This window comes from Myodes glareolus, chromosome 25 (genome assembly GCF_982192425.1).
Source record: "Myodes glareolus chromosome 25, mMyoGla1.1, whole genome shotgun sequence".
Classification (NCBI taxonomy): Eukaryota; Metazoa; Chordata; class Mammalia; order Rodentia; family Cricetidae; genus Myodes; species Myodes glareolus.
In genome coordinates this window covers 41,003,399-41,054,276 of record NC_142050.1, presented here as the reverse complement: position 1 = coordinate 41,054,276, position 50,878 = coordinate 41,003,399, and the positions used below count along the sequence as shown (strand labels likewise).

At 38.8% G+C, this 50,878-nt stretch overlaps 2 protein-coding genes and 3 pseudogenes across 2 annotated transcripts; all 5 read right to left on the bottom strand.

The window, feature by feature from the left end:
* Positions 1-5,079: 5,079 nt before the first annotated feature.
* Positions 5,080-5,290, bottom strand: LOC148117904 (Nuclear RNase P; annotated as a pseudogene).
* A 6,191-nt stretch (positions 5,291-11,481) lies between these two features.
* Positions 11,482-12,534, bottom strand: LOC146889674 (large ribosomal subunit protein uL30 pseudogene; annotated as a pseudogene).
* A 352-nt stretch (positions 12,535-12,886) lies between these two features.
* On the bottom strand, positions 12,887-13,822 carry LOC146889673 (olfactory receptor 2A1/2A42-like). Its single transcript, XM_085683555.2, has one exon. It carries the CDS (start codon positions 13,820-13,822, stop codon positions 12,887-12,889), a length of 936 nt encoding a protein of 311 aa, XP_085539681.2.
* Positions 13,823-25,731: 11,909 nt separating this feature from the next.
* Positions 25,732-26,673, bottom strand: LOC146889672 (olfactory receptor 2A1/2A42-like; annotated as a pseudogene).
* Positions 26,674-41,974: 15,301 nt separating this feature from the next.
* LOC146889671 (olfactory receptor 2A1/2A42-like) lies at positions 41,975-42,916 on the bottom strand. Its single transcript, XM_085683578.2, has one exon. The coding sequence runs from the start codon at positions 42,914-42,916 to the stop codon at positions 41,975-41,977; it is 942 nt and encodes a 313-aa protein (XP_085539704.2).
* Between the last annotated feature and the right edge of the window lie 7,962 nt (positions 42,917-50,878).

Below are 50,878 nucleotides of genomic sequence, written 5' to 3'. Positions count from 1 at the left end.
TATATTACAGGATATTAATGACCAGTGATTGCTATCTCCTGTTACTCTAGTTTTCATTGTTGATGATGTTATTGTGTGAGTTTTTCCCTTCTTTGGGATTTGTTGCTGTGAGGTCATATATTGTCTTTGTCTTTGTTTTTGTGGATGTTGCTAACTTCCTTGGTTGGAGCTTTCTTTCTAGTACTTTGTGTAGGTTTGTGGCTAGGTATTGATTAAATTTGGTTCTGTCATGGAATATCTTGTTTTATCTGTCTATCGTGATTGAAAGTTTTGCTGGGTATAGTAATCTGGACTGACATCTGTGGTCTCTTAATGTCTGCATAACGCTTAACCAGGACCTTCTGGTTTTCATTGTTTCCATTGAAAAGGCAGGTGTAATTTTGATAGGTCTGCTTGTATATGTTACTTGGCCTTTTTTCCTTTGCTGTTGTTAATAATTTTTTCTTTATTCTCTATGCTTCATGTTCTGATTATTATGTGGTGAGGGGACTCTTTTTTTTTTGATCCAGTCTATTTGGTGTTCTGTAAGCATCTTGTATCTTAATATGTTTTCCTTTCTTTAAGCTGGGAAAGTTTTCTTCTATGATTTTGTTGAATATATTTTCTGTGCTTTTGAGTAGGACTTCTCTTTTATCTATCCCTGTTATTCTTTAGTTTGGTCTTTTCATGGTGTCCCATATTTCTTGGATATTTTGTGTGAAGGTTTTGTTAGATTTAATGTTTTCTTTAACCAATGAGACTATTTCCTCTATTGTTTCTTTAGCACTTGAGATTCTCTCTTCCATCTCTTGTATTCTGTTGTTTATGCTTGCATTTGCAGTTCCAGATCATTTTATCAATATTTCTGTTTCTATAATTCCCTTGGTTTGTGTTTTCTTTATTGTCTCTATTTAGGTTTTCAAGTCTTGAATTATTTCTTTCATCTGGTTAATTGCTTTGTATTGGTTTTCTTTAAGAGATTTGTTCATGTCTTCCAATTTTTGTTTGTCTTTTCCTCCATTTCTTTGAGGGAATTTTTCATTTCCTCTTTTAGGGCCTCAAGCATTCTCCTAAAATTATCTTTTAGGTAATTTTCTTCTGCTTCATCTATATTTTATTGTAGGAATTCCTACTGCCAGTAGCCTTTAAGTTCAGGCCCACTTGGGCATGACCTCTTATACTATTTATGCCAATGTAAAGTGTGAGTCTGACCTCTTTTCCAGCTGTGTGATTTGATTGCTGTTCCCTATTCCAGCAGAAGATTGTGATCTGTGAGTCTACTCCAAAATAAATAACCCTCTATTATATTCAATTCTGAGCTAGTGTTGGATTTCTTTTAGGCATCTTTCTTTAGTATTTGGGCTTTCGAGACTTGCTGTTGTGGGGCCACTAGTTATTGTTGGTGTCTTGCTGCTCTTTGCAATATTGCGTGTGTTCTTACCTTGTCTACTCATCTTTTCCTCTGATCGGTGTAGGTGGGGCTGTGTCTCTGGTGATTAATCTTCCAGGAGCAAAGGCTTAAATGGTTGTCCTCTTGGTGCAGTCAGGGCCGCCGTTCCAGTCACCCTGGAGGTCACTCAGTATTCCCCGAGGTGGCTCAGTACTCCAGGGATTCACTTTGTAATCCCAAGAGTCATTCAGCCCTGCTTTCACAGAGGTTGACTGCTTGAGGCTCTTCCTACTGAGGTCATTGCCTTGGGTCTGCTCTGGCAGAAGTCTGACTCAAGCCTGCTTTAGTAGAGGTTGCCTGCTCAGGCCTGTTCTCTTGGAGGTCACCGATTTGTGCCCAGTCCCTCAGAGGTCTTTGATTCAGGCCTGGTCCCTCAGGGGTGGCTGTGTTGTACCTGCTCCAGTGCAGGTCATTGCTTTGGGCCTGCTTCGACTGAGGTTGCTGGCTCAGGCCTGTTCCCACAGATGTCCTGGCTTGGGCCTGCCCCCACAGAGGTCCCTGATTTGGGCCCAATCCCACAGAGGTCTCTAGCTTGGGTCTTCTCCTTCGGAGGTCTCTGACTTGTGCCTGGTTCCACAAAGGTTTCTGGCTTAGACCTGCTCCCTCTGCAGTTGCTCCCTTGTACCTGTTCCTGTGAAGGTTGCTGCTTCAGGCTACGATTGCTGGCTCAGGTCTGTGCCAGCAGAGGTCACTGGTTCAGGCCTGTTCTCACAGATGTCCCTGGCTTGGTCTTGATCCTGCAGAAGTCTCTAGGCTGCTTCCTCAGAGGTCCCTGACTTGCACCAGGTCCTGCAGAGGTCTCTATCTTGGACCTGTTCCCTTGTTGGTTGTTCCCTTGTACCTGCACCTGTAGAGAGGTTGCTGCCTTGGGCCTGTTCCAGTTGAGGTCCCTGGTTCAGGCCTGTTCCTGTGGAGGTCACTGCCTTGTGCCTGCTCTGGAAGAATTTGCTGGCGCAAGCCTGCTCCTGTGGAAGTCACTGCCTTGGGCCTACTCTAAAGTTCTAAAGGAAATTATCAGAAGTAAGGCATTTTTTAAAATATATAAACAATATAACAAAAGTTGGCATATATCATATTTCAAAAAGTAAATCTTGAATTTGATAAGCTATCTATTTCTTTTCAATATTAGTGGGCATGGGGAAAGAGATATTCATAAAACCATCCTGTTTTGATTCAGTTACTCATCTCCAGGGAAAGATGCCTACTTGTAGCTACCAAGGAAAAAGTAATGACTTTTCTCTCTTTGATGAGACAGATACTTTGGCAAGTTATCCCGATAAGGATTGATAAGGCAAATTATATATATAGACACAGAGACTATTATGGATCTGGAAGAACTAAAGGCCAGTCTTGAAGGGACATCAGTTCACTAATCTTTGAATCCTAGTTAATCCGCTGGTTCATCACTCGTATGTACCCAGCACTGCAGGAATGCAAAGTGTGACAGACAGAGAATTCTGGTGTTATAAAAATGTAAAAATCTTGTGCTTCAGGGCCAAGAGAAGAGGCTAATAGAAATTTAAATATTCAATATAAAAATTTACTAAGCAGAATATTAAATAGTTATTGGGTATATCATTCTTCTCTTAGTTTGTTAAATCACTGACACCTTGCTCCCTTCCCATACGCTTCCTATCCATACCTCACAATTTATCCTCTAGACTCCAGAATATATACAATGCATGTTTCTTTACTCAGTGCATGCTAGGTATCTGGGTATGTTCTTACAGTTAAATGAGAGATAAATAATGACATAAGCTTCACGTACATTTGCCTTTATCATTCAGTACAAGAAACAAATCTTCATAATCGTAGCATGTATTTTGACAGTACAGACAGGAATCAAATGGAGTCTTCATACTACAACCAGGATGTGCTAATTTCAGTGAAATGGAACATGACTCTGTAACATATACTACTATTATTTCTGTGAAGTAGGAAAATTATTTCACATATTTCATCCAAACTCGTGATATGGGAATTAGTAACTGCGGCGCGCATCCTGTCCAGCAGGAATGAACGCCACCAAAAACGAGAATTCCTTCTCTGGTCACATCTTTATTTGGAGCCCTTTGATTGAGGAAAATTGGGGGAAGGGAAGATAGAGCAGGGACGAGAGAAAGCTTAGAGAGAGCAGGTTGGGCCCCGAGGCAGCTGCTTTTAAACGGTGAAGAGGCTTGAACGCTGTCCTGATTGGTTAATGCCATTCTGCTGGTCTGAGCATGTGCAAGCAAGGGTGCAGGCAAGGGTGCTCAGCCCCACGTGGCTGAGCCAGGTATACCTCCAAACTGCAGGACCAACCTGTGCCTCCAGGTGGCTCCCAACAGCTCCCCCTATTAATGTCTTTAAGAGCAATAAGGCAAAACTATTTTCCAATCTGGTCCCCACCTCATGATGTGTGGACTGATTAAAGAAAAGAAAAGCAAGACATACCCTCTGCCAATGCATACCTTCCTCCGTGCTTGTGGGACTATCTGGTCCCTAGAGGGTGCTAAGGCTATGCATGGCTAATTGCCTATGAGCTCTTTTGAGGCTGAGAGCCAAACTTGGGGTGAGGATACACATTTCAAGGCTGCCAAGGCCTGTGTCACAAAGACCTTGTCCCACCTCACTTGGGCTAGCAGGTAGCACACCAATCAAAGACACACAGCACTTCCACCTAGACACAGCATGCCAAGAATATCTCTGCTCCCACCCATTCCTAAGGAAGGAAAAGGCAAAATAGAGTCAGTCAGAAAATTGTTAAGAGATAAGAGGTTGCACAGGGTGCTGTTCAAGTCGATGGTGTGAAACAGCTGCTCTTGACACTGCCCAGAGGGTCATCTCTGCTGTCTTCGCATGAATCTTCCACAGCAGGACACTCAGCATCCACTGGGTCATCTTCTTTATCTCTCTGGTCGGTCTCGCTGGCATCCAGATGTATGTCAGCATTCCTAGAAAAACATAAACAAAACTCTCCTCCCAAATAAACATTTAAGAGTATTAAAAACTCTCAGTGTAAAAATTCAGCACAATCAGTACTGGAAGTAGGCTGGTTTTGAACTTAGAGACCTGTAGGTCTCTGCTTCAAAAAGCAAATCTTGTTTGCCTGTACCAGCAAAATTTTGAATTAAAAATTAAGTGTAAAGAATGCAAGAGAAATCCTTTCTCTGGGGGAAGCTGTCACTGGTAGTCCCCCTCTTTGTCTAATAACCAAAACAGTTGTCACTGGGAATTGAACTCATGACCTTTGGAAGAGCAGTCAGTGCTCTTAACCTCTGAGCCATCTCTCCAGCTCCCCTATTCAGATGAAAAACCTCTAGGTAGCATTGTTTTATTCCACCCGTTGCCAGAGGCAATAGGTAATGGTAACCAGGTTGACGCGCCTTTATTATGATAATTAGGACCAGTTCTTTGAGGGAGAGTGGGCGTAGACCATCAATCTGACTACTTCCTGCTGACAAAGGGACGTTGTTTGGGGGATAAATGTCTTTATCTGACTGAATTTTTGGCGACAAATGTTTTTATCTGACTGAATTTTTGGCGACAGCGGCTGTGAGCGGCGGCGGCAGCAGCAGACAGCGGCGGTTGCCCCGCCTCTGAGGCCCATTGTGGCGCGCTCCGCATGGCCCGAAGGCATGGCTCCGCCCCGGGCCGTGCGCGGCTCGCCAGTTATCCTGTATCTGCAACCTGTGCACCCTGCCTCGCCTCAGGCAATGAACTCGCACCGCCGGCCGTGAGTCTTTTTCAAGTACCGGCGAGGAGGGGCATCCGCCCACCCGTGGAGGGCCCGGTTAGGGCCGCGGGGGGCCCCAGTCTCAGACCTTCCCAGGGGCCGGGGAGTGACGAGCACTTAGTACGTGGCCCCGCCGATGAGCCACCTCCGCCCGCCCATGTTGCTATGGAAACGCAGTTTTTCCGCAGAGCCGATTCAGCTCCTCTCTGCCTTCTATGGCGCCGCTGCTCACCACGCAGCTTCCGCCTCGGTCAGGCGAGTCCGCTCAGGTGCTGAAAAAGTCCTCCAAAAACCATAGCCCCGCCAGAAGGCCGGGACACATAGCCTCTGATGTCACACTGACTTTAGCCCGCCCGTCGCCACAGCGACCTGGCTTTTCGTAGACCTCCAGCAAACTCCCCGCCAGCAACTGGTTAGCATGGCCACGCCTCCCGAACGAGCTAGCACTCTCCAGTGCAATTTTGCGTCTCCCTCCTGAGTAGCTGGGATTAAAGGTGTGCACCACCGTGCCAGCCCATTTCCTCAATCAAAATTTCTGTACGTGAGAGCCAGAGACTGAGCTCTCTTAACAAAATTAGGCGAAAATCACCTCCAAAAGCTCTGTGGCTCTTTAAGAACAGGAAAGGAAGTCTTAGAACACGATCAAGCCAGCCTCCCTACGAGACTCTTGCCTCTGAGTCTCTAACAGCGAGTACGGACGGAGGAAGCCGTGGATCTCCCAACCGTAAACCTCGCTTTTTCTCAGCTCCACCTGCACTGAACTTAAGGGATTTTTCTTCCCCGTTGCTTTCTGTACCTTCTTTCAGATACCTTAACTTTGATTTTTTTGTATTTTCTTTTCTTTTTAGGCCTATACTTTGAAATTCTTTTTCCTCCCCTTTCTGGAGGATTCAACTGACGTCACTCACCGCTCCACGTGTTCAGAGTTCTGAAATTCACGGCTCTCTGTGTCCTGGTGTCTGATTTCAGCTTTTTTTCCCGGGCTTTCAGCACGTTGCTAGGCGCTTCCTTCTCAGGGTCCCCCGGCATAGTTGTCAGGGTCCCTCGGCGTCCCGGGTTTCGGCACTAGTTGCGGCGCGCATCCTGTCCAGCAGGAATGAATGCCACCAAAAACGAGAATTCCTTCTCTGGTCACATCTTTATTTGGAGCCCTTTGATTGAGGAAAATTGGGGGAAGGGAAGATAGAGCAGGGACGAGAGAAAGCTTAGAGAGAGCAGGTTGGGCCCCGAGGCAGCTGCTTTTAAACGGTGAAGAGGCTTGAACGCTGTCCTGATTGGTTAATGCCATTCTGCTGGTCTGAGCATGTGCAAGCAAGGGCGCAGGCAAGGGTGCTCAGCCCCACGTGGCTGAGCCAGGTATACCTCCAAACTGCAGGACCAACCTGTGCCTCCAGGTGGCTCCCAACAAGTAACTCTTTGCATAGAATGTGAATGAGCACATATATTTAGCATTCATAGAGACCATCTCATTATGATGCAGAAATAAAGAATGGCAAAAGCAAGGAGAGCTAAACAAAGAAAAGATGCTTCAAGTTGTCTGGGAGGAATTTGTGGTGTACTAAGTTTATACAACCTTACTGACTCACACATTAATGCACAAGGATATGAGAAGGGGAAGTAGCTAGAGGCTGGCACAGGGTCCTGTTTCTGCAGAATTTCTTTGTAACTATAGATCACCCATGTCTGAGGTTGCTAGAAATGCAGCATAATGTTTAGGAAAAAATTTATTCTCTGAGGGTTCAGCCTAGTTGACAGAGACAAAGAAATGATCTCTTTATATTTTTCTCATCCTCAACAGGACATATAATTAAGAATCACAAACAGTAAAAGAGTACATTTCTGAAACAACTACCATCAGAGTCTCTGAATATTAGCATTGATTTATCTAGTAATTCCCATTGCATTGTCTTCGCTTCTAGATGGTTCTTATGAACTTATCAAAAAGTAGAGCTAGGAGTGAACTCTTAGAACCCACTCTGAAGTTCAGCCTCTCATAGATGTTACCTGGATTCCTGGTCTGTAGCAGAAGTGAGAAGTAAGGACCCTGAAGTCTCCTGTGATTGAAAGTCACACTCCAAGTTGAAGACGCAATTTGGGAACTACATAGAAAGGTAGAGAGTGGACTAGGGAGTTGAAAGAGAGGCTAAGGTATCCCAGAATGGACTTTTGGAAATTGTCTTAAGGCAGCGCCTTGTAGAGTACAAACAAGCAATGTAGGTGATCTATTAAAATACTCTGTTGGATTAATGTTGAGGTCTTTAATCCATTTGAACTTGAGTTTTGTGCATGATGATAGATATGGATCTACTTTCATTCTTCTACAGGTTGACATTCAGTTATGCCAGCACCATTTGTTAAAGATGCTATCCTCCTTCCATTGTATACCTTTAGCTCCCTTGTCGAAAATCAGGTGTTCATAGGTTTGTGGGTTAATATCTGGGTCTTCTATTCGATTCCATAGGTCGACTTCTCTGTTCTTATGCCAATACCAAGCTGTTTTCAATACTGTCGCATTGTAATAGAGTTTGAAGTCAGGGATGGTAATGCCTCCTGAAGTTCCTTTATTGTATAAGATTGTTTTGGCTATCCTGGGTTTTTTGTTTTTCCATATAAACTTGATTATTGTTCTCTCAAGGTCTGTGAAGAAGTTTGATGGGATTTTGATGGGGATTGCATGGAATCTATAGATTGCTTTTGGTAGAATTGCCATTTTTACTATGTTGATTCTCCCAATCCTAGAGCAGGGGAGGTCTTTCCATTTTCTGGTATCCTCCTCAATTTCTTTCTTCAAAGACTTAAAGTTCTTGTGAAATAGGTCTTTCACTTCCTTGGTTAGAGTTATCCCGAGATATTTTATGCTATTTGTGGCTTTCGTGAAAGGTGAAGTTTCTCTGATTTTCCTCCCTGCTTCTTTATCCTTTGTGTATAGGAGGGCAACTGATTTTTTGGAGTTGATCTTGTACCCTGCTACATTACTAAAGGTGTTTATCAGCTGTAGGAGTTCTTTGGTAGAGTTTTTGGGGTCACTTATGTACACTATCATATCATCTGCAAATAACGAGAGTTTAACTTCTTCCTTTCCAATTCGAATCCCCTTGATCCCCTTATGTTATCTTATTGCTATTGCTAGAATTTTAAGCACTATATTGAAGAGGTATGGGGAGAGTGGACAGCCTTGTCGTGTTCCTGATTTTAGTGGAATGGCTTTGTGTTTTTCTCCATTCAATTTGATGTTAGCTGTCTACAAGACATAGGCACAGGAGACCACTTCCTAGGTAGAACCCCAGTAGCACAGACAATAAGAGAATAAATGAATAAATAGGACCTCCTGAAACTGAGAAGCTTCTGTAAAGCAAAGGACACTGTCAGTAAGACAAAAAGGCTACCTTCCGACCGGGAGAAGATCTTCACCAACCCCTCATCAGACAAAGGTCTGATCTCCCAAATATACAAAGAATTCAAGAAACTAGACACTAAAACTCTAATTAACCCAATTAAAAAATGGGGTACTGAACTGAACATGAAAAGAAACAACCACAAAGAACAAAAGAAAATTCTAAATTAAACAGAGCTGTTGTAATGAAAACTCATTGAGAAGCAGGAATACAAGGCTTCCTTGTGGTCTGATGATACGGCACAGCTGTGAGGCCCTGTGAGCATGCATGCATGCACATTCTCATTTTCCTCCTACATTTTCTAATAATAATAATAATAATAATAATAAAAAATCAAGTACAAAGAGTCTACAGTATAAACAATCAAGTTGTGGTCTGTCAGTCAGCTCATTAGCAGGATGAGAGAGATGATTAAAAATTCAAATATCTGCCCATTCTATTCAGATCTACCAAATCTGAATCCATATTTTTATCATTGATCCAGGTAATCTGAAGGCACAAACATTGCATAATAAAAAATATTGGAGTATAGTCCCTGTCAAAGAACAAGTGAAGTTTTAGAGGTCAGCAACAGGGTATCAAGTCCACATGCTAGACACGCCTTGGGGACCAGTGGAACGTGGCTCAGGAATTGACTTCATCTAGAGACCTTATCTTCATTATGGTGTCTACTATTGTGAAGAGACACCACAGCCATGGCAACTCTTATAAAGGGAAATATTTCATTGAGGTGGCTATGCCAAGTACCAGCCTTGACAGGGTTTAAAATTTCAGGGTAGGGGCGCATAGATTAGAAATATTAGGCAGAAAGAACAGAGATACGAAAGAAATGAACAGAGACACAGAACAGAGTCTGGAGGGCAATTCAGTGTATCCTGAATTCTCCCAAATCTATTCTTCCATATGCTTATATACCCCAATCCAGAAAGGAGGGGGAGAAGATCAAAGACTGCTTTAACATGATACAAAGAAGAAACAGAGCAATTACTTCTTCAATACCTGAGGCACCAAGCAACTATATCCCGGGTTAAATAGTCTATTGTTTAGGCAGGACATGCAACAACCACATCTTAGGCCAAGCATCTGGTAGGTAGCCACTCCCTGGGTCAAACCTCCAGTCAGATCCTTGAAGGAACAGGAATATGCCTGAATTTTCTGATCTTTGGTCAAGGTGGAACAGATCCACTTCTGTGGGCCATCTTAATAACCAAACACCAAGTAGCCACACCCTAGGTCAAGATATCTTGTTAATAGCCACACCTTAAGTCAAATCTCTTGTCATTAACCTTAAAGGAGCAAGAATAGACCTGAATTCTCTGACCATCAGTCAAGGTGAATACTTCTGTGGGCTCCCACAGGCTTATAGTTTTAGAGTTTTAATTCATTATCATCATAGAAGGACATAGCAGTGTGTAGGCTCACATGGTGCTGGAAAAGGATCTGTGAGTTCGACATCTTGATCCTCAGGCAACAGGAAGTGAACTGTCTAACACACTGAACATAACTTGAACAAAGGAGGCCTCGAAGCCCACTCACAGAGTAACACACTTCCTCCAACAAAGCCATACCTCTTCGGAGTGCCACTCCTTTGGGGGCCATTTTCTTTCAAACCACCACAGACTCCATTCTATCCTTTTGAGGTATGAGAACTAATATCTCAATATTATTCATTGCATTTCATAGTACAGGGTCTTGTAACTGGGGACACGTCATTTGTAAGACTTGTAACTTCCACTTTTCAGCTGACGAAGAGTAACCCACATCATAATTGATTTTAATAACTGATAATTTTAAAATGACCAGTTACTTTCACAATAGTTTTGCAATTCCTTTGCAACCCCTTTGGAAGGTGTGATTAATCAGTAATATTATCTCCATAAGAAAGTTTCCAAAGAATGAACAAATCTAAAACGGGATGTGACTAATTCAGAGGAAGATGTCTAAGTACTGTCATGCTTTGGCTGGATAAATCTCCATGCTCAATGAGAAACATCTATATTTTCAACTTTGTGTTCTGTGTTTCTCTAAAATAATTCTTTGACTACCAATGTTATTATGAAGAACAATTAACCCCTCATGCCTGATCCCTAGCCCATTAGACTTTGGAGTTCAGGCAAGCTCATCATGAAAATTGTTCAGCTGTGAAGAATCCACCCTTACTCATAGTATCCTATCTTTGAATATCTAGCCTTGTATGTCTGACAGTACTGGTACTGATAGATGTGTAGTTAAGTAGAGAGGATCTGGGAGTAAGACTCTCTAAGGCAGAACCCAGTCTGTGCTGCTACATGGAATACACACATCCAAGAAAAAAAATGATGACAGAATCTTCTTTGTGGGATTTTTATGATGCCTAAAAGAAATGATCCATGTGAAGTTCTATCAATGTGTAGTGTTTTATACTTAGTAAGTGACAAACCTTGCATGTCTTCATTTATACACCTTTATTAAGAGCGGGGGAAGTTTTGATTAACCATTGAATAAAGAGCACATAGTTTTTTTTGAACACATCAGACATTTGCCAACATGGTGACTTAGGGAAAGACTCTGGATACAAATGTCTATTCTGTTTCAAGACAGGAGAGAAATGAGTTAGAGGAGACTCATTGAGAATACATTTGAAATTTCTGGGGACAGATCTCTAGTCTCCAGGCATTGGTTAACTAGATCAAATCAGCAAAACTCAACCCATTACCAGGTTGCAGAGCCAGATAGATTCTGGCACCACCCTGTAACGCTTACTACCAGGGCTGAGAAATTCCATAGGAGGGCAGTGATATGCATCTGGACTGTAGAAATGCTGATGGATAGATGCTGGGAAGATACATATGGAGAGAGTCTGTGCACATGTATAAATCATAGGTCATTATTTTATTGAGTCCTCAAACTACTTTTTTTTTTTTTTTTTTTTTTTTTGCCAAGCTGTGACTGTTTATTAACTGACCAGATTACAAAAATACCACGGGCAATACCTTAGTTCATCTGTCTAATAAGCCTGTTTATCTGGTCTTCCCTGTTGCCAGCATCTCCACCTTCCACAAAATGAGTTGTTTTTTTCTTCATTCCACCTCGTGGAGAAGATAATTTGAAGGGCCTCAGGAAGTTATTCGCTTCCTTGAAGCATTTTCCAACTGTATAGATCTCATGAATTAGATCCTCCATGCAGATGATGCCGTATTTACCAAGAGATCGAGCAATCAAGGAATTATCTGTCAAGGCAATTCTCTTCTTATGAATTTTGCCACAGCCGCGTTTGTAGATGAGCTTATTTACTGGCTTCAGATTGGGGTACCCCCACGCAATGTACGGTTCCACAATCCTCAGCATGTTAATTGAAGCCTTGTTGAGCTTAACAAAGGTGCCGTTGAAGATCTGCCGAAGACGAAGAAGCTGCAACACCTTGCGCACCTTTGGGCTTACACCATTGATACCTCGGATTCTGATGACGAACGCCAGCTCTGGTTCTGCGGGCACGTAGAAGTTCCCAGCTTTCCTTGCCATCCTAGCCATGCGAATCTCCGTCCGGTACATCTGCCTGGACTCCTTGTGATAGTACTTGGCCTTTTTATAGATGAGCTTCCTCTGGGCCCTTTGCAGAGACTTCAGGGCAATCTTCTTCCGAAGACGCTTCACCTTCAACTCTGCGAAATTCCTTCGCTTTTTCTTCAGGATTTCTGGCACAGCAGGAACCTTCTTTTTCTTCAGGGTTCCGGGTGCGGCAGGAACCTTTTTCTTCTTCGACACAGCCTCCCTGGTTCCAGGCGGAATAAAAGAGCAAACTACTTGTTTTAAATCTGGTTTCCACTTTCAGCTTATTCAGACAATGCTTCTGCTTGTCCCTTTTTTTAATTTTTGATGAACCAGGATTACCAAATCTATAAACAGTATTAAAGATTTTTCAGTATCTGTGGGTTTTGAAGCAACTTCTAAGTAATTCTTGGACACGGTAAGTATAACTGTGGGAGCTCTACATGGGACTTTAGGATCACTGGCATTGAATGTAGCTTGTTTTGTTTTTATTATGGCATGTATAATTTCTGAGGCTATGTAGTTAGAATTTTGATATAATTTGTTCTATTTTGGGGATCCAGAAAACAAAGTATTGTTTAATTTTATGGTCAATAAATTCAACTAAAAATCAAAATAACTATATCTGATAAAACCTCATTTCATAGAAAGTCAACAAATGCACCCAATCTAGTATTTTTCCTACAAATTAATAGAAAGTATGTGGTCTTATATTACTAGACACAGACAGAAAGGCAGTAGTGAGCCTTTCTGGATTTAGGACATAATTGGGGACCAAGATTAGAGGAAACTACTGAGACTTGTAGTTCAAGTATCACACTAATGGATATGACTTTCTTTGCACAGAGTCCTCCTGAGAGCTCCCTTGACCTCAGCATTCCTCAGGCTGTAGATGAGGGGGTTCAGCATGGGATTGAAAAAACTGTAAAACAGGAAAAGGATCTTCTGTTGCTCCTCGGGGTGCTGAGATTTGGGGGCCATGTACATGATGATGGCACTCCCAAAAAAGAGCCCAACCACACAGAGGTGGGAGGAACAGGTGGAGAAGGCTTTTCTGCGGCCCTCCCCTGACTGGATCCTCAGGATGGCCAACAGGATGCGTGTGTAGGAGACTAGTACAAAACACAGGGGCCCCACCACTATGAACACACAGGCTGCAAAGATGACAACTTTGTTGAGCGTTGTGTCAGCACAGGCCAGCTTGAGGACAGACAGGATTTCACAGAAGAAGTGATTGATTTCATGGGGTCCACAGAAGGGCAGTCTCAGAATGAGGACTAAATGGACCAGAGCCAGGAGGAAGCTCAATATCCAGGAAGCAGCAACCAGGATGGTACACACTCTCCAGTTCATGATGACAGTGTAGTGTAAGGGGTGGCAGATGGCCACAAACCTGTCATAGGACATCACCACAAGGAGGAGACATTCTGTGTGTGCAAAAGCCAAGAAGAGAAAGGTCTGTGTTACGCATCCAACAAAGGAGATGGGCTTCGTCTCATCCAAGAGGTTCACCAGTGTCTGGGGCACTGTGCTGCAGGCATAGGCCATATCGACAACGGCCAGGTGGGAAAGGAAGAAGTACATAGGAGTGTGGAGTCTGGAGTTCAGGCAAATTATTCCAAGGATGGTCCCATTCCCCAACAGGGTGACCATATAGAAGAGAGAGAAAAGTAGAAAAAGGACTAGATGAATTCTTGGACCAAGACAGAATCCGAGCAGGATGAACTCGGTGACCATTGTCTGATTTTCTTCCATGTCTCTATGAAGGAGAGAGAGAGAGTACTAGGAGATGCAAACATATTAAAACATCTGTCTTATTTTTATTTTCATCAGTATTTTTGGTGTGGAATACTTTTAAAATATACTCTTAGAAACTCATTCGTGCAAACTAATTAATAAAATATCACTTAAAAAACAGTTAAATTGTATGTCCATCTGCTCAAGTTTCTCTGTTGTTGTTCAGTTTTTAGAAGGGAAATAAGTCAGAAGTTATTGGCCTAGAACCATTGGCACTAACTATGCAATGGTGGTGCAGGCCTTTAATTCCAGCACTTGGGAGGCAGAGACAGGAGGATCACTGTTAGTTTGAGGGCAGCCTGGTCTACAAAGTGAGTTCCAGGATAGCCAGAGCTGTAATGCAGAGAAACTGTCTTGAAAAACCAAAAACCAAACAAACAAAGAACCCAAAACCAAAACACAACTCAAAACCCAAAACCCTCTATAAAACCTACCAAACTTTTATGTACAAGTGTATCATGAAATAGAGATCTTCAGAGTCTTATGTGTGCCCCCTTGCTATTTAAAAGAGTACTGAAACTTTTAGGATAGCGTCAGGAAAAATAGAAACTCTAGGTTGCATTGGTAGAAATCAGATTGCTGTTACAAATTTTTAAATAGTTATTTACAAAATTTAAATTGTAACTGGAGAATAGAGGCTGTTTTTGATGGGCAAGAATAATTTGATTCCTTAAGGAGTAGAAGCTGAAGCTTAGGACATGCACACCCTTGCAGTGTTAGTGTGGAGGAAGTTGGTAGGAGAAACAAAATCTAACTATAGTCCTATATGAAATTATATATGACCGTTTTTATTTGCCTAAAACATATATTCTATTGTTATATAAATTTATGTAAAAGGTGCATCATTGTTTTGATAAATGAACACAAATCAATGTTTGATAATTTGGTAACTGAGTTATGAATGCACTATACCTATTTTTTTACTTCTCTACACATAGAAAGTAGGGCAGTTAGTATTCAGTTGAATGGAGTTACAGGACTAGACAATGAACTAATTCAGATCTGTGTTCTTATAAACTCCTGGAGATTTGAAGGGTGCTCATGATTTGGGGTTTTCCAAATACACTGTCTGCTTTGATTCCCTTTCTTGGTTTCATCAGAACAAAAATAGTCTAAAATGAAAATAAGGCAGAAGGACATTTAACTTATTCTTTTTTAGACTTACAAAATGGTTGCATTTTATTAATCTATTCTTACCATGTCCGTGTGCAGAGGTCAAAAGACAACCTCCAGAAGCCAACTCTCTCCTTTCATCATGTGAGTTCCAGGGAAATGAACTTGGGTTGATAGACTTAGCCACAGGATCCTTTACCTGCTAAGTCCATTCTGCCTGTCCTACTCATTTTATTTTAACTCAATCCTTTCTATTGATAATGAATACCATATGTAAAACATGAAATTAAGTTTGATAATTGGGTAACTGAGTCACTGAGAAAATTACTAATTCACTTTATGATTTTTTTTCTACACCTAGCAATGATGGCAATCAGTATTCAGTTGAATGGAGTTAAAGGAATAGACACTGAACATTCCAGATCTGTATTCCATAAGCCTCAAATTAAGTAATTTGTTATTTAAATGGACAGGAGAAAAGAACAAGATGACCTCAGAATCAAGGATTATCATTCTCTGTAAGTAGGAAATTCAAAAAGTATTGCCAAATTGATATTGTGGCTAGTCACTTTACAGAAATCTGAATGGACTAATTAGGGATAAATAGTTTACAAAAACCTTTTTGATTTTGATTTTGGACCATGATTTCCTCACTAAGCTTTGTGAAGCACAATGTGGTTCCTGGTGAGAAATTTGTCAATTCCATTGCTCAGACAACACATAGTGAAGCTTAGCGACTTTACCAATGATCAGTGTTAGGGATAACTCAAAGTTTGGTTAATAGGGATGCCATGTAGTTTGGTTAGTCCCCATTTTAACAGTTATATGTAGCAAGGGATATATTAAGAAGTGTTTACTGAGGAATTGGCATGGGAGACAGAATTGGGTTCTTAAAGAAACAATTGTAAAATGTACATGTAACTAATGAGAATAATGACCTAGAAGTAAAAATGTCATTACAATTTTTGGATGTAATCTCCCAGAGGCATGACTGGAAGATTTGAACAACCAGCAAGCTCAAATGCAGTTGCTATCATAAAATACCTATCTGGAAAAAAAGGTAAAAAAGAAGGGAGGATACAGATGTGGAGTGTAGACACCATGTTTATAAGGAAACATTTGGAAGTTGGTACAAAATGACCTTCAGGAGACAGGAACAAGGGAAACCAGGAAAAAAGGAAACTAGATTTCGAGATGTCTGCACACCATGTGGATGTGTGCGTGACTGGCCATCTATCACCTCACCTGTAAGGATTTCTGAGGAGCTCTTCTGGCTGTCATTTCATGTTGTTTACAGTCCTTGGGTACAAATCCCTTTTCTTGAGCAGGTGACTATACAAAAAGGAACATCAGATTAGCAAAATTTTCTGCTTGTATTACAGTTATATCTTCAATTTGAAATAAAGAATATTTAGATATAATGGCTCATGCTTTATGTACTTGCACATTGATGGAGCATGGAAACAGTTTTTCTGAAGAAAATTTCCAAAACTAGATTCTAGAAAGCAGGGAAAATACTCTAGACCAATCCAACCTCTTTAATACCACACTTTGCGAAGAAATAGTTCCCTTACAAATGAAAGCAGACGCTGTCCCTCCCGTCGTAGAAGCATTACTGATACAAAGTGAACTTATGTCGACTGAAAATAATTAAAATGATACATGTTTTTAAAATTCCATATTTTAAAGTTTAATGTTAAATCAACCTGATTAATAAAGAGCGGTAATAACAAAGAGAGAGCAAACCAAATCCTAGTAGCTTTAACCAGTCTGGGAGGATTAAGGGAGTGAACCCAGGCAACCCTTTTATCTGAACATTAAACCCAAAAATTTCAACAGGAAGCAGCTAGAAGTTAGCACAAATCCTGTCTCCTCAGATCTTCTGTGGAGCTGCAGAAACCTCTCTGACTGAAATGCTGTCATATCCTCAGGAAAGGAGATGGTATTCCCTCAGGGTCCAACCTAGTTAGCAGCCCTTGATGGGGCACAGGAAGAGCTATGCCATGAAATATCCTGCGTGCCTTCCTCTGCTGAAAGCAGCAACAATGGAAATTGTGTTTTCTATTTTTGTTCTTTACCTCAGCATACAATTAGGAAACAAAACGACCGGGCATACCTCTGAGACTACAATTCTCTTTAGAGTCCCTAAGTGTTTCTCATTATTTGATCTCATAATTTCCAGAATAGCATTGTCCCCAGTTTCCATGGAATCTGGTAAACCTGCCAGGAAACTGGACCCCTGGAGGAGCTGCTGGCTTCCAGTCTTCAAGTCAACTGGCTTTGGCTGGCATTTGGGTGCCCTGGGCTGAAGCACACATGGAAATAATCGTAGTTGATACAATAGCAGACTTTCTAACACAATAGGTTTATTACGTTGTGATACTGATCTTCTGGGGTTAAAACATAAACCCATTGGGAGATCCTCACATATTTTCCACCTTTGTGTAAAAGAAGGCAGTTGTTAGTTTCCCGCTGCAAAACCTGAATAATCACACAGAAACTGTATTAATTACAGTACTGTTGGGTTATAGTTTACATGTATTCCTAGATAGGCCTTACATCTTAAATTAACCTATTTCTATTAATCTGTGTACTGCCATGAGATAGTGGCCTCCCAGTAAGATTCTGGTATCCTTTTCCCTCAGCAGCTACATGGCATCTCTTTGACTCTGCTTACTCTTTCTATATACCTCTTCCACTCTGGTGATATTCTGTCTTTCCATAGGTCAAATCAGCTTCATTGTTAACCAATGGTAATAGAACATATTCATACCATATGGAGGAGAATCCCATATCATCTCCCCTTTTATGTCTAAATAAAAAGGAAGGTTTTAGCTTTAACATAGTAAAATTATATATAACAAAGCAAATATCAAGCAAGAATTGCAGTTAGAATATATATTTACTTTATCTTTTGTCATAATTAAGGAACTATAACTATCTATTCTTATACCCTATCAAAGATTGAAGAGGGATATAATATTACCTAAGTAAACAGGAAATGCATTGTAAGCAACTTTCAAAACTCTAGAATTGAATGATAGATGCCCCAATGTTACAGAAGTACTTTGGGTGACTGTCCAGGCATCTATCTTCAGCCTATAGGTTCATAATATCTGACAGACTTTTTTCTGAAGTAGGAAATTTGAATATCTATTCTGCCTTGTAATGGCAAATTTCATCAGTTGCTTTCTTCTGTGTCCTGCAGAATGTCTGACAGTTTCTTCTGTGAAGAAGGAATCTAGAAAGACCATCTTGTCTTTTGTAAAGTTCAGCAGTCACTTTTCTGTGGGTCCTACATGTACAGTCCATACAACATAGCTTTAAGCAGTCCAGGCAAGAGCAGTTTTTTTTTGCCCAAATGACTATCCTTGTCACACTGAAGGCAAATTTCATAATGGGTTTCTTCAATATCCATCAACATCTTTAATGTAATTGGTGCTGTTAGAAGCAGACATGTCTCACTGTTAGAAAAATCTAAGTTCTTAAAACATATTCTGTAGGTCTTTGAAGTGTTGAAATCTAACTGAAATATATCTTTGTGTATCTAGAAAATTTAACATGTTTACAAGTTTGACTATAAGTGACTATTAATCTGTAATTTTAAATTATATATTATATTTTAAATGAGCTGTATAAACATAATGCCTTAAACAAGAGCAAAATACATATACACAAAATTGACCTTAAATTTGTATCAATAGACTAAAGTCCATACCAATGCAAAGTATTCATCTCTATATCATATCTCCCCAATTTTTTTTAGAAAGTCATTGACTGTGACCATTTATAATCAACCATCTTTCAATGGAAAGAAACATTTATAAACAATCACTTTGGGAATTTGAGCTTAGTTTTCTTCAAACTGCTTCCTGTTGTTTGTTGGATGAAGTACTTTTGGGGTTCCTGGAGGCCTTTCAGGGGGTATTGTTCCATCAAACCACATTAGTCTAAAAGGAATCCACAGGTTCCCATCCTCTGTGGAAACAAATGTAGAACCTCTTTTCCAAAGTAACTTAATCTTAGATTCAAATTGTGAAGTCAAGATACATTTGAAATCAAATATACATGTTCATTTAGCTTTGCAACCCCCAGAAAGCCATGGCTTTAATCCTCTCCTTAAAGACTCATGCAGTCAGAAAAAGATAGATATACAGTAAAGAGAGATTCAAAGAAAAAAAAACTCTAAATGGTTTACAGTGTGTTTAAATATATGCATGCTAAAAGTTAAGTTCTTAAAGAAAAAAAAAGAAAGACAGTAATTGGATGTGGTGGCATACACCTTTAATCCCAACACTTGGGAAGCAGAGGTACATTGACCTCTGTGACTTCAAGGTGTGGTAGTACACACCTTTAATCCCAATGCCTGGGAGGCAGAGACAGACAGATCTCTGAGTTCAAGGTGTTGTAGCATACAACTTTAATCCCAGCACTGGGGAGGCAGAGACAGGTGGAGCACTATGAGTTCAAGGACAGCCTAGTCTACAGAGTTATTCTAAGACAAAGATATACCTAGAACCTGTTTCAAAAAGTAAAAATAAGCAAAATAGGGGTTAAAATAAAGCCATATAAAGATGGAAAATACACAGAGAATCTTGGTAGTGTATGCTATTATGCTCTCTTTGAATTGTTTGAATGCTGAGGAAGGAGCAACAGCTGCTAAAAGACTTTTGTTTATAAATGCTACTGAACTAATCCAAGATAGGTATTTTGAAAATACCTTGGCTTCAAAACTGAAGTCAAAAGGTATGTTACTTTGGAGAAGAGATTTTGCTTTTGTTTCCACAGAAAATGAGAAGCTGTGGATTCATTCTAGGTTAAGAAAAATCAGGTTTGATAAAGGAAGACCACCTGAGAAATCTCTGGTAGGAACAAATGGTCCAGATTACAGAGTTCTGCATCCAGAATAGATTCAAGACTGCTGCCTGAGATGATCAAGACTCCCAGGATACTCCAGTCAGGACTTGATTATAACTCTAAATTTTCTTTAGGTCCCCATAAGATTATCAGTGCCCCCAATCAGCAGGAAGTAGCCTGGAAAACTACGCCCACATTCCCCAAAAAAATGGACTATGGATATTTTCCTTTGTTAAAAAAAAAGAGGGGTAAATGGTGTGAGAGAATTGTCTGTAATCTGTCAATCATATTTTAAATTAATGCTGATTGGCCAGGCAGGAAGTATAGGTGGGAAAACCAGACAGAAAGTAGAGGTGATGCAATAAGAACAGGAGAATTCTGGGAAGAAGGAAGGTCCCTCGCCACTCCTGCCCAGATCACCAAAGAAGCAACATTTGAGCTGACAACTGAAAAAGGTACCAAGCCACATGGCTAACATAGACAAGAATTATGGGTTACCGTAAGATGTAAGAATTAGTTAATAAGAAGCCTGAGCTAAAGGGCCAATCAGCTTTATAACTTACGGAGTTCTTTGTGTGATTTTACTTTGGGACTAAACAGCTGGGGGAACTGGGCAGGACAGAAACCCCAACAAGTCGGCCCTTCATGTTACACAAGTGTCTCTCTTCAGTCAAAAAAATTTAAAGAAAACACAATAATACTCATAATCCAGTCTCCCTGTGTATTTTCTGTCATTACAAGGGTTTCTACTTTATTGCTTTTTAATATTTATTTCATTATCTTTACTCCTTTAATCTGTGATGGTCTATACTCTTATATTCTTTTTTTCCTCTCTTCTCAATCCTTTGAACATTTTTTAAACACTGTGTGACCCATTCAGGTGTTTATTTATTTATTGTCTGAATCTGTTTTTATTGTGTATCTGTAATCAAATTTTGGCCAGAAACACATTTTTTAAAAGAAATAAGTGGGCATGGGTAGCACCAACTCCAGAGCCCTGCCTGTTGGCTCTGCCCTGTGAAACATGGCAGAGGTATATTCAATGCTTCAGTAAGCCATACTCACCACCCCAGCTCCAGGGATTCAACGGGTCTATGACATCATTAAGCAACTAGTAGCACTCTGCTCACAATCCCTGTTTAAGTGCAGGACCTCCCCAAAGAGCCAGAGTTAGTGTTGCCAGCACGAACCAGGACACCTTCATTAAAGAAGCTGAACAGCTTTTCCTGCTAATGTTGAATCAAGAAGCCTTCTCTCAAAGAAGCCACGCCTCTGCTCACCTCCAGAAACAGAATCTAACTGAAAAAATGTGACTACCAACCAGTTTCAATTGTCTCCTTTTTTTTGGGGGGGGGGTCTAGAAGCCCTTTTATTTTTAAACATTTTTAGGTCTTATGTGCATCCTTACCCCAGAGGGTGTGCCCCATTTTGTAAACAGAGTAAGATTATTTGTTTCCCAGTCACCCAGACCTGAATAATCACAGAGAAACTATTAATTACAACACTGGCTAATAGCTTACATGTATTCCTAGTTAACGCTTGCATCTTAAATTAACCTGTTTCTATTAATCTGTGTATTGCCACGAGGATGTGGCCTATCGGTAAGTGTTTTGGCATCCTTCTTCTTCAGCAATTACATGCTATCTCTTCACTTTGCCTACTCTCTCTCTATATCTCTTCTATCCCGACTATATTATGTCCTTCCACAGGCCAAAATAGCTTCTTTATTAACCAATGGTAATAAAACACATTCATAGCATACAGAGGGGAATCCCACATCACAATTGCAGGTCATGGCCGCGTCTATCATGAGTATATATCCATGATGAGAACAAAACCCACTGCTTTTAGAGAAGTCAGACAATCATTACTTATATGAAAGATCCCTGTGCCTAGAAGATATTCCATAAATGTTTTATCTTCTTTTTGTATCCAGGAGATTGCAACTGTTATTAATAAAACTCCTATGATCACAATAAGGAATACTCACCAATAAACAACCAGTCATAAAGAGTCATTCTAGAGCCCGGCATTGGTGACACACACCATTAATCCAAGCACTTGGAAATCAGAGACAGGTGGATCTCTATGATTTTATGACCATCCTGGTCTACAGATGGAGCTCTAGGATACCGAAGGCTGTTACACAGAGACTTCATGTCTCAAAAAAAAAAAAAAAACCAAAAAAGAAACAAGAAACAAACAAACAACAATCTAGGAAAAGAGACTAAACATTTGAGTTTGGTCAAGGACAACACTCAACTTCATAATGGCAAACAAATACAAGTTTGGGAAATATGCATGAAAATCACAACTTTTTTTTCCTGTATAACAAGTTTAGAAAATCTGTGATTCAACAAGCTGTCACTGTGAAACATAAACACATAAAAACATAAACATATGGAGCTTAGGATAGCAAGGAGACAAAGTTTAATTGAAACCAATCTGTTTATTAATGTTTCTAATATTTTCAAACACACATAAATAAGAAAATTGCCTTTATGGAGAAGTGGGCTGAAAAATATGTGTGAACTGGGTCTTTTAGAAAACATTTTGAGTGGGCTGGAGAGGTGGCTCAGCGGTTAAGAGCATTGCCTACTTTTCTGGAGGTCCTGAGTTCAATTCCCAGCAACCATATGGTGGCTCACAACCATCTGTAATGAGATCTGGTGCCCTCTTCAGGCCTGCACGTAGACAGAATATTGTATACATGATAAATAAATAAATATTTAAAAAAAAGAAAACATTTTGATATGATTAACAGATATTAGAGGATATAAACCTGAAATATTAGAGAATACTAATTAAGTTTCCCATTTGGGAATACAACAAAAACGAAATTTTAAAAAGCATACTGTAGGACACAGCACCAATAGCTATCACTGTCTCTCAGATTGTCTATGTTCCCTTGAAAGTAAACTGAGATAGCATTTATCCTGTGTTGGCTTTCCCTGGGAGATGTAACCAAACATCCATTTTTCCAGACAGGGCACAGATGACAGACCAAGAAAACAGACCCACCCAAGCCTAGCTTAATGGACCAGAGAATTTTGGAGGGTTTCTTAATAGAGTTTAGATGACTAAAGGGCAGCCTCACCTCTGAGGAGCTCACCTCGACAGTGGGTGAGGACACAGTGACAGCTGCCTTTCTGAAATTGCCTACTTGACTTGCAGGCAGTGTGGCCGGACAACAAGTCTCACTCTGTACCAGTAGATGCTACTGTGCAACTCTGGAGAGGGGTGTTATGTATCTTCAAAATTTCAGAACCATCTTGAGACTTGTGAGTCGTTTTCTTCCTGAGTTTAGTCAATAATTTACTTCTTAAGTCAAAAGGGCACCCATTCCAGGAGGAAATAATTCAATTTCAATTTGAGAGAAATAGCTACAAAATTTCTTGATAAGTATTTACTATTTTGAGCAATAAGAACGTTACATAGGTATAGAAATGGATAAAGCCAACAGTGCAGTCAGTATTAATTGAAATAGAAATATTGATGTCCTAACACTATTTGGTTTTAATGGACATTCAAAACTCTTATGTTTAAAGCACTTCTAGAAGTAGCTGAAAGTAATAATTATAGATCCTAACTAAATCAGGAGGGTGTGATCAGTACTCAAAGAAACCATCATCAGAGAAATTTGCAAAGGAGCCTTTCCTAGAGTGGGAGGAACAACTAAGATGTGGGAGGGCGAATCTTCAGGGCAGCTTAACAGAAGTGTCCTGGGTGGGGAGTGTTGGTGCAGTCTGAACTGTGTGTCCTGACCAATTTCACTTTCAAATGTCACTCGTTTATTTGGAATGCATAGATCCTGGGAGTAAAAGAGGCGGCGCTTTTGATAGGGTTTATTTTTCTCAGCTGTTGATGTTAAAGCACTCCTCCCTACAATGTGCCTGGCAATAACTATCAACACAAAGCTCCATCACTCAGCCCTTTTACATTTAATGTGGGTCATGTTTTCCCAAAGGAGATACAATCCAAATAACTTTGAGCAACTCCTGAGGCTGTAGTGGATATGAAAATGGAATCCTAAATTATACCCAATCAATCAGAAACAGATGTCATAACTGGAGCTTGTCACATCCAACTAAAGTGGTGTAGTCTTGTGAGAAGAGCCATTGATTCAAGAGATCTGGTACTATCTAGTGTGAGATAGTTGTTAGAGTTCAGATGGAGGACATACAGCTGGGCTTCCCTGGAGAAGTGGTTGCTTGGTTTGTGGGGAATGTCCTCATATCCAGTACAGTGGTAGAATGTTGAATATGTGAACACAAGAATGGGAAAATAACCATATTCTATTCTTTGATACAGCCTAAATATCCAAATGAAAAACACTTTTATTTTTTAAAAAATACTTCCAATATTTGCCCTCATGGTAGCATTTAGAAAGAATGGAGAAACGAGAGAGAGTACATTATATCTCAAAACAATCTGAAAAAGAATTTCAACAACTAACTAGAGATATGGCTCTGTTTGTTAAGTGCTTGTAACATAAGCATGAACACTTGAGTTCAGATCCTCAGTACCCACAAAAAACCAGTTATGAAAGCACACACAGGTAACCCCAATCCTGAAGAGGTAGAGTGGATTCTTTGGCCTGGCTGGATAGCTAGTCAATACAGCAAGCATCAGGTTTTGACTCTGTATCAAAAACTGAAGAGGAGATCATTAGAGGATGATATGCAGAGTTAATCGCTGGCCTACACACACACACACACACACACACACACACACACACACACACACCCCACACAAATGTACACACACACAAACATGCACACATGTGCATACATGACACATGCATATATATGTGTATTTAGGAGTAAACACAAGTAGACAGGAGAATACATGTTCATATACACTAAAAGATTTCATAGATAACTCATTGAGAAGCTACATTAAATATATGGTGACTGGTGCTAGTCTCTAGTTTTTAACTGAACTGCAGAGTCAGCTAGGTACTAACTCTATTCCACAAAATTCCTCATGGAGGGTGAGATGGTCTTGTAGGACAGTGGCCAGCATCTGGACTAATAGAATTAGGAGAACTTATGGGAAAATGCTGGGAAACCATGCATAGAAAAGTCTGCAACAGATGTAAATCACATCCATCATTGTGCAGCTGTAGAGGAATATTGCATTACCCAAACAGTTTAATCTGATTCCCACTTTCAGCTTATTTAAAAAGACAGTGCTCACATTTACCTTTTCACTAGCTACTGATGATCCAGTCAAATCCCCAATGTATAAATGAAGCTTCAGTGACTTCACTGTCTATGGTTTTTAAAAAAAAACATGTCCCTCCTTTCCTCCTATTGTTCTTTTTTATTTTTAATTCTCCTTCACTCGGCAAACAAGTTAAGATCCTAATATGACTCAATAATTTTGATATGAAATTTTGTGGTCTCACAAAGCACAAATAACTGCATATTATCAAGTGTTTCCCGAACTAAGCAAGTGCAGTTACAGAATGGACCAGTGTGTGATGGATTTTCTTTGGGATTAGCTTGTTTTGCTTCTAAATTTTGTGAAGTTAATGAAGATATTTAATTACCTTCAAGGTTTAATGGCATGTAACTTTTTGGACCTGGAAAATGAATTATAATATAACAACAAAATAATAATACTTATCATTATTCTACTACCACCACCACAATTATTTTTATATAATAACATTATATAATTCCACACGAATTCAATAGGAAATTAGTTATGTCTGATAAAACCTTGTTTCAAGAATGCAACTTTTTATCTTTTTTCCTGCACCTGCAGATCGATGATGTGCTCTTAACACCAGGTACAATGTGGATGAAAAATGACAATTTGGATGTTTCTGTATTTAGTTAACAATTGGAAACTAATATTGGAGCAAACTACTGCAGCTTGTGGTTCAAACATCACACTAACTGGGAATGTGTTTCTTTGCCCAGTGCCCTCCTGAGAGCACCCTTGACATCTGCGTTCCTCAGACTGTAGATCAGGGGGTTCAGCATGGGGTTGAAAAAACTGTAAAACAGGAAAAGAATCTTCTACTGATCTTCGGGGTGCTGGGACTTGGGGGCCACATACATGATGATGGCGCTGCCAAAGTAGAGCCCAAGCACACAGAGGTGGGAAGAGCAGGTGGAGAAAGCCTTTCTTGAACCCCCCTTTGACTGGATCCTCAGAATGGCCATCAGAATTCGCGTGTAGGAAACCAGTACAAAGCATATTGGCCCCACTAAAATAAATACAGAAGCAGTGAAAATAATGATTTTGTTTAGTGTTGTATCAGCACAGGCCAGTTTGAGGACAGACAGAGTTTCACAGAAGAAGTGATTGATCTCATGAGGTCCACAGAAGGGCAGTCTCAGGATGAGGACTAAATGGACAAGAGCCAGGAGGAAGCTAAATATCCAGCAAACAGCAGCCAGGATGGTACACACTCTCCAGTTCATGATGACAGTGTAGTGTAGGGGGTAACAGACGGCCACGTACCGGTCATGGGACATCACCACAAGAAGAAGACATTCTGTGCTACCAAATGCCATGAAGAGACAAGTCTGTGTCATGCACCTTGCAAAGGAGATTGGCTTGTCTGGATCCAATAGGTTGACTAGTGTCTGTGGCACTGTGTTACAGGCATAGGCGATGTCAACCAAGGCCAGATTAGCAAGGAAGAAGTACATAGGAGTGTGCAGCCTGAATTCTAGGTAAATTAATCCAAAGATAACCCCATTCCCCAACAGTGTAAAGGTGTAGCAAAGCGAGAACAATCCAAAAAGTACTAGGTGAATTCTTGAACCAAGACAGAATCCCAACAGGATGAACTCTGTGACCATTGTCTGATTTTCTTCCATTTCTCTATGAAAGAGAGATAGAGAGTACTAGGGGATGCAATCATATTAAAACATCTGTTTTATATTTTAATTTCATTAGTATTTTTGGTGTGGAATACATTTAAATAATACTCTTAGAAACTTATTCAAGTAAATTAATTAATAAAGTATTACTTATCAAATCGTTAAGTTGTCTGTCCATCTTCTTAAGCTTCACTGTTATTCAGTTTACAGAAGGGAAATATTGCAGCAGGTACTGACCTAGAACCTTGGCCCTGCAACGATTAAGATCTACCATGCCTGTATGTACAAATGTATCACGAACAAAAGCTTCTGAGTCTCATGTTTTCCACTTTGCTAGTGAGTTACTGGGTCATAAGAGTATACTGGAACTTTTAGGAGACTAGTGTCAGGAAAAAATAATAGAGAATGTAGATTACATTGGCAGAAATCAGATTGCTGTTGTAAATTTTAAATAGTTATTTATAAGTCTTTAAATTAAAGTGTAACTAGAATATAGAGGCTGTTTTTTATGGGAAAGTATAATTGGATGCCTTAGTGACTAGAAACTGAAGTTTAACTCATGCACACACTTGCAATGTTAGTGAGGACAAAGTTGTTAAAAGAAAATCGAATCATAGTCCTATATGAAATTATATATACCTATATATTTATTTGTCTATAGCAAACACACATACACACATGCACACATACATACATACACATGTATGTATATATGCATCTAAAACGTGTATCACAGTTTTGACAAATGAGCACAATCCGTGTTTGATAATTCTCATATGGGTCACTGAAAGGTTATTACAGTTTTGGATGTAATCTCCCAGAAGCATGGCTGGAGAACTGAATCAATCTGTGATCTCAAATGGAGTTACTTTCATGAAATACCTGTCTGGAAAAAGGATTAAAAAAAAAGGGGAGGATAGGGATGTGGAGTGTAGTTACCATGTCTGTGAGGCAACATTTGGAAGTTCATGCAAAATGACTGTCAGGATTGGGGGATCCGGGAACCAGGAAGAGCTAGGATAAATGTCTGCACTCCACGTGGATGGGTGGGTGACTGTTCATTGATCACCTTACCTGGAAGGATTCCTGATGAGTTCTTCCAGCTGTCATTTCATGTTATTTATAGCCATTGGGCATAAACCTCTTTTCTTGAAAAGGTGAAAATACAAAGATGGAAGATATGATTAACTGTTTGTATTACAGTTACATCTTGAATTTTAAATAAAGAATATTTAGATAATATGACTTTATGCACTTGTACTTTGATGGAGCATGAAACCAGTTTCCTGAAGAAAAATTTCCAAAGTTAGATTCTAGAAAGGAAGGGTCACACTCCAGACCAATATAACCCTTTATGCCATACCTTGCAATGAAATAGTTCCCTTATAAATGAAAACACATGCTGTCCCTACCTTCATAGAAGCATTATTGATACACAGCCAATTTACATTGACTGAAAGTATTCTAAATAATATATAAATTTCAAAGTTCCATGCATGACAGGGTGTTGAAAATTAGGCTAGTATTAAAAATTTTAGGGTGAAAGACTGTCAAAATTTAATTATTAAATGCATAGGGCATAGAAAAATATTGAACTATTTTAAAGTCACAGACATTGAAAGATGGAAAGGTCAGATGTATTATTAGCGTGTTAGCACTATTGCTTCCATCTTAAAATATTTGTTTATTTTGTATCCCAGACATTTGTTGAATTACAAATACATTGAAAAGAACAAGCAACTAACTTTTGTCTTCTTTTTCGATCCACTTTCTTTAAAGATATAGTCTCTAGCAATTATGCTAAATCAGCCTTTTCTTTCTATAGGAAATAAATCCTTCAGCCTTGCTAAATTATTTCTTGTGATCTAAGTTAAAGTAAGATCTCTAAGATTTGGTAAGATCTATGAAAGAGTTTGCAATGTGTCAAACAGTTGAATTTAATATTTATTCCTCTTTTATTTTTATTTGATAGATATTTGACATATCTAATAATAGTAAAAAAACAAGCAATGGAAGCTAATTGTGAAGATGTCTGCAAGGATTTTGCACTGATACATATTTCAGTTGCAAATGTAAGCTTAAGGCATTATGATGTACATAAATCTACAAATGTGTGGTTTCAAAATTTAGAACATTTATCCAGTCAAAATCATCCTATGACTTTACCATTCTAGAGTAAATATCTAAGTCAGAAAGATGAATTTGTTTTCTGTATCAACCGAGATTTAACATTTAAACTCTCCATATTTAGAGAAGCAAAGCTCAAAGTTTGATGAACATCTGTCTCTCCTGTGCAGTAGCACACGGCCCAGACAGTAGGTGTAATATGACTCCCTGTTGTTTGTCAGCTATTTAGCTCCAAAAGAAGCCTTGTAGGCAATGAGAAAGAACTGAAAACGAATTAGTTTTCTTTCTCACACCATTATAGAGACTTTGTCAGGCCATCTTACGATGAGTCTATGGAGTGGTATCTTATGCTCCAAATACTATAGGAACACAAAGTAGAGCAGGTTGACGGAACAGTATTGCAATGATTTCATTGCAAAATTAACTTCAGGATAAAGAGATTCATATGAAGGTTTTAAACATTCAAACCCTCTAAGCAGAAACTTCAAGTTTTTTGACATTTCTTTCTTCTCTCACTTTGCCACATGATCAGAGACACATATGTTCCTTTCTTTCCATACCACCCCGAAAGCATTTGCTGCAGGCTACATAAAATCTAGCATGTATATATTTGTTCAGTGTATTTTAGACATCTAAGTACATTCTTAAACCTATGTACACAGAGAGATATGTGTAAGACATAGACTTGGAATTAGTTTGTACTCATATCCCATTGGAATAAATACATTTTTGTAAGCTTAGCATGTAATTTGGCAGGGGTGACAAGGATTAAATGCAACCTTTATGAAATAACCAGTATATATTAATTTTTCTGAAATGGAGCATCATTTTTTTAACATTCTATTTTTCTATTATAATTTTTGTTAAGTCAGAAAAATCACTTTACATATTTTGTTCAAATTTACAATGTAGTAATTGCTCACATAAAAACTGTGAATATTGAGCATCTAAATTTAGCATCCATAGCGAGATCAAATTCTCTTTCTAATTAATAAAGAGTGGTAAAACAAAGGAAGAGCAAACCAAAGCCTGGAATTTTCCCCCAATTTGGGAGGATTTAGGGAGTGAACACAGGCAACCTTCTTATCTGAACATTAACCACAAGCATTTCAACAGGAAGCAGATAGAAGTTAGTACAAATCCTGTCTTCCCAGATCTCCTATGGAACTGCAGTAACCTCTTTGACTGAAATGCAGTCATATCCTCAGGAAAGGAGATGGTATTCTCTCAGGGTCCAGTCTACTTAACAGCCCTTGAGATGGCACAGGAAGAGCTATGCCATGAAATATCCTGCGTGCCTACCTCTGCTGAAAGAAACAACAAAGCAACTGTGTTTTTCTATTTCTGTTCGTGTCCCAAGAACACAATTAAGAAACAAAACCACCAATTGTACCTCTGAGACTACAATTCTCTTTAGAATCCCTAAGTACTTCTCATTATTTGATCTCATAATTTCCAGAAGAGCATTGTCCCCAGTTTCCATGGAATCTGGTAAGCCTTCCAGGAAACTGGACCACTGGAGGAGCTGCTGGCTTCCAGTCTTCAAGTCAACCTGCTTTGATTGATATTGGGTGCCCTGGGCTGAAGCACAAGAAAAATAATGACCTCTAAAACTCATCTGATTGCAAGTTGCACTCTATGTGGATGGTGTTTAAAAGCTGTTTCAAAAGATATAAGAAGGATTGGAGAGTTCAAGCTGGGGGGAAGTATTCCAAAGAGAATTTGGGGAATCTTATTTAAGGCAGTACCTTCGAAGGCATGAACAACAAATGTAGGTCATTACTGGGACGTTCTTATTGATCTACTTCTGAGACTGTTCTATCTTTGGAAGAAGAACCATTACAAAGTGGTTTCTTTATTAGCTATGTCTCTGCCAGGAAGATGGAGATACACATTGCCAGAAGCATTTTGAGTTTTATTTATGTTTTAGGATATTGGGTATTGGAGAAATATTAACTGTAGTTGACACCATAGTGAACTTTCTAACCTAGTAGGTTTATTACATTGTGATACTGATCTTCTGGGGTTAAAACATAAACCCATAGGGAGATCCTCACATATTTTCCACCTTTGCATAAAAGAAGACAGTGGTTAGTTTTCCAGATGCTCAACCTGAATAATCACACAGGAACTATATTAATTACAGTACTGTTGGGTTATAGTTTACGTGTATTCCTAGATAGGTCTTACATCTTAAATTATCCTATTTCTGTTAATCTGTGTATTGCCATGAGATAGTGGCCTCCCAGTAAGATTCTGGTACCCTTTTCCTTCAGCAGCTACATGGCATCTCTTTGACTCTGCTTACTCTTTCTATAAACCTCTTCCACCCTGGTGATATTCTGTCCTTCTATAGGCCAAATCAGTTTCATTATTAATCAAAGGTAATAAAACATATTCACACCATATGGAGAAGAATCCCACATCATCTCCCCTTTTATGTCTAAATAAAAAGGAAGGTTTTAGCTTTAACATAGTAAAATTACATATATCAAAACAGGTGTCAAGCAAGAATTACAGTTATCATATTTTTTGAGTCTAAAGCTTCATATATAATTTGTGATTTATCATCACTAAAGAAAATTATAACTATAACTATTTGTTTCAACTCCATCAAATACTGAATAAGGATATAATTTTACCCAAGTAAACAGGAAGTGCTTTGCAAGCAACTTTCAAAACTCTAAAATTGACAGACACGTCTTGCTGCCTGGACAGTCACCCAAAGTACTTCTGTAACAATGGGGCATCCATCTTGAGACTATAGGTCCATAATATTGGGCAGACTTTTCATTGAAGCAGAAAATTTGAAGATTTGTTCTGCCTTGTAATGGCAAATTTTATCAGTTGTTTTTTTTCTGTGTCCTGAAGAATGTCTGGAAATTTCTTCTGTGAAGCATGAATCTAGAAGGACCATATAATCTTTTGCAAAGTTCACCAGTCACTTTTCTGTGAGTCCTACTTGTCTAGCCCATACAACATAGCATCAAGCAGTCCAGGCAATAGCAATTTCTTGCCCAAATGACTATCTTTGTGACATTGAAGGCAAACTTCATAATGGGTTTCTTCAATGCCTATCAATCTCTCTGAAGTAATTGGTGCTGCCAGAAGTAGTTCTCTCTTCACACTATTGAGAGAAGTCTAAGTTCTTAAAACATTTTTAATGCCATTTTATGTAGGTCTTTGAAGTGTTGAAGATTATCTAACTGAAATATATCTCTGATTAACTAGAACACTTAACATGACTGCAAGTTTGACTATTATGTGATTATTAATCTGTAATTTTAAATTGTATATTATATTTTTAAATGAACTGAAGGAGCATAATGCCTTAAACAAGAGCAGAAATACATGTACACAAAATTTACCTTAAATTTGTACCAATAGACCAAAGTTCATACCAACGCAAAGTATTCATCTCTATATCATATCTCCCGATTTTAAAAGAAAGATATTGACTGTGACCATTTATAATCAGCCTCCTTTCAATGGAAACAAACATTTGTAAATTACTTCAGAAATTTGGGCTTAGTTTTCCCCAAACTGCTTTCTGCTGTTTGTTGAATGAAGTATTTTGGGGGTTCCCAGAGAACTTTCAGAGGGTCTTGTTCCACTAAATTACATTAGTCTAGAAGGAATCCATAGGTTTCCATCCTCAGTGGAAACAAAAGCAGAACCTCCTTTTCAAAGTAACATATCATTACATTCAAATTTTGAAGTTAAGAAACATTTAAAATACACATGTTCATTCAACTTAGCATGCCCCAGATTCAAATGTCTCTTTGTAGCCAAAAAATTCAAAGAAAACAAATAATATTCATAATCCAGACTCCTTGTGTATTTTCCATCATTACGTGGATTATTTTACTTTATTGCTTTTTAATATTTACTTCATTATCTTTACTCCTTTAATCTGTAATGGTCTATACTCATATCTTTTTTCCTCTCTTCCCAAGCCTATGAACATTTTAAAGCACTTTGTGACTCATTTGGAGGTTTATTTATTGTCTGAATCTGTCTTTATTGTTTATCTGTAATCCTTTTTTGACCAGAATTGCCTTTTTGAAAAAATGATAAGTGGGCATGGCTAGTACCACTTCCAGAGCTCTGCCTGTTGGCTCTGCCCTGTCAAACATGGCAGAGGTATGTTTGTGAGCCATGCTCACTGCTCCAGCTCCAGGGACTCAGTGGGTCTATGTCACCATTAAGCAACTAGAAGCACTCTGCCCACAAACCCTATTTAAGTGCAGGACCTCCCCAAAGAGCCAGAGTTCCTGCGGAACCAGGAAGCCTTCTTTAAAGAAGTCACACAGTTTTGCTGCTAATGTTGAAACAGGAAGCCTTCTCTTAAAGGAGCCGTGCCTCTGCTCATCTCTAGAAACAGAACCTATCTGAAAAAATGTGGCTACCAACAAGTTCCAACTGTCTCCCATTTTTGTGTCTAGAAGCCTTTTATTTTTAAGCTTTTTTTAGGTCTTAAGTGGATCCGAGCCCCAGATGGTGGGTGTCATTTTGTAAACAGAGTCAGCTTGTTTGTTTCCCAGCCACCCAGACCAGAAAATCACAGAGAAACTGTATTAATTACAACAGTTTTGCTAATAGCCTACATGGATTCCTATTACCTCTTGCATCTTAAAATAACCAATGTCTATTAATTTGTGTATTCATGAGGTTGTGACGTATTGGTAAGTTTCTGGGATTTTTCTCTTCAGCAACTACATAATGTCTTTTTGACTCCTATCTCTCTCTCTCTCTCTCTCTCTCTCTCTCTCTCTCTCTCTCTCTCTCTCTCTCTCTCTCCCCCTAACCTGGCTATATTCTGTCTTGCCATAACTCAAAATAGCTTCTTTATTAACCAATGGTAATAAAACACATTCAGGACATACAGAGGGGAATCCCATGTTTGTAGGTCACAACCACTTCTATCTTGAGTATATATTCGCAATGAGAACAAAACCCACTGTTTTTAGGGAAGTCAAACAGTCAATTCCTGTATGAAAGATCCCTGTGCCTAGAGGAAACTCCATAAATGTTTTATCTTCTTTTTTGCATCCAGGAGATCTGCATCTATTACAAAACAAACTCCTGTGATAACCATAAGAAATATTCACCATGTAATCAACCAGTCACAAAGAATCATTCTAGAGCCCGGCATCGATGGCACACACCTTTAATCCAAGCACTTGGAAATCAGAGACAGGTGGATCTCTGTGATTTTATGACCATCCTGGTCTCCAGATGGAGCTCTAGGGTACCGAAGGCTGTTACACAGAGACATCATGTCTCAAAAAACAAAAAAGATCTTGTCTACTTCCAATATCCAGGAGGATAAATATATGTTTTTCTTTGGGTTCACCTTCTTATTTAGCTTCTCTAGGATCACAAACTATAGGCTCAGTGTTCTTTGTTTATGACTTGAGTCCACTAATGAGTGAGTACATACCATATTCCTCTTTTTGGGTCTGGGTTATCTCACTCAGTAAAGTGTTTTCTATCTCCATCCATTTGCATGCAAAATTCAAGATGTCATTGTTTTTTACCACTGAGTAGAATTCTAAAGTGTATATGTACCACACCTTCTTTATCCATTCTTCTATTGAGGGGCACCTAGGTTTTTTCCAGGTTCTGGCTATTATAAATAGTTGGGAGCACGGATTTGGGAGGGTTAGGGGTAAGGGGAGATGGGGAAAGAGAAGGGAGGGGGGAGTAATGGGGAGATCTTGGGGAAATGGGATGGTTGAGATGGAGGAAGGGTCGATATGGGAGCAGCGAAGAAGATATCTTAACTAAGGGAGCCATTTTAGGGTTGGCAAGAAACTTGGCTCTAGAGGGGTTCCCAGGTGTCCAAGAGATTTTCCCAGTTAGGTCCTTGGGCAGCAGAGGAGAGGGTGCCTGAACTGGCCTTCTCCCATAGATACACTGATGAATATCTTCCATATCACCATAGATCCTTCATCCGGCAATGGATGGAGATAGAGACAGAGACCCACACTGGTCTCTGATCAACCAAGGTCCAGATGAAGAGCAGAAAGATGGAGAACATGAGCAAGGAAGTCAGGACTGTGAGGAGTGCGCCCACCCACTGTGATGGTGTGACTGATCTAATGGGAGCTCACCAAGGCCAGCTGGACTTGGACTGAATGAGCATGTGATCAAACTGGACTCTCTGAATGTCACTGACAATGAGGGCAGACTGAGAAGCCAATGATAATGATACTGGGTTTTGATTCTACTGCATGTACTGGCTTTTTGGGAGCCTAGTCTATTTGGATGCACACTTTCCTAGACCTGGATGGAGGGGGGAGGCCCTTGGACTTCCCACAGGGCAGGGCACCCTGACTTCTCTTAGGACTGGAGATGGAGCTGGAGGAGTAGGGGGAGTGAGGGGAGTAGGAGGGAAATGGGGTGATGGGAGGAGGCAGAAATTTTTAATAAAAAAAGAAACATGAAACAAAACAAAAAGAAACCAGAAACAAACAAACAAACAAACATCATTCTAGTGAAAGAGACTTAACATTTGAGTCAGGTCAAAATAGACACTCAATTACAAAATGGCAAACAAATGGAAGTTTGTGAAATATGCCACCCAAATCACACCTTTTCTACTGTATAACAAGTTAAGAAAATCTGTGATTTCAACAAGCTGTCACTGTGAAACATAAACACATGAAAATCATAAACACATGGAGTTTAGAATAGCAGAGGAGACAAAGTTTAATTGAAATAAATCTGCTTATTAATGTTTCTAATAATTTTAAACACACGTAAATTAGAAAATTTTCTCTATGGAGAAGTAGCCTAAAAAAATCTGTGTGAACTGGGTCTTTTAGAAAACATTTTGATATGATCATCAGATATTAGAGGATACAAATCTGAAAACTTAGAGGATACTAAGCTTCCCATTTGGGAATACAACAAAAATTAAAATTTAAAAAGCATACTGTAGGACATAGCACCAATAGCTATCACTGTCTCTCAGATTGTCTATGTTCCCTTGAAAGTAAACTGAGATAGCATTTATCCTGTGTTGGCTTTCCCTGGGAGACGTAACCAAACATCCATTTGTCCAGACAGGGCACAGATGACAGACCAACAAAACAGACCCACCCAAGCCTAGCTTAATGGACCAGAGAATTTTGGAGGGTTTCTTAATAGAGTGTAGGTGACTAAAGGGCAGCCTCACCTCTGAGGAGCTCACCTCGACAGTGGGTGAGGACACAGTGACAGCTGCCTTTCTGAAATTGCCTACTTGACTTGCAGGCAGTGTGGCCGGACAACAAGTCTCACTCTGTAGCAGTGGTTGCTACTGTGCAACTCTGGAGAGGGGTGTTATGTATCTTCTAAATTTCAGAACCATCTTGAGACTTGTGAGTCATTTTCTTCCTGAGTTTAGTCAATTTAATTTACTTCTTAAGTCTAGAGGGCACCAATTCCAGGAGGAAAGAATTCAATTTCAATTTGAAGGAAATAGCTCCACAATTTCTAGATAAGTATTTACTATTTTAAAAAATAAGAATTCTACACAGGCACAGAAATGGATAAAGCCAACAGTGCAGTCAGTATTAATTGAAATAGAAATATTGATGTCCTAACACTATTTGGTTTTAATGGACATTCAAAACTCTTATGCTTAAAGCACTTCCAGAACTAGCTAAAAGTAAAACATATGGATCCTAACTAAAGCAGGAGGGTGTGATCAGTACTCAAAGAAAACCATCATCAGAGAAATTTGCAAAGGAGCCTTTCCCTAGAGTGGGAGGAATAACTAAGATGTGGGAGGGCGAATCTTCAGGGCAGCGTGACAGAAGCATCCTGGGTGGGGAATGTTGGTGCAGTCTGAACTGTGTGTCCTGACTAATTTCACTTTCAAATGTCACATGTTTATTTGAAAAGGATAGATTCTGGGAATAAAAGAGGCAGCACTTATGATAGGGTTTATTTTTCTCAGCTGTTGATGTTAAATAGCTTCTCTTTACAATGTGAAACTTTGCCTGGCACTATCAACACAAGGCTCCATCACCAAGCCCTTTTACATTTAATGTGGGTCATGTGGAGATACAATCCAAGTACATTTGAGCGACTCCTGAGGATGTAAGTGGATATGAAATTGAAATCAATCAAAAGAAGTGGTCAAACTATAGCTTTTCATAGCCAATTGAAGTGATATAGTCTTGTGAGAAGAGCGATTGACTCAAGAGATCTGGTATTATCTAGTGTGAGATAGCAATTTGTAGGAAGAGGCCGCTTGTTCCTCTCGGTCACCCAAAACCAAAATAACCACACAGAAACGAAAATTTAAATGTTGCTTGGCCCATTAACTCTAACTTCTTATTGACTAACTCTTACATATTAATTTAACCCATCACCATTAATCTGTGCATCAACATGAATTTGTGGCCTACCAGCAAAGTTTCAGTGTGTCTGTCTCCGGGGAAGGCTCCATCACTTCTCCTTGACTCCATCTACTTTCTCCCATCATTCATCTTAGCCTTCCCTGCCTACCTACATTCTGCCCTATAAACAAGCCAAGGTAGTTTCGTTATTCACCAATGGTATTCACTGCATAAAGAGTGGAATCCCTTATCATCTCCCCTTTTTGTTTAAATGAAGTGGAAAGTTTTAACTTTAACATAGTAAAATTACATATTACAAAACATATATCAAACAAAAATTGCATTTACAGTATTTATATTTCCTTTATCTCTTATCATAACTAAGGAAAACCATAACTATAAATTTTTCAACTCCATCAAAACTCCAGAAGGGTATAATGTTACCTAAGTAAACAGGAAGTACACTGTAAGCAACTTCTAAAAATCTAGAATTGACAGAGGCATCTTGCTGCCTGAACAGTCATCCAAAGCACTTCTGTATCATTGGGGCATCCTTCTTCAGCCTTCAAATCCATAGTATCTGGCAGACTTTTTCATGAAGCAGGAAATTTCAATGACAGTTTCACCTATATTTTCAGTTTGTCAGTCACATTATTCTGTGTCCTACAGAATCTCTTGCAGTGTCTTTCATGAAGCAGGAACCCAGAAGCTTCATCTAACCTTTAGGCAAGTTTAGCAGTCATTTATCTGTGGGTCCTGTATGTTCAGTTCATTAAGTAGTCCAGGCAAGAGCAGTTTCTTGCCCAAATGGCTAAGCAAATCCATCAGGAGATTTTTCTATGCCCATCTTACTCTTGAAGTAGATTGGTGCTGCCAGGAGCAGATGTGTATCATTGTCATGAAAAGACTTAAGTTTTTAAACATTTCAGTGCCATATTCTGTAGTTTTTGAAAGGTTTGAAGAATGCCTATTTATCTGAAATATATCTCTGTATATCCAGAAAATCTAACTAACATGACTATGAGCTTCACTATTATAGATGATTCCCTATTAACTTACGTTTCTTAATTATACATTACATTTTTAAATGAACTGCACACAAAATACCTTAATCAAGAGTAGAAATACACATATAATAAAATTGACCTTAAATTTATAATATTAAACCAAGATCCATACCAATGCAAATCTATATAGCATATCCCCCTTTAAATATAAAGAAACATTCACAAACAATAAATATTTGGAATGTGGGAGTAGTTTCTCCAAACTGCTTCCTGTTGTTTATTGGGCAAAGTATTTGGGGGGCCGTTCACAGCAACCTTTCAGGAGTCTTGGTTCATCAAACTATATTAGCCTGGATGTAATCAACAGGTGCTCATGCTTTCTGAAAACAAAAGAACCTCTTTTCCAAAGCAACACATCCTTAGGCTCAAATTTTGAATTCAAGATACCTTTGAAATATATATTTTGGCTTATCTTAGTAGTTTCCAGAATCAAATGTCTCTCTGCAATCCAAAACTTCAAAGATAACACAATAATTTACATAATCTAGATTCTCTGTGAATTTTCCATCTTTATATGGCTTGGTTTTACTCTATTACTTTTTCTACAAGTCTCTTATAATCTTTACTCCTTTAATCTCTGACTGTCTGTACTCTGTCTCTTTAGGAAGGGAGTGGAAATTTGCATTGATATTTTTAAATCTAATATATAAAAAATAAAAAGGACTTGTTTTATTTTTTTAAAAAACAATTGACTTATTTTTTATAACTCTCTGTACTTTTTTTTTCTCTTTCCCAAGTCGATAAACATTATCCATTATTGTGATCCATTTAGAGGGCTTTTATGTCTGAATCTGTCCAATTGTGTATCTGTAATTCTTTACTATCCAAGAGCAATTCTTAAAATGCTAAGCCTTTCTTATAAACTTAAGCAGTCACATTACTAGGAGAAACACGGCACTGTATGCTTGCCTCACCCAGTCCAGCATGGCAGAGCTGCTCACTGTTGGCTGCCTCTGAGAGCCATGCACAATGCCCTATCTCTAGGGACACAGACTGTCCATGTTGCCACCAAGCAAGCCATAGCACATTTAAATGCTCTGTCTCCTGAAAGAGCCAGAGGTTCCACTGTCAGCATGGGCCAGTGGTGTGGGAGAATTGTCTGTATTCTGTCAATCATTTATTTTAATAAAATGCTGATTGGCCAGGTAGGAAGTATAGGCAGGTCAACCAGACAGGAAGTAGAGGTGGGGCAATGAGAATAGGAGAAGGCTAGGGAGGAGGAGGCTCCCTCTGCCATTTCTGCCCAGATCACCGAAGAGGCAACATGTGAGCTGTCACACTGAAAAAGGTACCAAGCCATATGGCTAACACAGAGTAGAATTATGGGTTACTGTAAGATTTAAGAATTAGTTAATAAGAAGACTGAGCTAATGAGCCAATCAGTTTATAACCTAATGTAGACTCTATTATTTCTTTGGGACTTGCCTGTTGTGGGGTACTGGGTGGGACAGAAACCACCCCAACAAGCCGGCCCTCATGTAAGATATGGCACCCAGCATGGGGTGCCAGATGAAGGCGTAAGTCACAAACAATCCCACACCAGTTCGGAATTATGATTAATAGAACGGTTATTTATTCAAAGGGGAAAAACTTACAGATTACCATCCCAGACAACAGCCCCTCTGTGCGAACAGGAAAGGAGACTAGGAGCTGGAAGCAGAGCTGGAAGCCAGAGAGAGAGAGTGGAGGACAGCCGCTGCTTTTTTAAAGAGAGAGAGACCACACCCCAATGGGCTGGTATCTCAGCAGCTATTGGCTGAAGGAGCGGATGGAGCTCCTGCAGCAGGCCAGAAAGCTTGCATTTCAAAACAGCGTGGCTTTTCTTTTTTTGCTACTGCTGAATCAGGAAAACTTCTCTTAAAAGAGGCACAGCATGACGCCAGCAAGCAAAGCCCATTCGGGGCGGGGGGTGGGGGGGGGAAGATGCGGCTGAATTTTGCTTTACAGTGTCTAGAATTTCTTTGCAAGCCCTCTCATGTTTTAAGTGGATTTTAGTTGGCCATGTGGGCGCCAATTTGTTGGAAGAGGCTGCTTGTTCGTCTCTGCCATGCAGAACAAAATAACCACACAGAAACTATATTAATCAAAACACTGCTTAGCCCATTAGCTCTAATGTCTTATTGGCTAACTCTTACATCTTAATTTAACCCATCTCCATTAATCTGTGCATTGTCACGAGGTCGTGGCCTATCAACAAAGTTTCAGTGTGCTTGTCTCCAAATGGCAAACACTTATATTTTTTTAAAAAACTACTTCTAATATTTGCATTTGTGGTAGTATTTAGAAAGACTGGAGAAAAGAGAGTACATTACATCTCAAAACAAACTGAAAAAGGATTTCAGTAACTCAAGATATGGCTCTGTTAAGTGCTTGTAACATAAGCATGAACACTTGAGTTCAGATCCTCAGTACCCACAAAAAACCAGTCATGAAAGCACACACAAGTAACCCCAGTTCTGCAGAGGTAGAGTAGATTCTTGGACCTGGCTGGCTAGTCAGTCAACACAGCAAGTATCAGGTTCAGTAGAGATCCTGTATCAAAAACTGAAGGGGACATCATTAGAGGATGATAAGCAAAGTTGATCTCTGGCCAACACACACACACACACACACACACACACACACACACCACACAAATGCACACAAACAAACGTGCATACATGTGTAAACATGACACATGCATATATATGTATATTTAGGTGTATACACATGTAAACAGGGGGAAACATGTTAATATACACTAAAGGATTTCAAAGATAGTTAATCAAGAATCTACATTAAATATATGGTGACTGAATGCTAGTCTTTGGTTTTTAACTGAGCTACAGAGTCCAATAGGTATTAAATCTATCCCACAAAATTTCTCATGGAGGGTGAGATGGTCTTGTAGGACAGTGACCGGCATCTGGACTAGTAGAATTAGAAGAACTTATAGAAAGATGCTGGGAAACCATGCATAGAAAAGTCAGCAACAGATATAAATCACATCTATCATTGTACAGCTGTAGAGGAATATTGCATTACCCAAACAGTTTAATCTGATTCCCACTTTCAGCTTATTCAAAAGGACAGTGCTCACATTTACCCTTTCACTAGCTACCGATGATCCAGTTGTATCTCCAATGTATAAATTAAGTTTCAGTGACTTCACTGTTTATAGTCTTTAAAAATATACCCTCCTCCTATTCTACTTGTAGTTCTTTTCTCAAATTCTGTTCCTTCACTCAGCAAACAAGTTAAGACCCTAATATGAGTCAATAGTTTTAATATATAAGTTAGTAGTCTCACAAAGCACAAGCAACTACATATCCTAGAGTGTTTCCTGGACTAGGCAAGTGTAGTTCCAGAATGGATCAGTGTGTGATGGGCTTTCTGTGGGTATAGCTTGTTTTGTTTCTAAATCTTGTGAAGTTTGTGAAGATATCTAATTACTTTCAAGATTTGATGGCATGTAACTTTTTGGACCTGGAAAATGAATTATAATATAATAATAATAATAATAATAATAATAATAATAATAATAATAATACTTATCATTATACTACTACCATCAAAACAATGATGAATTTTCTATAATAACAGTATATAATTTCACATCAATTCAATTAAAAATTAATCATGTCTGATAAAACCTTGAATCAAAATGCAATTAAGAAGGAGGATTTGTTCTTATCATCAGTCACAGAAAAGAAGACATTGTGGGTGTTTCTGTATTTAGTTAACAATTGGAGACTAATATTGGAGTAAAAAATGCAGCTTGTGGTTCAAACATCACATCAACTGGGAATGTGTTTCTTTACCCAGTGCCCTCCTGAGAGCACCCTTGACCTCAGTGTTCCTCAGACTGTAGATCAGGGGGTTGAGCATGGGGCTGAAAAAACTGTAAAACAGGAAAGGAATCTTCTGTTCTGTCTTGGGGTGCTGGGATTTTGGGGCCACATACATGATGATGGCACTGCCAAAGTAGAGCCCAAGCACACAGAGGTGGGAAGAGCAGGTGGAGAAAGCCTTTCTTGAACCCCCCTTTGACTGGATCCTCAGAATAGCCATCAGAATTCGTGTGTAGGAAACCAGGACAAAGCATAGTGGCCCCACTAAAATGAACACAGAAGCAGTGAAAATAATGATTTTGTTTAGTGTTGTATCAGCACAGGCCAGTTTGAGGACAGACAGAGTTTCACAGAAGAAGTGATTGATCTCATGAGGTCCACAGAAGGGCAGTCTCAGGATGAGGGCTAAATGGACCAGAGCCAGGAGGAAGCTAAATATCCAGCAAACAGCAGCCAGGATGGTACACACTCTCCAGTTCATGATGACAGTGTAGTGTAGGGGGTAGCAGATGGCCACGTACCGGTCATGGGACATCACCACAAGGAGAAGACATTCAGTGACAGCAAATGCCATGAAGAGATAAGTCTGTATAATGCATCCAGCAAAGGAGATTGGCTTGTCTGGATCCAATAGGTTGACTAGTGTCTGTGGCACTGTGTTACAGGCATAGGCGATGTCAACCAAGGCCAGATTAGCAAGGAAGAAGTACATAGGAGTGTGCAGCCTGAATTCTAGGTAAATTAATCCAAGGATAACCCCATTCCCCAACAATGTAAAGGTGTAGCAGAGCGAGAACAATCCAAAAAGTACTAGGTGAATCCTCGTACCAAGACAGAATCCCAACAGGATGAACTCTGTGACCATTGTCTGATTTTCTTCCATTTCTCTATGAAAGAGAGATAGAGAGTACTAGGGGATGCAATCATATTAAAACATCTGTCTTATTTTTATTTTCATCAGTATTTCTGGTGTGGAATACTTTTAAAATACACTTTTAGAAACCTATTCAAGTAAATTAATTAATAAAGTATTACTTATCAAATCGTTAAGTTGTCTGTCCAATTCCTCAAGCCTCACGGTTGTATTCAGTTTTTAGAAGGGAAAAATGCCAGCTGACCCAGAACCTTTGACACTGCTACAATTAAACTCTACCACCTATATGTACAAAGATATCACGAGCTAGAGCTTCAGAGTCTCATGTTTGCCACTTTGCTAGTGAGTTACTGGGTCACAAGAGAATATTGGAAATTTTAGGAGACTAGTGTCAAGAAAAACATAGAGAATGTAGATTGTGTTGGCAAAAATCAGATCGCTGTTGTAAAGTTTAAATTGTTATTTATTAATATTTAGCTTGTAGCTGGCGTATAGAAGCTGTTTTTGACGGCCAAGGATAACTGGATGCCTTAAGGAGTAGAAGCTGAAGTTTAGCACATGCACACCCTTACAGTGTTAGTGAGGATGAAGTTGGTAGGAGAGATAAAATCTAATTATGTTTCTATATGCAATTATATATGTCCATATTTTATTTGTCTAAGCCACTCACACATATACACATGCACACCCATACATACAAAATGTCTATCACAGTTTTGGTAATTGAGCACAATCAATGCTTGATAATTTGTCACCTGCATCACTGAAAGGGCCTTACAATTTTTTGGATATAATTTTTTTAGATTCAGAGGCACAGCCAGTGAACTGGACCAAACTGTGAGCTCAAATGGAGTTACTTTCATAAAATATCTGTCTGGAGAAAGGTTAAAAAATAAGGGAGGATATGGATGTGGAGTGTTGGCACCATGTCTATGAGGCAACATTTGGAAGTTAATGTAAAATGACCTTCAGAAGATGGGGAAAAGGGAACCAGGAAGAGTGAAGATAAATGTCTACACTCCACATGGATGGGTGGGTAACTACTCATTGATCCCCTTACCTGGAAGGATTCCTGATGAGTTCTTTGAGCTGTCATTTCATGTTATTTACAGTCCTTGGGTACAAATCTCTTTTCTTGAGCAGGTGACAATAGAAAGAAGGAACATGTGGTTAACTGCTTGCATTACAGTTACATCTTGAATCTTAAATAAAGGATATTTAGATATTATGGCTCATGGTTTGTGTACTTGTACTTCGATGGAGTTTGAAACCAGTTTCCTTGAAAAAAATTTCCAAAGCTAGGTTCTAGAAAAGAAGGATTACATTCTAAACCAATACAATACCATACCTTTAATACCATACCTTACAAAGAAATAGTTCCCTTACAAATGAAAACAGATGCTGTCCCTACCTTCATAAAAGCATTATTGATACAGATCCAACTTACATTGACGGAAAATCATCTAAATAATTTATGTATTTTAAAGTTCCAAGCATGACAGTATGACTGAACATTAGGTTAGTATTAAAATTTTTAGGGTGAAAGACTGTCTAAATTTAATTATTAAATAGATAGGACATAGAAAAATATCAGGCTATTTTGAAGCCCCAGATATTGGAAGATGGAAAGGTCAGATGTATTATCATTCTGTTAGTACTATTGTTTCAGCTTTAATTTATTCTATAGCAGTTTTAATATTTGCCTATTTTGTATCCCAGATATTTGTTAAGTGACAAATACATTAAAAAGAACAAACAACTAACTTTTGTTGTCTTAGTGTATCCAGTTTCTTTAATGTATAGTCTCTAAAAATTATGCTAAGTCATCTTTTTCTTTTAATAGGAAATAAGTCCTCCAACCTATCAAAACTTATTTGTTGTGATCTGTTTTAAACTATGACCTTTAACATTTGTTAAGATAAACTAAAGGACTTGCAATGTGTTGAACAGTTGAATTTAATATTTATTCCTTTTATATTATTATTTGATAGCTATTTGATATCTAATATTAATAAAAAAATCAATGGAAGCTAATTAGCAAGATGTCTGAAAAGAATTTGCACTGATACATATTTTAACTGCAACTGTAATTTTCAGGTATTGTGGTGTACATAAATCTACAAATGTGTGATTTCAACATTTAGAAGTTACTAAACTTTTATCGAGTTAAAAGTCATCTTGTGACATCTGCTTCTCCTCTGTAGTAGCACACTGGCCAGACAGAAGGTGTAATATGACTCCCTGCTATTTTTCAACTATGTGGCTCAAAAAGAAGCCACTTGTAGGTGATGAAAAAGAACTGAAAATGAATTAGTCTTCTTTCTCACACTGTTCTAGAGACTTTGTCAGGCCATCTTAGGATGGGGTGATGTTTTATGTGCCAAATACTACAGGATTACAAAGTAGGGCAGGCTGATGGACCCAGTATTGTGAAGACTTCATTGCAAAAGTTATCTCCAGGACAAAGAGATTCATATAAAGGCAAACTTTAAACATCAAAACTTTCTAAGCAGAAAACTTAGAGCTTTTTGACATTTCTCTACATGATCAGAGACATGTATGTTCCTTTTCACATTCACCCAAAGGACTTCCTGTCGGTTACAGAAATTCTAGCATGTACTTACTTGTTCAGTGCATTCTAGATGTCTAAACACATCCTTAAGACTATGTACAAAGAGAGAAATGTGTAGGGCATAGATTTGGCATTACTTTGGCCTCGTATTCCATTGGAATAAATACATTTTTGTAAGCTTAGCCTGTATTTTGACAAGTGTGACAAGGATTAAATGCAAACTTTATGAAATAGCCAGTATAAATTAATTTTCCTGAAATGGAGCATCATTTTGTAATTTATTCTATTTTTCTATTATAATTTTTGTTAAGTAAGAACATCACTTCACATATTTTATCCAAACTTACAATGTCAGAATTGCTCACATATAAACTATGAATATTGAGCGTGTAAGTGAGGTATCCATTGTGAGAATAATTTCTCTTCCAAATTAATAAAGAGCAGTAATAACAAATGGATAGCAAACCAAAGCCTAGAAGCTTTCACCATCTGGGAGGATTTAGGGAGTAGGCCAGGCAACCTTCTTATCTGAACATTAACCGCAAACATTTCAAGGGTAAATAGTTAGAAGGTAGCACAGATCCTGTCTCCTCAGATCTTCTGTGCAGCTGCAGAAACCTCTCTGGCTGAAATACAATCACATCCTCAAGAAAGTAGATGGTATTCCCTCAGGGTCCAATCTAGTTAGCAGCCCTTAGGGGGGGTCACAGGAAGGGTTATGCCATGAAATATCCTACGTGCCTACCTCTGATGAAAGCAGCAACAAAGCAATTGTGTTTGTGTCCCCAGCACACAATTAGGATACAAAACCACCAAGCAAACCTCTGAGACTAGAACTCTCTGAAGAGTCCCTAAGTACTACTCAGTATTTGATTTTATGCTTTCCAAAATGTAGTAATAAGGCTGCTTGTTCATTTCCCTACCACTCAGCAGATCAGATCCAAAATAATCACATAGAAATTGTATTAATTAAATCACTGCTTGACCCATTAGCTCTAGCTTCTTATTGGCTAACACTTATATCTTAATTTAACCCATTTCTAGTAATCTGTGTGTTGCCATGTGACTGTGGCTTACCGGGTAAAGTTCCAGCAGGGCTACATCGTTTCTCTCTGACTCTGCCCTCCTTCTCCCAGCATTCTGTTTAGTGTTTCCCATTTGGCTAAGTTCTGCTTTGCTATAGGTCCAAAGCAGTTTCGTTAGTCACCAATGATATTCACAACAAACAGAGGGTAATCCCATATCACCAGAATAGTATTGTGCCCTTTTTCCATGGGATTCTGGTAAGCCTGCCAAGAAGATGGACCATTGGAGGAGTTGCTGGCTTCCAGTCTTCAAGTTAACCCACTTTGGCTGGAGTTTGGGTGACCCGGGTTGAATCACACATGGGGCAAGAAAATCTCTAAAACTCATCTGATTGCGAGTTATACTCCAAGGTAGGGAGATGTTGCAAAATGTGTTTAGAGAGTTCATAAGAAATAGTGGAGAGTCCAAGGATGGGTAAAGTATTCCAGATAATTTGGGGGACCTCATTTAAGGCAATACCTTCTATGGTAGGAACCACAAATGAAGGTCATTCCTTGGAAGGCTTCATTTATGTCCTTTGAGACTGTCTCTTTCTAGAAAGATAGGAGCCTCTACAATGTGGTTTCCCTTATGAATTACTGTCTCTTCTGGAATAGGGAGATATACAATGCCATTTCATTTTATCTACATTTTTCCTGATATTGGGAATTAAAGATATAATAATTATAGTTGAAGCCATGCTGAACTTTATAACCCAGTGACCTTATTGCATGACGATCCTGATCTTCTGGAGTTAAAGCTTAAACCCAAGGGATATTCTCACATCTTTCCCAACTTCTCAGGTCATGGCCCTCTCTGTCAGGAGTATGTATCTATGATGAGAAAAAAACACTGCTGTTTTATTATTTTAATTGTTTTTATTGAGTTATATATCTTCCTCTTCTCCTTTCTCTTCCTTACCCCTTCTCTTCTGCCCTTTTCCAAGATCCCAATGACCCCAATTTACTCAGAAGATATTATCTTTTTCTACTTCACATGTAGATTAGATCCATGTAAGTTTCTCTCAGGGTCCTCTTTGTTGTCTAGGTTCTCTGGGATTGTAAATTGCAGGCTTTTTTTTTTGCTTTATATCTAAAAGCCATTTATGAGTGAGTACATATGATATTTGTCTTTCTGGGTCTGGGTTACCTCTCTTAATATGTTTTCTAGATCCATCTGTTTGCCCACAGATTTCAATATATCATTTTTTCCACTGTGTAGTACTTCATTGTATAAATATACCATATCTTCTTTATCCATTCTTTGGTCGAGGGTCATTTAGGTTGTTTCCAGGTTCTGGTTATGACAAACAATGCTGCTATGAACATAGTTGAACACATGTCCTTGTATGATTGAGCATCCTTTGGGTATATACCCAAAAGTGGTATTACTGGGTCTTAAGGAAGGTTGTTTCCTTCCTTAATTTTTTGAGAAAAAATTCCTTCCTTAATTTAATTTTCTGAGAAATCACTGCACTGACATCCAAAAGTATTGTATCAGCTTGCACTCCCACCAGCAATGCAGTAGTGTTCCCTTTTCCCCACAACCTCTTCAGCATAAGTTGTCATCAGTGTTTTTGATCTTGGCCATTCTGACAGGTGTACGATGGAATCTCAGAGTTGTTTTGATTTTCATTTCTCTGATGGCTAAAGATGTTGAGCATTTTCTTAAGTGTCTTTCAGTCATTCTTCAACATCTGTTGAGAGTTCTCTCTTTAGGTCTGTACCCCATTTTTTATTGGATTATTTATTTTTTTGATGACCAGTTTCTTGAGTTCTTTGTATATTTTGGAGATCAGCCTTCTGTCCATTGTGGAGTTGGTGAAGATCTTTTCCCATTCTGTAGGCTGTCATTTTGTTTTATTGACCATGTCCTTTGCTGTACAGAAGTTTCTTTGTTTAAGGAGGTCCCTTTTATTAATTTTTTCACAGTGTCTGTGCTGCTGAGGTTATATTTAGAAAGTGGCCTCCTGTGCCAATGCATTCAAATAAGTACACTTCTCACTTTCTCTTCTATGAGGTTCAGTGTGGCTGGTTTTGTGTTGAGGTCTTGGTTCCATTTGGACTTTAGTTTTGTGCATGGTGATAGATAAGGATGTATTTTCATTCTTCTATGTGTTGATATCCAGTTATTATCCATTTGTTAAATATGCTTTCTTTTTTCCATTTTATATTTTTCCTTCTAATTCGCAGGGGTGTAGATTGATATCTGGGTCTTTGATTCGGTTGCATTGGTCCTCCTGTCTGGTTTTATGCCAGTACCAGGCTGTTTTAGTACTGTAGCTTTGTAGTAGAGTTTGAAGTCAGGGATTGTGATGCCTCCAGAAGTTCTTTTATAGTACAGGACTATTTTGGCTATCCTGGGTTTATTTTTCATATGAAGGTAAGTATTGTTTTTTTGAGGTCTGTGAAGAATTTTGCTGGGAATCTGATGAGCATTGCATTGAATATGTAGGTTGCTTTTGGTAAAACTGCAGTTTTTACTTTGTTAATTCTACCTACCCAAGAACATGGGAGATCTTTCCATTTTCTGGTGTCTTCTTCAATTTCTTTCTTCATATATTTAAAATTCTTTTCATACAGGTCTTTCACTTGTTTCGTTAGAGTTACTCCAAGATATTTTATGTTATTTGTAGCTGTTGTGAAGGGTGACATTTTTCTGATTTCTTTCTCAATCTATTTATCACCTTTATAAAGAATGGTTATTGATTTTTTTGGGTTAATCTTGTATCATGTTACATTACTGAAGGTGTTTATGAGTTGGAGAAGTTCCATGATAGAATTTTTGGAGTCACTTATATAAATTGTCATATTATTAGCAAATAATGAGATCTGACTTTTCTTTTCTGACTTGTATCTCCTTGATCTCCTTTTGTTGTCTTATTGCTCTAGCTAGAACCTCAAGTACTATATTGAATAGATATGGAGAGAATGGAAAACTTTGTCTTGTTCCTGACTTTAGTGGGATTGCTTTAAGTTTCTCTCCATTTAGGTTGATGTTTTTTGCTGGCTTGCTGTATATTGCCTTTATTATGTTTATATATGTTCCTTGTATCCCGACTCTCTTCAAGACTTTTATCATGAAGTTACGTTGAATTTTCTTGAAAATTTTACAGAATCTAATGACATTTTCATAAGCTTTTTTTTAAGTTGGGAAAAACCGACTTTTTAAAGGAATACCAAACAATAATGTCTTATATGACAAGCCACTATGTGTAGAGGACACTCTACAAACATTTTATCTTCTTTTTTTTTATCCAGGAAATAGTCAAGTAATGTAAATGTATCTCCTGTGATAACCAGGTATAAAGAGTCATTCTAGAACAAGGCATTGGTGGCAACATCTTTAATCCAAGCACTTGGGAGGTAGAGGCAGGCAGATCTGTGCCAGCTCTAGATCAACCTGATCTTCAGAGCAAGCTCCAGGACAGCCAAGCTGTACAGGAAATCATGTCTTGAAAACACAAAAACAGAATCAAGCAAGCAAGCAAGCAAACAAACAAACAACAAAAAGTCATTCCAGTGAAAAAGACTGAATATTTGAGTCAGGTCAAGGTAAATATTCAATTTCATAATGACAAAAAAGGGACATTTGGGAAACACAGCACCCAAAGCACATCTTTTCTACTGTACAAGCCAGGAAAGTCTCTGGTTCAACAAGCTGTCACTGTGAAACATAAACAAATGGAAAATGTAAACACATGGAAATTAGAATAGCAAGGAAATAAAGTTTAATTGAAACAAATATGTTCATAAATATTCATATTATTTTTAACCAAATAGATGTCAGAAAATTGCCTTTATGAAGTAGCCTGAAAATCTGTGTGAACTGGGTCTTACAGAAAACATTTCAATGGAATAAACTTATATTTATATCCTCAATTTATATTTGAGAATATAAACCTGAAAAATTAGAGGATAGTAATGAAGTTTTGCATTTATAAATACGACAAAAACTAAGACTTAAAAAACATCCTGAAGGATACAGCACCAATAGCTATCACTGTCACTCAGATTGTCTCTGTTCCCTTGAAAGTAAACTGAGATAGCATTTATCCTGTGTTGGCTTTCCCTGGGAGATGTAACCAAACATCCATTTGCCCAGACAGGGCACAGATGACAGACCAACAAAACAGACCCACCCAAGCTTAGCTTAATGGACCAGAGAAACCAGAGGGTTTCTTAATAGAGTGTAGATGACTAAAGGGCATCTCTGAGGAGCTCACCTCGACAGTGGGTGAGGACACAGTGAAAGCTGCCTTTCTGAAATTGCCTACTTGACTTGCAGGCAGTGTGGCCGGACAACAAGTCTCACTCTGTAGCAGCGGTTGCTAC

What these genes read in the sequence shown, in the direction of transcription:
- LOC146889673 (XM_085683555.2), bottom strand. Translation starts at nt 13,822, where the DNA reads ATGGAAGAAAATCAGACAATGGTCACCGAGTTCATCCTGCTCGGATTC.
- LOC146889671 (XM_085683578.2), bottom strand. Translation starts at nt 42,916, where the DNA reads ATGGAAGAAAATCAGACAATGGTCACAGAGTTCATCCTGTTGGGATTC.